At 50.5% G+C, this 69,727-nt stretch overlaps 3 protein-coding genes across 5 annotated transcripts in view; all 3 read left to right on the top strand.

Annotated features, from left to right (window-relative positions):
* Positions 1-10,523, top strand: part of VAV1 (vav guanine nucleotide exchange factor 1) — a 57,731-nt gene extending 47,208 nt beyond the window's left edge. Inside the window, exons 16-27 of one of the 2 annotated variants that reach the window (XM_032783284.2) lie at positions 374-475; positions 883-980; positions 1,873-1,895; positions 3,163-3,208; positions 3,961-4,097; positions 6,418-6,483; positions 7,138-7,169; positions 7,421-7,537; positions 8,218-8,305; positions 8,655-8,769; positions 9,557-9,708; positions 10,182-10,523. In XM_032783284.2, coding sequence (XP_032639175.1) covers positions 374-475; positions 883-980; positions 1,873-1,895; positions 3,163-3,208; positions 3,961-4,097; positions 6,418-6,483; positions 7,138-7,169; positions 7,421-7,537; positions 8,218-8,305; positions 8,655-8,769; positions 9,557-9,708; positions 10,182-10,235 — 1,030 coding nt within the window. In that variant the 3' untranslated portion in view covers positions 10,236-10,523. The remainder of the gene's footprint in view (positions 1-373; positions 476-882; positions 981-1,872; positions 1,896-3,162; positions 3,209-3,960; positions 4,098-6,417; positions 6,484-7,137; positions 7,170-7,420; positions 7,538-8,217; positions 8,306-8,654; positions 8,770-9,556; positions 9,709-10,181) is intronic. The other variant, XM_032783276.2, reaches the window with a different exon arrangement.
* Positions 10,524-16,574: 6,051 nt separating this feature from the next.
* ADGRE1 (adhesion G protein-coupled receptor E1) lies at positions 16,575-43,746 on the top strand. 2 transcript variants are annotated; one of them, XM_075061156.1, is made up of 25 exons: positions 16,575-16,780; positions 22,114-22,164; positions 22,437-22,580; positions 25,316-25,459; positions 26,394-26,531; positions 26,938-27,084; positions 27,548-27,694; positions 27,867-28,004; positions 28,432-28,578; positions 29,042-29,188; positions 29,361-29,498; positions 29,926-30,072; positions 30,898-30,974; positions 31,886-31,969; positions 32,511-32,688; positions 32,975-33,094; positions 34,528-34,718; positions 35,712-35,882; positions 36,224-36,418; positions 37,612-37,847; positions 38,704-38,770; positions 40,890-40,981; positions 41,843-42,011; positions 42,739-42,831; positions 43,275-43,746. In XM_075061156.1, the coding sequence occupies exons 1-25, from the start codon at positions 16,750-16,752 to the stop codon at positions 43,278-43,280; spliced, it is 3,198 nt and encodes a 1,065-aa protein (XP_074917257.1). In that variant the 5' UTR covers positions 16,575-16,749; the 3' UTR covers positions 43,281-43,746. The 2 variants fall into 2 exon arrangements, with proteins under 2 accessions (XP_074917257.1, XP_032639154.1); XM_032783263.2 differs by lacking the exons at positions 26,394-26,531; positions 26,938-27,084; positions 27,548-27,694.
* A 14,520-nt stretch (positions 43,747-58,266) lies between these two features.
* On the top strand, positions 58,267-65,924 carry LOC142045987 (adhesion G protein-coupled receptor E3-like). Its single transcript, XM_075061225.1, is given in 10 exon segments — positions 58,267-58,270; positions 58,494-58,576; positions 58,914-59,012; positions 59,536-59,713; positions 60,192-60,239; positions 60,242-60,335; positions 61,043-61,157; positions 62,136-62,297; positions 62,806-63,000; positions 65,904-65,924. Coding segments are annotated over 10 exon segments (999 nt in total).
* The last annotated feature ends 3,803 nt before the right edge of the window (positions 65,925-69,727 follow it).

The following is a 69,727-nucleotide window of genomic DNA, read 5'->3' as shown; positions in this document are numbered from 1 at the left end:
AGCAGACATACCTGTTCTAGGTCTGTTCAAGCCATGCACTAAAAATGGGAGTGTAGCCGTGGGAGTGTGACTGGCAGGAAAGACTTTCACTAGCTGCCCTGAGTATGATCCCGTCCACGCCCATAGGCACGTCCTCAGGGTGGCCAGCTCCTCCTGTTTCTCACACCGCCTCGGCTACACTGCTATTTTTAACGCGCCGGCTCCATCAGAACTAGGGGACAAAGTGCTCCTGGGTACTACCGTAATATTCAGTGCCTAGCAGAAAGGAGAGCTGGCCAGTGACTGGGACACCTAGGTGCTACCGTAATACACCTAATAAATAATAATAATAATATGCATAACTTGGTCTGTCTCTCTCCCCTGATCCCTGTAGCTCCAATATCTACCCTGAAAACGCCACATCCAATGGCCACGACTTCCACATGCACTCCTTCGAGGAGAATGCGTCCTGCAGATCCTGCCAGATGCTGCTCAGGTAGGAGCTGCCTGGATCCTAGTTCAACCCGCCTGGGACATGTGCATCCCCCACGTAGGGTGATCAGATGTCACGATTTTATAGGGACAGTCCTGATTTTTGGGTCTTTTTCTTATATAGGCTCCTATTGCCCCCCACCCCGTCTTGATTTTTCACACTTGCTGTCTGGTCACCCTAACCTGATGCCAGCCACTGGTCTGCACTACTGCTCCCGGCTAAGGCGTCTCCTGAGTTTGGCTGATCCCATATTCGGGGTTAATTTGTGGGGCAGGGCTGAGCTGGGAATGGGGCATGGGGAAGTAGGGGTTACTAGAGCAGGGCAGAACGGTCGGGGGGATGACTTCAAGCCCTGATTTACCACGGTGACTCTAACACACAGATGTTCTCTCTTTTGGCCGTGCGAATAGGGGCACATTCTACCAGGGCTATCGCTGCAGCCGATGCAAAGCCCCGGCTCACAAGGAGTGTCTGGGCCGGGTATCCCCCTGTGGGAAGTCGAGCTCAGGTATGTGTCTGTGTCCAGCCCAGGTCAGCAGCGTTGGCGGGATGTACAACTCTGTTCCTGCCACCTGAGCCTGCCTGCGGCCAGCCCTCCTTAGAGCAACCCAGAAACTAATCAGCTGATTCCCAGGGGGCCTTATCTGAAGGGTTGGGGGCAAGGGATTGTGGGATGCATCTAGGCCATGAAGGGCAATGCATTCTGCGATGCATCTGGTTCAAGTGTTGCAAGGGATTGTGGGATGCAGCATGGACAAAGTGGTGCAAGGGATTCTGGGATGCAGCTGGGGCATGGGATTGTGGGATGCAGTTGGGACAAAGTAGTGCAAGGAATTCTGAGATGCATCTAGACCATGAGGTGCAAGGGATTCTGGCATGCAGCTGGACAAAGTTGTAAGGGATGAACAAAATGGTGCAAGGGATTGTGGGATGCATTTTAGCCATGAGGTGCAAGGGATTCTGGGATGCATCTGGGCCAAGTGTTGCAAGGGCTTGTGGGATGCAGCATGGACAAAGTGGTGCAAGAGATTCTGGGAGGCAGCTGTGGGATGGCAGCACAAAGGATTCTGGGATACATCTGAGGAGGGTGCAGTTGCAAGTGGCTGAATACAAGAGCAGAGGAAGGAAAGGGTTGGCCTACAGGCACTAGTTAACCCCTTCACTGCAGTTGCTGCTCTGTATCACCATCTGCGCTGCAGCCGCATGCCGCTGAGGTACCAGTGGGGTGACAAAGGGGCAACATGTGGGACAGGAGGTGAGTTTTCTAACCCAGCCTCCCTGGCACATACTGGTCACCCACAAACAGAAATACAGTTCTGCTTTAATTTAGTCTGAGAACTCTTAGGATGAGATTTCAGAACTATCAAGTAATCGTTTCCTCTCTTTTCTGTTTAATCCAGATTATGGGTCTACGTTGAAAAAGGTAAACAACCCCCAAACCCAACCTTAAATCTCTTAGGGAGAAAACGTTCTCATATGGGGGGTGGAGACTTTTTTATTGTCTTGGGCTCCATGGGGACAAAAACACATGGTAAGAGATTGGGTCTGTCTTTTTGTTCTGTGTCTGTACAGGGCCTAGCACAATGGAGTCCTGGGCTCGGGAGGGTGGGGTCCTACACGTACCATAATACACCTAATAAATAAGAATAATAATAAAGTAGAAATGTTTGGAAACTAAGGCATAGAGAGGGGAGGGGATTTGGCCAGGATCACACAAGTCAGAGTTGGAAATAGAAGGCAGGTCTTGTGATTCCCAGTCCAGTGCTCTAGCTATTGGGAAATACTGCCCCTTGAAGCACCAGAGACTTTTAAACAAGGTTGCCTTCACCTCAGCTCGTTCGCTGCCTGGCTCTCTCCTTATACTGTTTATCAGACAGACATTGCACCTAATTTCTTGCTCACTAGTGCTTTATTTTACACCAGTGATGCTTCAGTATAAGTGAGTGAAAAGCCAGGCCTTGTGGCTGATGAGAGAGAGCACATGGGAGATGTAATCCAGCCAGGGAGCTAGGCCTATAGAAGAAAATGGGGGCACGAGGCCACTGAACTACAACTCCCATGAGGCACTGGGGCAGTATATTGAAATTTTCAGGCATTGGGAGGTGGGGGTTGAAGAAAAATGGACATTTTCCTGCAGAAAGCTGACACTTTTCATGAAAAATGGTGTTTCTCAGAAAAAACCCTAAATGGAAAATTTGGGGGATCAGCCCTAGTCACAGTCTAAATGGCAGCATCAGGAGATCACAGACCCCTGCCCCATGGTTAATTAGCAATGAGTGATGCGGGACAAGGGAGATCTTTACATGCTGATGGTCTAGAGATTGGGTGCAAAAGAACTTGGTCCCAGTTTATGTTATGCTGGTAGGGCCATCACCAGGAAGGGGCTTCAAACCTGGGACCTCTGGGTCTAAAACCTGACCTAGTAGCAGGCTCATCAGCCTCTGTCTATGGCTCAGCTGCCGTTAGAAGGGGATTAATTACCACATGGGGGGTTGTTATATTTGCCTTGCTGAGCCCTCCTCTAGTACCACACTGACCTAAGTCCCTCCTCAAGCCCCACCCTCTTACTCCAGTTCTGCTCATAATGCTACACCCCCCGCTGATGTAAGCAGGGTCTGTGCCTGCTGAACTGCAGACAGATCTCACACAATCTCCTTATCTGAGCCAGGCTCCTTGTCTTCCCTCTGCAGAATAAATCCAACCGACACACGCAGGAGAGAAAGAAGAACGACCTTGGTAAGTCCTGTGGCAGGCACCCACTCTCATGCTTCAGGGCAGGCAGGGGAGTCAGGAAGGAATTTCCTTTCTTGTAATCAGCAGTCCTGATTAGGCCAGGTGTGATGGAGACCCCTCTTGATGACTCCAGGCACTGCATCCTGGAGAGAGCTGAGGGTCTGTTCTGGGTCTAATGCCTCAGTAAAGGGATGATCCCCCTTTAAGTTCTGCTAGGTCTGCTGTACTACGAGGAACTGGAATGCTATAACCCCATCCCTCTGAAGTGTGGTGCATCATGGGTGATGCAGTCTGGCTGGGGAGCCTGCCCCATAGATGAGGACATGTGGTAACTGAGCTACCATTCCCACAGGCTGGACACCGGACTAGAAGGATCCCTGAGCTGTGCTGGGATGCTGAGCTCCAGTTAAATTCAGGGCACGTGCAGGAAAGCCCCACTGGCTCATGGGAGCTCTGGGTTGATGAGAGTTCAGGAGACAATAAGCCCTTAACATACACCATCCTGCATGCAGAATCCCCGTCCTGGAGGGGCAAATGGGGCCTACCCTGGGGCTGTCTCTCTATCCCCCCTGTAGAACACAGAGAGGATTTTCTGTCCCCCTTGCACCAGGAAGATGTGACCGTCCATGTGTGTCCACGTAGCGGGTGGGAGGAGCACTGGGCGCAGATGCCGCTGGTGTGGCAGGCGTTGGCTGCAGGGAGATACATCGGATTGCCCTGTGACCGGTTCCTTGCCAATGCCCTTGTTTCCTTAGGGCTGCCCAAAATGGAGGTCTGCCAGGAGTATTACGGGCTGCCCCCACCACCTGTAGCATTTGGCCCGTCGCTGCGACTCAGCATGGGGGACATTGTGGAGCTGACGAAAGCCGAGGTGGAGCAGCTCTGGTGGGAGGTAGGTATCTCCACAGCCATTCACCCATCACTCCATGTGCCCTGATGGAGACACACTGACTAGAACAGCGGTTCCTGAACGTTCAATCCCACTGATTCCTGCCACCCTATAACTACATCACTAGACCCACTGTTGGAGGGTGAACCAAATACAGAATCTTCCATGTGGCATGACCTCGTATGCACAAGGTCATGCTGCACAGAGGACGCCATTTTGTGGAGCAGGTTCCAGACATGTTTAGATTTGGTTTGGCTACTCACTTGGACTCACAACCCAATCCGCTGATGGTGCGACCCCACTTGGGGTCACGACCCATAGTTTGGGAACTGCTGGACTAGAGGAATTGCATGTAAATTTGGTCAGCGGGGACTTGAAGCTAGGATTTCTGGTTCCAAAACCACAGGGCTGTGCCCCATGAGGACATCCCATTTTGATGGCTGGTCCATTCAGAGGCTAACAGTCTGACGACTGTTATGTTCATGGCATACAAACCAAGAAACTAGATAAACCCAGAATACTCTTGCCGGAAGGTTGCAATGTAACACAACTTTATTGCTTTGAATCCAGAATGATAACACACAAGAACCCCAAAACAGAGAGAGACAAAACAGGCTTCTCCCTGAGAAATAACTCATCCCACCTCAGGGCCGCCCAGAGGATTCAGGGGGCCTGGGGCAAAGTGGGGGAGAAGACATAAAAAAAGGCGCTACCCGCTGCGGTGCTTGTACTCACTGGGTGGTGCTTGGAGTCTTCGGTGGCGGCGGGTCCTTCACTCGCTCCGCGTCTTCGGCAGCACTGAAGGACCCACCGCCAAAGTGCTGCTGAAGACCTGGAGTAAGTGAAGGGCCCGCCGCTGAAGTGCCACTGAAGACTTGGATGGCTGCCGGGTTAGTAAAAATTAAAAAGGCGCCTCTAGCCAGGGAAGGGATTCTCAGCCAGGGCTCGCAGGGCCCTGTGGGGCCCGGGACCTGGGGCCAATTGCCCCACTTGGCCGCCCCTCTGGGTGGCCCTGCCACCTCTAGGCTGGCTGGCCTCAATCTAACTATTGCTAGGCCCACATCTCAGAGCTTCCTACAGAGCTCCCTGTCCACAAGCAGGACCAGGAACACCGCCCCTACCCACCGAGCATTTAAAGGGATAGCGTACAGTTGCAATACAGTTTTCAAGATGCCGCAAGTTAGTGCAGCTGGCTAATGGAGCTCACTTTAGCTCAAGTGGGAGGGGTCTGTTTGTCAGTGCGGACATTCCAGCAGTCAAGCCCTGCTGATGACTGTTGCTGGGATCATTACAGAGCTCATGGTAAGAAATGATGGCGGGAAAGAGTGTCTTTAAAGTCAGCTGTCAAGGAGGAGAGCAGCATAAATCAATTAGTGCTTTAGCCTCTTGTTGTTCAGGAGGCCAGGCAGCATCAGGCAGCGAATGATGAAACAGACCTGATCCAGGCCGCTTCTGAAAGTGGCTCAGTTATTGAGTCCAGTACTCAACTCTCCTGATAAGGCCAAAAGGGAGATCGACTCCTCCTAGTGGTGATGCCAGGCAGTGAAGACCGGAGAGAACCATAGGGTCTTCCCCGTCCAGCAGCCCTGGTGTCCAACCTGCTTTCAGTGTCTCTGTGTTTATACCTCGGGCTTTAGCAGCAATAAGTAGCCCCCTTTGGCAAGGTCACCCACACCTTGTCTTCTCCCAGTTAATTCCCAGAGCCCTGATCTCAGTCAGGGTCTGTGCAGCACCTGGCATGATGGGGGTCTGATCTCAGTCAGGGTCTGTGCAGTGGCCGGCACAATGTGGGCTCTGATCTCGGTGCTGGCTCTGATCAGAGATGCTGAGTACTAGACAGGGTTTGATCCAAAACCCACTGGAATCCATGGAGAAGACTCCCATTGACTTCAGTGGGGGTTGGCTCAGGCCTTCAGGCTAGAGCTGGTTGGAAAAAGGGGGATTTTTCCTGCACATATTATGGTTGGGGAATGTAGTCTTGGTGCCTTGTGCACTGTGGTGCATATCTCCCATGATGCACCACAGTCTGCCCTCCTGGTGAGGGGACACGGTTGCATCATAGGATACCCTGATCATGGTGCATCCTGGGAGAAGTAGTTTGGGTGGGGAGTCCGACCCAAAGTGAATGGGGTCACGAGAAAAGCAAACTACAATTCCCAAGAAACACCACGTCGGGATAGCTGAATTTAGATATTTCTGCTCTCAGTTTAAACATCCAGCGTACAATAGTCCCTCTGCAAACCAGGCCAAGAGCAGCCGCCTTGGCCTCTTCCCTGATAGCTCTTTATGATAGATCTGACGTGCATTGGCTTCCGCTTTGCAGGGCAGAAACACATCCACGAACGAGATCGGCTGGTTCCCATGCCAAAAAGTCAAACCGTATGTGTGTGTGAGTAGCGACTCCTTTCACATTTGCTCAATTAGCTGTTAAATGCTGGATGTTTTTGTAGGGTCTCTAAATTCCTTAGACAAGTTTCTGTGGGTTGTATCTGCTCTGGGGACAAAGGGCAGATGTCAGTCTGCAATCCTGGATTCTTAGCAGCAGAAGAAAGGGTGGGTTTTGTGGGTAAGGTGCTGGAATGGGGCTCAGAAGATGTGAGTGAAATTCTTGGCTCTGCCACAGACTGCCTGTGTGGGACCATGGACAAGTCACTTCATCTCCTTATAACTCAGCTCCTCATTTTTAAATTGGGTATAATAATTCTTTCTTTTTGTACATGCTGTCTGGGGCAGGAACTGTCTTTCACTATGTGCCTGGGCAGCACCTGGGGCCCTGGGGTCCTGATCTTGGGGAAGGTCTATGCAGTGCCTGGGACAATGGAGCCCTGGTCTTTGTAGCACTTGGCACAGTGGGGCCCCATTCTTTGTACCATAATATAAATAATTTAAAAAAAAATGAATTATTTGTGATGTGACATTGGGAGCAAAATGAAACTCCAGAATAACAGAGCACTGACATCAGATCTCCTGGGCCAGACTTAACTCTTTCTTCTCTGTTTTATTTACTGCAAGAAAATAAAACTTCTTTCTTTTCTCTCCCCAGAATCCTCCCCCAGATTTTTCTGTTTATCTTTGGTAAGTAAAATTATAGAATTGAAACATTTCTGCATCTACATAATTTATTGCTGTTTAACCTGGAGTCCAGCCTTGTGAATCTATGCTCTATATCACATCACAGACTGTCTTAAACCAGCTTGAGTTCTAGGTTTGTCTCCATTGTTTACCAGACCAGACTCTCGCTGGTATGGCATACAGCCCACAGCCACATCTAGTGGCTGAATCATAGATTCAGGTATTAACTCCTGTGTGGATGTCCCTACTTGCAGGTACGCGGGACCTATGGAGAGAGCAGAGGCAGAGCAAATCCTCACGAACCGTTCAGACGGCACATTCCTGGTGCGGCAGAGGGTCAAGGACGCGGCTGAGTTTGCCATCAGCATCAAGTAATCCTAACCTTAATAACAGCTTCTACAGAGCAATATCTTTGTGTGCGTGAATAGCCTGCCTCTCAGGGAGAACTCTTTTGGTCCCTTGCCTATAATGCAAACACCAGAGGGCACTTAGCAAAATTGAATGCCCATCTGTTAAAAGTAAATATTTTTATATGCAACAGGTAGTTAACCTGTGGGACTCCTCACCTCATGATTTTATGAAGGTAATTTGCTTCGTAAGTTAAGAAGATTGGGTTAGATATTTAAGAATAGCATATCCAAAAGCGCCAGCTAGGGGAGCAGGGAAAAGTGCCTCCTGCTGCAGTGCATACGATGATCTTCCATCTGGATGTGCTTGCCATTTGAGGTGAGATACAAGGCCAGAGCTATGCTATTATGGAGAATCCTGTATTTCTAGCGCCAAAGCCCCAGCTGACATAAATCAGTGTCACTCCATTGGAGTCGGTGGGGCTAGATCCCCATCTTAGTGCTTTCTGAAAGACCCTATGAGAGAGAGTACAGTGTGTGCCTCTCTTCTGTAACAAGCTGCATTTATCTTCCCTGCACAAAGCTCTGTCCTTCCCAGAGAGCAGACAGCTAGAAATTTAAAGGTGCAATACACTGGAAAATTACAGCTGTAGAGATCATTAGGAAACCAGCGGCCCCCTGAGAGCTGGTGTCTGTGCCCCCAGGTTTAACGTAGAAATCAAACACATCAAGATCCTGACGTCGGAGGGCCTGTACCGCATCACGGAGAAGAAGGCGTTCAAAGGACTCATAGTAAGGATTGAGCGGATTTCGCATCTGATGCTTCAACTCTATCTTCATTGGAAGGCTCTAGCCACTGGGGGAATACTTAGTGCAACACCAGCCGCTTAGCCCTCAGGATGGTGTACTGAATAGAGCAGGAGGGGCTGAGAGCCCAGACTCTTGGGTTCTGTTCCCAGCCATGGGAGGGGAGTGGGAGCTAGTGGGTTAGAAGAGGAGACAGCTGGGAGTCAGGGCTCCTGGGTTCTATTTCTGGCTGGAGGGGCTGGGGGAGTGGGGGCCAGCTGTTGCTGTCTCTGCTCCTGCTCCAGGAGAGAAGGAATCTCCGCATGTTCAGGGTTTCTCCGTGCTTCCTCCCTAGGAGCTAGTGGAGTTTTACCAGCAGAACTCCCTGAAAGACTGCTTCAAAACCCTCGACACCACGCTGCAGTTCCCGTTCAAGGAGCCTGAGCAGAGGGCCATTTCCAGACCTCCCGGTAGGGTGCTCAGGGGCCAATGCTGGAGCTAGGGTGGGGGGACCTTGAGCGCCCCCCAAGCGCTGCAGGATCTCAGACCCCGGGGTTCTTGGGATAGATCCTCATGACCGGGCACATACAGGATGGAAATTTCCCCTAAAACATTTTTCTTGAGGGACAATGGCTTTTCAACCCAAATTTCCCCCCTCCCATTCTAGTTTTTGTCAAATTTCCAGGGTTTTCAACAAAAATGGGAAAATTTTGACAAAACGAGGAAAAAAATGTCGAGAGGCAAAATTTGTCATTTGCCAGGCCCAGCTCGAATCGCTCATCCTGGTCAGGTGCTGGTGTGTGGATGCTTGTCGAAATGCCCGTAAAGTGGCTGGGGCAGCCCCAGCTGGTGAGAGTGGTCTATGCTCCCTGCCGGACCTGGCAAAGGCTCCGTTGCAAAGAAGAGGGGGGATATTCTGCACTGAGTTTCTAGTGCTGATGGGAGATGTCACAGCGTGGGGGAGCCATGCAGCCATGGCCCCCAGCAGTGGTACCCTTTCCTGTGGGTCATGACTTGGGCATAGACTCCACATGGGTGGTGTCTCGAAATTAACCCTCTGTGGCCCAAGCCCTTGGAGCCCCAGGAGGCGAGAGAGCCAATCTTTCACCATGCGGTCCCTACCTCCAGCCATGTGATGGATGACGAGCGCTTCCAGGGACCGCTCGCTTTCCAGGATCCCACCAAAGGGGTGGATCTTTATTTGAGTGTGTCTGGTCCTGGCAAAGCTGTCTCTAGCATGGGTCTGTTCCCTTGAAGCAGGAGGACTGAAGTACTTTGGGTCGGCGAAGGCTCGCTACGATTTCTGCGCGCGGGACCGGACGGAGCTGACGCTCAAGGAGGGTGACATCATAAAGATCCTGAGCAAGAAAGGACAGCAAGGCTGGTGGAAAGGGGAGATCTACGGCCGGGTGAGTGTACCGCCGAGTGGGGGTTGGGATTACAACCCCCTTATACAGCAGAACAGACCTGACATAGCCCGTCCACAAGGGCGCAGTGTAACACACACATACACGCACATGACCCGCTCTGACATATCCCATCCAGCAGGGGGCAGCGTTCTTCACACCTCTACACATACAGAGTGTAACCCCATCACACACACATTCACACATCACTCTTTAGTGTATATAGACCCATGCATGTGAGCAGTGCTGACATATTCCATCCATGGGGATAGCACACAGATCTTCCTGCTGCAAAAACAAGCCGAGTTACAGGAGAATCCCTGTTAGCTCTTAGCAGTACAGGGCTTGTGACACACAGGTGAGCAGCACCCATCCCATCCAGAAGAGGGCAGCAATGCATATATGGCACATGGGCCATGTTCCAATGGCTGTTTTGTGATAAGAATTCCACGTCTCATTGGGTTTTCCCCTCCTAGGTTGGCTGGTTCCCAGCGAATTACGTGGAGGAAGATTATTCGGAATATTGCTGAGGTCTGGAGACCCTGTGAAATTTTCCGCCCCCCTGAGATCATGACCCACAGGATTCCCGACCCTGCGCGGCACTCACACCGAGCCAGGCCCGGAAGGGGTCTCTGTAGCAGGAAGAAATGTTGTGTTGACGGAAGTGCAGCGGGGAGTAGCGCCCCAGGACTATTAATTTATGAATTTTCGGATCCCTCTTCTCTTTCCCTTCTCTCACGCATGTAAAGGAAGTTTTGTGTTGAATAAACTGAATGGGTGGATGGGCTGGAGCTGTACCAGCTGTCACCCTGCACCCAGGGGCCCTTTTCTCTCCAGTCCATGCCATAATCCAACTGCCCCATCAGGCACAGGTCTATGGAGCCCAGAGGGCTGCTGCCATGTGAATGGGTAGGAGGCTGTCCCCTGGAGAGGGAGGATCCCTTGCTCACTGCCACCTTTATATTCCCTCCAGCATAGACAGAACCCAGATGGCACCAGGCTCATGCGATTGTCATTAACCCTTTACTAAATTGGTCAGCAGGGTGAGCTAAGGCGTGACGGGGAGCGACTTGCTGGCAAGTCAATTTATGAGCCAGGAATAGAACCCAGGAGTCCTGACAGCCATGCCCCTCTTCTAACCACCAGACCACACTTCCTCCCAGCACTGAGTTTAGATCCAGCAGTCATGACTTTCAGCCCTTCACTCTAAATTAAACCTGTCTTCTCAGGGCCAGCATTAGAACTGGGAGTCTTGACTTTCAGAGCCACCTCCCCCCCCCCCGCTCTAACCACTAGGCATGACTCTCTTCCCTGAGCTGGGAAGAGAACCCAGGAGTCCTGGCTCCTGTTCTCCCACTATGCTTTAACATAAGGGTCTCAACCTTTTTTGGCTGGGTCCCTCTCTGAAAATATTTCAGGCTGTGATGATCCTCCCCCCCAATTACAACCCCCCACCCCCCCGTACCATGCCACCCTTACTTCTGGGCTGTTGCTGGAGGCAGTGCTGCCTTCAGAGCTGGGCACCTGGCCAGCAGCTGCTGCTCCCTGGCCACCCAGCTTTAAAAGGCTTGGGCTGTCAGCCCTGCACAGAGCCTTGGCATGCATGGGGGCTGGCAGCCTGTGACCCCCCTCTCATGACCTTGTGACCCTCAGTTTGAGAACCCTTGCAACAGCTAGACCGCACTCCCCTCCCAGAAGAGGGAAGAGTACCTAGGAGTCCTGAATCCCATTCTCCTCTAACTCATTCCACCCCCACAGCTGGAAACGTCACTCATCCATTTCATTGCACTGTGCTGCCTAAACCCGAGGCCACGCAGGGTTTCCTCCCCTCTGCTCCACTGGCTCTGCAGTGCATTGTCCATAGGGACGAGCTGCCAGGGTAGTTCCTGGGCACATGGACACCTGGTAGCATCAATTCCCGGCCACACCAAGCCCAGTTCTGCGTTAGCACCCAAAGTAGCTACCCCTAGATGGCGCTGGTACCGCCAAGTGATGTGACGGTGGTGGTGATAATGTGAGTCTCCCAGGAAACTGAGGCACAGAGCAGGGAAGCATCTTGTCCCACATCACCCAGCAGCAGAGTCAGGCACAGAAGCTAAATTGTGGGCGTGGCAGGTCAGCGTGTTGCCTGCTAGGCCCCACAAACACACAACACAGGGAAATGCGGCCTAGGCCCAGTAGCCCTGGGGTTGGGAAGAGAGAAACGTGGGGTGGGAGAGTGTTGGGAACAGAGCCAGAATACACTCAGCATTTTGCCGAGCTGCTGGTAAGTTCAACCCTGGCTCAGCATTTCCCCTGGTCTTCAGTTTGTGCAATATTCCAGGAAACCCGAGGAAAACGGAAGCGCTTGGTTCAAGAAGAACGCTGTGGTCTCGGGGTGTGTGTGGGCGGGCAGGCGGCACGGGACTGCTACCAAAGACACCTGGCTTCTATTTCTCTGCTGCTAGGTGACCCTGGGCCAGTCCCGCCAGATCCCCGAGCCTCAGTTTCCCCAACTGTAAAATGGGGTGAGTGATACTCGTTTCCATTGCAATGTGCTCTAAGCGCTAGTTATTGTGCTGTGCAAACACCTACTGAGACACGGTCCCAACCTCGACGAGCTACTGGGCTAACCGGACTAGCCCAGAATGAGAGGAGGAAGACAAGGTACAGTGCAGGCTGGGGACTCAGCCAGCGTCAGTGGCCGAGCCTGAAAGAGAACCCAGGTCTGTGGAGTGCAATGCTGTAACCACTGGACCACCTGGCCTGTTAATCGGAGAGGCTGGGCTGTCATTTATCCCTGCAGGCCTTGGCCAGGTGCCCTTTCCCATCCCTCCTCCCTTCCCCCCCTTGTGCCTTTGGGGCTTTACACAATAAAAATAACACGATCCAGCTGGGGCGCATCTTGGTGCACGTTCACCAATGTGTGATTCCCGGCTACGCACGGCTGGCTGGTCTGGCGGCATCTAAACCAGAACACGGGGAGCACTAAGCGAGGGCTCATGTTTCTAAAGGGATACTACCCTATTCCTGTACACTGCCAGCCCCCTCACAGCCCCGCTCCCACCCCAGAACCCAGTTCCCCAGGTGTAACATCCTATTCAGATGTCTCCTTCGCCTGAAAAACAAAATGCTTAAACAAGCCCCACCAGACCAGAAAGGTCGCTCATCTCCTTGCTTCCCCAAGGGCTTCCTGCTCCCAGGCAGCCCATCTCTGCCACTGGCATCTCCATGCCAGGCACAGGGCAGCTCTGAGGGAATGCTGGCACGGCTGCAGCAGGAATTAATATTAACCAGCATTGATAACTCCTAGCATGCACATGGCACTTGTTATTTCAAAGGATGTCAGCCTCAGCCCCCATTTTACAGATGGGGAAACTGAGGCATGGACTTGCCGAAGGTCATGCAGCAGTGCCTGGAATAGAACCCAAGTATCCTCAGGCTCGAGGCTGCAGTTGAGCCACCATCCATCCTGCCCCTTGGGCAAGCCTCTTCCGTTCCCCTCCTCTGAGAGCGGCTCTGGGGAAACGCTCTGCCCGTGACTGACTCAGCACTTTCCCCAAGTGACATTTTGTCAGTTTCTGCTGTCGCATGGGCACGGGCCGGCTTGATGCTCCAGCCGTGACGTCATTCCGGTCCGCTCCCGGCTTTGCAGAAGGGGCGTTCTCAGAATTGGGTCCCCCCCTCCATGTTCCTGCGAATCTCAGGGCTCCTGGCGGAACAGCAGAGGAAAACTGGGACAACCGCGTGTCCCAGAGAAGCATGGAGGGCCCGACCCGGCTTCCAGATCTGAACCCCTCTGCAGGCCGGACGGCTGAGCCAGTGGCAACAACCATCTACCCAGCTGCATGTATGTCTCCATGGACTGCCCTCATTGTCCTGTCTCCTGCCCTCTTGCAGCCCCACAAAGCTTTCCTTGAGCTCTCCCTACTCAGCACTCTGTCCAGCCCTCCCGGGCACGTAGAGCTCGCATCTCAGGCGTCATCTATGTTGGGAAATCCCGGCCTAGACTAGCCATGTTGTAAGCAGCTGGGTACAAGCGTTTACCCGTCTATGGGCTCTGCTGTTGAGAAAGCGGCCTCAGAAATAAGCCCCGATGATGAAAAACATCCTGGATCAAATATGACCACAGACTTACGGGTTCCAGCTCCCCTCAACCTCCCCTTCCCAGAGCAGGAATCCACCCCCTGAGCATGTAGCTTTATGGCACCAGGATCTCCCAGCAGTATGCTCTTCCTTGTGCATTAGTATCCCGTTTCCCTTAGCTCTGGCTACATTCACAAAACCTGCTCTTTACTCAGGCAAGAAAATACCCCCAGTAACACAATGTGGCAGTTACATTGGTGTGTCTTAGCCAAAGATATCAAAACACTTTTCTTAAGTATCATTGCCCCATTTCACAGCTGGGGAAACTGAGGCACGGAGCAGCAGTGACTTGACTGCATCACACAGCAAGTCAATGGCTGAGCTGGGACTAGCAAGCAAACCGCTGGATTCCCAGTCTAGTACTCAGACCTCTAGACCATGCTCTCAAAGTTAGAACCATGCCCCTAAGAGACATGCTGAGATAAATAGAGTTTATTCCCAGAGCAGGACTTCTGGGTTCTTTCCCTGAGTCCCAATCCTGTGCTCTCACCACTAGGTAATACTCTCCTCCTAGAACTGGGACAAGAGCCCTGGAGTCCTAACTCCCAGCCTCCCTCCCTGAGTTGAGGATAGAACCCAAGAGAACTGAATGGAAAAAGTCCAGTTGACCCTTTTTCCACTGGCGACTGCAGTTCCCTCGAAAGGGAAACATTTGGATTCACCAAAATTTTGTCTCAGGGAAAAAAGTTCCAACAATGTCTCATTTTTAACATTTTCAGAGCCAAATGGTTCACGTTTTCTTTTCAAAATGACTTCCATTTTTGAAATTTGTGTTTTGTGTTAACGGTGGGAGGTGTTGTAACACAAGATAACATTGTTGAAGCAGCAACTGAAATGAAAAATCTTTGTCGAAATGAAACATTTTGATTGCCCCCCCAAATGATTTTTTCCCTCCTGAAACTCTTTTTTCACTGAGAATTTTGAAAGTTTTTGGTTTCATTCACAAGTGGAATGAAAAAAAGTTTGAAATCATGAATGTCCTCTGCCAGGAATCTTGACTCCTACTCACACGCTCTAGCTACTTGATAACACTGCACTGGGAAGAGAACCCACATATCCAAATTCTAGCTTCCTGTTCCACCTGTTAGATCTTGAGCTAGGAAGAGACACAGAAGTCTCCTAGGCCCATACAAGGAGGATTGGGCCCAAAAAGAAATCTGATGAGTTCAACAAGAACAAGTTCAGAGTCCTGCACTTAGGACAGAAGAATCCCATGCACTGCTACAGGCTGGGGACCAACTGGCTAAGCAGCAGTCCTGCAGAAAAGGACCTGGGGATGATAGTGGATGAGAAGCTGGATATGAGTCAGTAGTGTGTCCTTGTTGCCAAGAAGGCTAACGACATATTGGACTGCATTAGTAGGAGCATTGCCAGCAGATCGAGGGAAGTGATTATTCCCCTCTATTCGGCATTGGTGAGGCCACATATGGAGTATTGCTTCCAGTTTTGGCCCCACCCCACCCCATTAAAGAAAGGATGTGGACAAACTGAAGAGAGTCCAGCAGAGGACAATGAAAATTATCAGGGAGCCCCATGCGGCACCTGACTTACGAGGAGAGGCTGAGGGTGTGACGGGTTTGGTCACAGAAATCCCCTTGGGACTATCACCTGATGTGCTGAAGTTACCTCGGAGCCTGCTTTCCCTGCCAGCTTGGGACTCCAGAACCCTGCCTTGTTGAGCCAGATTCACTAGCCTGCTGCAACACAGGTGGAAAACACGGGTGTTTTCATAACTGGAACCTCCTTTGTTCTGTTCCACCCCCTTATATATCTTTGGCACAAAGCAGGAATCTTTTGTCTCTCTAGATCCCCACCCCTCCTTCTAAATGGAAAAGCACCAGGTTTAAGATGATTTCCAGTATCATGTGACCTGGTCACATGTCCTGTGAGACCTCATTCTTCATAACCCATGTCAGGTACACAGGAGAGTGTGCAGGTCAATAAACCCACTTACAACCAATTGTCCTAGTCAGTGGGACCCATCAAGATTCCAAGCCACCGTTAAAGGCTCACATAATTACAACAGGACCTCAGAGGTATACTTTATATTTCTAGTTATAGATACAGGAATGATACATACATACAAATAGGATGAACACACTCAGTGGATTATAAGCTTCACAATGATACCTTACAAGAGACCTTTTGCATAAAGCATATTCCAGTTACATTATATTCATGCTCATCAGCATATTTCCATAAAACACTATGGAGGTCAACGTTACAGAGGGGACTGGGCTTGTTTAGTCTGCAGAAGAGGACAGGGAGGGGGGATTTGATACCTGAAGCGGGGTTCCAAAGCGGATGGAGCTCGGCTGTTCTCAGTGGTGACAGATGACAGAACAAGGAGAAACGGTCTCAAGTTGCAGTGCCGGGAGGTTTAGGTTGGATATTAGGAAAAACTTTTTCATTAGGAGGGTGGTGAAGCACTGGAATGGGTTACCTGGAAAGGTGGTGAAATGTCCTTCCTTAGAGGTTTTTAAGGTCAGGCTTGACAAAGCCCTGGCTGAGATGATTTAGTTGGTGTTGGTCCTGCTTTGAGCAAGGGGTTGGACTAGATGACCTCCTGAGGTCTCATTCAACCCTAATCTTCTATGATTCTATGATAAGACCAACTTCCCCACCCCATGTCCCATTTTCAGTTCCTGAAGCGATAAGATTGCAACTTCCCCTGTTGTTTCCTGTCCATTGCAGGGGTGTTATCTGGATAGTCTGATAATAAACACTTAGTAGATGCCCAGAGATCGTCCTGGGCAGAGGAAGCAGAACTGTCACGAGAGCAGGAGCGCTGAGCTAAAGTACCTCTGAAAGGAAGCCCCAGTAAAAAACCATGTCATTTTGCAAACTTCTTCTGAGAAAGATTGCAACCAGATAAAGCAGGGGCAGTTTTCTTGCCTGGTAAAAGAAGGCAGCGGCATAATGAGGAAGCAGCTTATCACCCACCTTATAGGTAAGTTTGCAAGGAATTGTGTTATTTCTTCCAGTGGGGGCTTGACAAAAAACAAACTAACTTAACTTAAGCTCTTTGGGGCAAGGACTGTATTTCTGTTCTGCTTTTGTACAGCACCGAGCACTGCAGGGGCCCAAACCATGATTGAGGCTCTTGGGTGCAATCAATCCTTGTTACCGGTTGAGTTAAAACGTCATAGAAATTGATGTGTGAAGATAATTGTAAGAGACCCTGTAGGGGGCCCCCCCCTAAAATAAGGCAGGATGGAATCTGCCCAGAAACTAGCATCGTGTGGCCAGAGGGTACCACCTGGCTATTATTCTGACCATGTGTGTGTGAGACTGTTAGGCATGGAATTAATCTAGCTGCGGGGGGAGTGGCAGACAAGAAACCGGGGGAGACTCAGAGACAGAGGAAGAAAGCCAAACAGGAGCTTGTAGGCATTGTTTGAATGACCCTGGGAGAAGACCAGAGACAGCTTTTGGGTTTGGTGCTGGCTAACGAGGCTTGTGACTGTAAGAAAAGAAGGTTGCAGAGTAGCAGCCGTGTTAGTCTGTATCAGCAAAACCAACGAGGAGTCCTTGTGGGACCTTAAAGACTAAAACATTTATTTGAGCATAAGCTTTCCTGGGCTAAAACGTCTGATGAAGTGGGCTGTAGCCCACGAAAGCTTATGCCCAAATATATTTGTTAGTCTCTAAGGTGCCACAAGGATTCCTTGGTGTTGTTTTTTGTAAAGAAAAGAAGCTATCTCTGGTTTTTGGTCCCTCCTGCATTTGAAGAAGCAGGGCTTGTAACCAAACCAGATTGAAACATAGGAAATACCAGAGTCCATCATCAGTTTCTACTCCCAGTTGGAAGATGCCCTTGGCCCAGAAATTTGACTAGCAGCTCGAGTTGAAAAGGGGCAACAATAATTGTCATTGTGTTGGGATCTTTGAGGGGTCGTAGGGGGGTCTTTCAGTGATGGGCGTTCAGCCCAGATCTGTGACTTCTCATCTGTGACGAACTGGGACTGTTCCTAATGTTTGCTCTGAATACTGTGTTGGTGCCTCAGTGTCCCCTGTGCAGTTCTTAAGTATCTAGGTGGTGGGATAAGGGTGTGTGATTGCTGCAGAGCAAAGGGCCAGTGCACCTAAATGCCTGGCACTCTGTCTCCTAGCAACTGATGGCCTGGGCCCCTCCTCTGCAAAGGTGCCAACTGAAGGTGTTGGAGACAAAGGGATCAGGTGACCTCCTGGCCCGGGAAAGGAGCTGAGCAGAGAGGAGGGGCTGGAGGGGTTGGTTAGTCTGGAGCTACCTGGGGATAAGGAGTGAAGTGCAGACCTAGGGGTCTGGCTCACTGCCCCCCAGAATGGACCCGGCCGAGGGGTCTGGTTCGCTGTATCTACAAGCTCTGTTTTAGACCCTGTTCCTGTCATCGAATAAACCTCTGTTTTGCTGGCTGAGAGTCACGTCTGACTGCTACGTGGGGGTGCAGAACCCTGTGGCTTCCCCAGGACCCCGCCTGGGTGGGCTCGCTGTGGGAAGCCCACGGAGGGGCAGAGGATGCTGAATGCTCCAAGGAGAGACCCAGGAGGTGAAGACGTGTGAGCTTCTTGCCCTGAACAAGTCTGCTCCAAGGGAGAGGAGGCTCCCCAAAGTCCTGACTGGCTTAGTGGGGAGCAGTTCCAGAGCATCGCCCGGGGACTCCGTGACATCATCTAAATGCTTATTTGATGAATGACCCAGAAAAACACGTAGAATCGTTATTGAGAAAGTCTGCAGAAGATGTGGATTGGGGAAGTGGTAGTAAGGAAGAGGACAGGTCATGGATACAGAGAGACCTGGATCCCTTGGTAAGCTGTGTGCAAACAATATGCATTTCAGTGTGACCAAGTATATGGAAGTACATCTATGAACAAAGACTGTCGGCCATACTTACAGCTCCATCCTGAGAAGCAGTGATTCAGACAAAGACTTGGGGGTCCTGGTGGATAATCAGCTGAACATGAGGTCTCACTGTGACCCTGTGACTAAAACGGCTAATATGATACGGGATGCATGAACAGGGGAATCTCAAGTTGGAGGGAGAGGTTATTTTACTTTGTATTTGTCCCTGGTGTGACTCCGGCTGGAATCCTGTGTCCAGTTTTGGGGTCCACAATTCAAGAAGGGTGCTGGAAAAATTAGAGAGGGGTCAGAGAAGAGCCATGAGCATGATTAAAGAATTGGAAAGCTTGTCTTGTAGTGAAAGACTCAGGAGCTCGATCTATTTAGCTTAACAAAGAGAAGGTTAAAGGGTGACCTGATCCCAGTCTATAAGTACCTACAGGGAAAATAAATATTTGAGCATGAGCTTCTCAGCCTAGTGGACAAAGGTCTAACAAGATCCAATGGCTGGAAGTTGAAGCGAGACAAACTCATCCTGGCAATAAGGTACAAATTTTAATAGCGAGGGCAATTGACCATCGAAGCAACCTACCAAGGGTGGATTCTCCAGCACTAGAAATCTTTAAATCAAGGTTGGATGTTTTTCTAAAAGATCTGCTCTTGTTCAAACAGGAATTCATTCAGGGAAGTTCTCTCGCATGGGTCACACAGGAAGTCAGACTAGATGTTCACTGTTGCCTCCAAATCTATTAATGCACTGGTGGCTGCCACGCTGGGTATCCCCTTATTAATCACAAATGGCTACTAATGAAGGATTCATTAGTGTTTGTAGTGTGCGGATTTGATTATTAGTGGTTTGTTTTTAATTGCTGCACGTTGATTATGAAGGCTTGGTGGTTGTTAATCAATACATTATTAAGGTTATTGTCATGCCCCCAATATGCTAGGTGCTGTGTGTAGTGTGATAAACTCAGGACAGATAGCTGCAAGGGAGGGGTAGGAATCAGTCCCAGAGAGTTAAAAGGCCCTCCTCCCTATCAGCTGGTAGGCAACTACGGGTCAATCAGGTTCAGCTGGGAAAGGGTTACTAAGGTAGCAATTAGAATCAGCTGAGGGGGAACTACCTGAGGTTAATTAGGATCAGCTGATTCCAACTTAGGGCTGCCTGAGACCTTTTTAAAGGGTGGGAGAGAAGGAGCCTTGCTGCTAGTAGGCAAGGAGTAGCAAGACAGTGAGCCTCACCAGGAGGAGAGGCAGTATTCTTCCCCCCCAAGGGAGAAAAATACTCTAAACAGGACTGGTAGAGATACGGGGAGCAGACTCCCCCTGTATCCCAAGGGGAACCACATTACCCAAGCCTGTCTCACCAGGGCTAAAAGCAGCGGAGACTGAGAAGGTGCCTTGCCACAGTAGCTAAACAGCAAAAGACACTTCCTGTCCTAAAATGCTTGGTCTCTTTAAGCTCTGATTAATCCCAGCGTCCCCCTGTCTTTAACAGGCATGGGGGGCTGCTTGGGTGAAGATCATGGGAGGATTGGGGCCTTAGCATAAGAGAAAGTGGGTAAAGGGAACCCAGCGGAAGGGTGGGGTGGGGGCACAGGATAAGAGTGACACAAGCGGGACTGTTTGTGCTCATGGCTGTCTAGGCGTAGGATGTTTGCTTGTTAGTGGGGAGAAGCAAATCGCCAACCACAGCTGAGCACCTGCTTAGCCCGTGGCCGCTGGGAGTGTCATCAGTCACGGGTGCCGAGCGTAGCCAAGCTGGCATTTTGGAGCACAGTCGTGCCTAAGCGCCTTTATTGAGCTGCGCCCTGGGGCCTTTACTATGAGACCCCCGTTCGTCTCAGTGCTGTGACTGCAGACGGGTACCCAAGAGCCCACAGAGCCTCGTGGTGACTTCCGATGCTGCTTGAAGCAGCCAGTTAATGAATGGAAGGTCGGGCCAGTGAGGCTGCCTCAGGACATAGGACTGGAAGGGGCCTCCCAGGTCAGCCAGGCCAGTGTGGAGCATAGCCAGAGGTGGGCCCCACCCCACCCAGTTAGCACCTTGGCCCACCCAGATCTGAGCCTGTGACTGCAGAAGCTGAGAGTGGCGTGGGTGTGGATCAGGAGATCCTTGCTGAAGACTCTTGGCCTTTCTGAGGAACACCATGGCCAGCAAGGAGCGGCGCAGCCTGGCTAGCCTCTGCCCCCACACAGGTGCCAATTGTCCCCCCGGGTTAACCCATGTCTGCATGTGGGGCTGTGGGAATCGACCCTCTCCACTGGCCAGCCCAGCCCCTGGGGAAGGAGAAGGGATGGTTTGCAGTGGTCCGGTCCCCCGCTACCACACACAATCCTGCCATATAACCCTGTGTATAAATGTATCCAGCTCCAGCTTACACCTAGCTCGGCTGTTTGCCCCCACTAGTCCCATCGGGAGGCTGATCCAGAACCTCTCTCCTCTGCCGGTTAAAAATCCTCTTGTATTTTCTAGCCTGAAACTTCCAGCCCCCTTGCTGGATCCAAAATGGAAACAGCCTTGTGTAACCAGCCACAGCGGGCTGGGCTGCAAATGCCAAGCTCCTCTGCTCATATTGTGTCGCACGGCCCTTTGTTCCATCGTAAGTGACCGACGGGAGCTGGGGGAAATGAGGAGCAGCCCAATGGTTTTTTTTGAAAGTTTGGTCCCTTCCATTTTAAATCAAACGGCACCACCTGGTCTGACTTCCCACTGAGGGTGGAGGAGAGAGCCTCAAAACAATCCCTCTGTGCGGGGGCAGCTCCAGAGCAAGTGACAGCAGGAAACTTCTGAGGTTTCCACCTGCCTTCCCTGCTCCAGAGGGGGTTAGACCGAGCTGCTGGGCTTCTGGTTGTCCCAGCCAAGGCGCGTTTCTGAACCTCTGGGGGCTCAGCTGTCCCTGGAGCTGGTTAGTGCTCACCGCTTTCTAGCTTACAGAGAAATAGTCAGATCGCTGGGCAGTGAGAGGAGTGAGCGCCTGAGAACTTCCCTTTTGTGAAGGGGCCCACAGAATGAGCTGACCTCGTGTATCCTTCCTTGGTGCTTACTCAGGCTAAACTCCTGCTGCGGCTGAGGGCCAGATCCTCAGCTGCTCACGGCAGTCAGGAGTGCCACGCTGATTTACACCGCCTGGGGATTGGTTCCTGAGTTCAGTACCTTGGGATCTGGCCCACTGAAAAGGTGTTACTCTGATAGGTTATGTTCCATTAGTGCTAAGGGGTCTCAGCCATGATCAGCAGTTTGAAGACAAAGGCTGCTCTGAGAGTTTATAATTAAAATGGGAAAGCTGGACTCAGGGGGAAATAGAGAGGAGAGACTGGCTGAGATCAACCAGCAGAGCCAAGAATAGAATCAACCACCCTCCCCCAAGAGTTACTGTTCTACCCACTAGGCCACCCAGCCTCCTGCAGGCACTAAAACCCAGTGCAATAACCATCTTTGGTTGTCTCTCCTCTTCCAGGCTTTTGCTGGCTCGTCTGCTTCAAGGGGACTCAGCGTGTCTCCTGCGCTCGTAAGTTGATGCCTAGAAACCTGGACAAAAATCTCCAGTTCTGACCTCAATTGTGTCCTGCAGCTGGAGGGGGGCTTTGAACGGGCAAAGAACTTTCCATCCCATTTCCTCCTCTTTCCCCACGTTTCTGTGTATTTTTCTCTCCTTTTTCATTCCCTTCTGCTCTCTTGCGCTGTGTCCACGCTTGCCACAAAGCCACCTTCTCCACTGGCAGCTAAACAGGGCTGCATTTTAATTCACTGCCCAGCCCTGGTTCCTTCTTCATTTCCCAGTGAACAGGTGCAACGATCCAATGCTGTGCCCTGATCACGCAACGTGCACCAATACTCTCCAGGACTACTACTGCACCTGCCGACCGGGGTTCATATCCACTTCGGGGGCCATGAAGTTCACCGATCCAGCCGTCCGTTGCAACGGTGAGTGTGAGCCCTGGAGCTCTGTACTGGGGAGACTGCCACGGAGTAGCTCTGGAGCATGCGATGAAGATAATACATCAGGTACTAGAGAAAAGAGTATCAGGGACTGGGAAGCATGAGGCAGTGACTAGGAGCCAGGCCAGGCCAATATGTGGCAAAGGAGATTTAACGACTTGGCTTCCTGCAATCTGGCCATCAATAGCCCCAGGAATGGCCAGTCACACTGGAAGGCAGCAATGGAAGATGGTGTAAACTGCACAAAGCCGTGGGTAGGGATGCTGAGCAACCCGGACTGCTGCCAACTGGGGCTGGACAGGGGCTGGATCCCTCGATCACTGCCCTGTTCTCTTCATTCCCTTTGAAGCACCTGGCACCGGCCACTTTTGGAAGACAGGGTCCTGGGCTAGATGGACCATTGGTCTGACCCAACATGGCCGTTCTTGTGATCGTAAGCCAAGCTGTAGGAGGAGTTCTCCCCACCCTCATCCTGATTTAAGTCAAATCCACCCTGGAGAGGGGGATCAGGCATGGGGAGAAGACTGGGACTGGTTGGGAAAGGAGACGGGGACTGGGAGGGAGGGGGGATCGGGGACTGGGAGGAGAGTGGGACTGCCTGGGCATGGGGATTGGCATGCGAAACCTGAGGAGTGCAGAATGGGATGGGGACAAGCAGACAGAGGTGGGGAAAAGACAGCACTGGGACAGGGACAGATTGGAGGGGACGGGGCGGAAGGAGCTGAGCGTGGGGGAATGGGCGGACGGGTCTGCACCCACTAGACAACACTCCCTCCAGGGCCTGGGATGGAGGCCAAGATTCCAGAGTCTCCCCATTGCTCTGCTGTCAGCAGGGATCTGGGGAATTCCCCGGCAAAGTGCCTCGTCCCTCGCATAGATACTGGCAAGCTGCTGCGGCTCGCAATTCCTCCCTCAGCTCAAGTGGCCGAGGTCTGTGCAATGGATGTTGAGGTTCCAACTCAGCTGGTGACTCATGTGGCTCTTCATACGGTGCCACATGATGGGTTTTTTCAGTTTGCCTTTTGAAAAACCTAGGAAAATACAGGTGCCAAAAATGCCTTTGTTAAAAGACCAGTCTAAAGCACTGGCCCCCAAACTCTTCAGGATCATGCCCCCTCGCACCCCTGTCCACCCCTCCAGGAGCTAGAGAGAGGCTGCGGCTCCCGGGGTGAGGGGGCTGAGGCTAGGGCTGCAGCTGGAGGTGGATCTGGGGGTGGGGCTGCAGCCAGGCCATGATGGGGGCCAGCAGCTGGGGCTGTGGCCGGGTGCAGGGCTGAGGCTGGGAGTGGTGCCAGAGCAGAGTGGGACGGCACAGTGGGGCTGGGTAGCGCTTCCTCCCTACTCCCATGAGGGCTGGCCTGGGCCCCGCCATGCCCCTCAAATGCTCCTCCATGCCCCCCAGGAAGCGCGCCCCACAGTGTGGGGACCACTGTTCTAAAGGTTGCAAGTCAACCACTCAGAAGTTAGGAAATGCCAGAAGGCAAGTGTCCTCTGTCCCCTTGTGTGTGTACATCATGCCACAGGCTTTTGTTACCTGGCTCATCCCCTGCCTCACCCAGTGCACGGGCTAGCTCTGCTCAGGGGATGAGCCAAGGCTGCGTGGGGAGGGAAGTTGTTACTTGTAGGGCCCAGAGTTCCTGTGTGGTGCTGGGCAGTCACTTAGCCCAGTTTTTAAGGGGTGGTCACTAGCTGTGTGTTGACTTGAGGCCCCGGGGCTGAGTTTCAGAAGTGCCCCAGCAAGGGGAGCTGCGGTTTGCACGTACGCCAGGCTAGAGAATGCTAAGGGCGCTGAACAATCAGGGCCTGTGTGCCTCCAATGCGGTATCCCAAATGACTGCTTTGGACCTTAATCTCTCTCTGCCTCAGTTCCCCATCTGAAAAATGGGCATAATGGCCCCTCACCTCACAGTGATATCGGAGCCAGTTCACAGGATCAGCTCCCTCAACACCCATCCTCCATTCCTACTCTCCCCACCTCCGGCTATTCCTTTCTTGGCTTCAGGGGAGGGGCTGGAGGGCTTTTCTTGCTTCTTCACCTGATGCCTTCAGAAGAGAGCCCGGCTGCCTTGATCCGACCTCCCCACCCATCTATTCTGCTAGGTCCACTCTTCCTCACTTGCTGGCAGGCTTAACGAAGGAATATGAAGCACTGTAAGGGCATGGACTCACCCCTGCGGCGCCTCCTGCTGGTCGTCTCAGGGAATTAGCTCTCCCAGCATCCTGGAGCGCCCCCTGGAGGCTGGTGATCTGCCTTACCACTGGCCCCTCTGGCAGTACCCCCGCACTCTGGGTCTCCCCACCCACTATCCCCACCTCGCCTCAGTGTAAAGCTACTGCCAGTTACCATCTAGCCCCATTCCCTGCTGCCTCTGCCTAGCAGCCCCAGCACTGGTCTTAGGCCTGCAGCCTGAGGCTTTCCTAGATCAGAGCTGCCCAGCTCCTCTAGCCTTCCCCGAGCCCTGCTCCGCTCCCAATACCCTGCTCAGCTCCCTAGAAGCCAGGCCCTTCTCTCTCTGCTCCTGAGCTTCTGGCTGCCCTGGCCACTTCCCCCAGTCAGACAGGGTTTTGTTCCCAGCCCCAGCCCCAGCCCCCTCCTGGGCTGTTTCAAGCCCTACAGAGCAGGAGCAGGTAACCACCCTGCTACAAGCACATTGAAGATGTAAGACAAAAAGGGGCAAAGGCTTGTTAATTAATTACATTGTTTCTTCTTCATTTCCCAGCTGACAGGTGTACGGATTCATCTGTCTGTCCTGCTTATGCAACCTGTGACAACATCGCCGGGAGCTACCAGTGCACCTGCAAACGTGGGTTTGCATCTAGCTCTGGGGAGCGGCACTTCACTGATGCAACAGTGACGTGCAATGGTGAGTGTGAGCTCCTGAGCCCAGCTAGGAGAGGGAAGCCGTGTAGTGGGGCCACTCCTATGTAGCTTGCACTAGGGTCACCTGAGTGGCTCTTCTGCTTGCAGCGAAGGTTCGGTATCGAGTATTTCATTGACTGGAAAGCGTGATGCAGTGGCTAAGAGGGATATATGTGGCCAAGGAGATTTAGTGACTCGGCTTCCCCAGCCTGTCAATCTGTCCCTCCCCAAACCACGGGACAGCCAATCAAATGGAAAAGCCATAGCGCAGTCTGGACGCAGTCCTGGCGCAGCTACCTCATCATGGGGATGGGTGGCTGAATTCCTCCTGGAGCAGCCCAGGGTGTAGAGAGAGTCCCCTCAAGCCCTGATTCCATTCCTTGTACGGAGAGGAGCATATTATGGCCCTGCCTCCTTCCCACCCACTTTTGGGACACTATGATCCACCAGGGGAATATGGAGGAAAGCGTGATCCTCATGAAGGCCTGAGGGGAGCTTCCTTGTGGTCTCCCTACTCCTGTGCACCCATGTCGGGGCCACTCACAATCTACTCCCTAAAACAGATAAAAGAAACTGTGTGTGTGTTTTTACATGCTGCAGTATTAACCTGTAGAACTGCCTGCCACAGTATCCCATGAAGGCTGCAAATTTATCAGGTTTCGAAGGATTCGACTTTGATATAAATATTGAGAACATCTGAAATGATTGTCTGAGGCATCTAGTACCAGCCACTGTTGAAAGCAGGATTCTGGGCTAGGTGGGTCACTGCTCTGAGCCAGCTCTGGCACAGAGCAGAGCGATCGATCCAAAAGTCCACTGAGGCTGGTGGAAATTCTTACTGACTCCAATGGGCCGTGGAACAGGGTGTGGGTGTCCTGGGGCAGTAAAACCCTGGTGTTCTAGCATCACGCGAGTCCAACCTGGATTCCCTCCCCTAGATCTTGATGAATGCTCCCTGGACCCATCGTCCTGTGGCCCCAGCTCCATTTGCACCAACACAAGGGGCAGTTACACCTGCACGTGTCCCCCAGGCTACCTCCGCGGGAGCCAGGCTGGCATCCAGTTCAGCTGCATAGGTGAGTGTCCTATACGGGGACTGTGGGTGGAGCTCTGGGGGTGGGTCGTCCCGCAGACGAGAGCAAGGTTCTGAGCGGCTCCACTTGCCTAGCCTGGAGTGCAACTGTCTCCAGAGCCCCGGGAAGTGGGGCGAGCTGGCTGTGTCTTCACTGCTGGCTCCCCAGTGCTGCTCAGTGGGTTGGGCTACTGCCTGGGAATGAGGAGACGGGAGTTCTAGTCCCAGCGCTGCTCCTGACTTACTGAGTGTCTGCCCCTCTCCTGGCCTCTGTCCCCCTCCCAAACCTTGTCTTGTTGGATTGTAAGTTCGCACTGTGTCTGTGCAGCGCCTAGCGCAGCGGGGCCTCTAGGTGCTACCATAGTGCATGTAATAAACACACAGACTAATTCCAAGTCATTTCCTGGTAGATGTGGATGAATGTTCCCAAAGCCCTGCAATCTGCGGGCCCAATGCCTCCTGCATGAACACACCTGGGAGCTACACCTGCCAGTGCTCACCCGGGCACCATCTATCCACGCCAGGGCCTTGGGTACCCGGATCAACCCGCTGCACAGGTGACCATCCAAGCAACCTTCCCGGCCTCTCACCGTAGCCCTTGCCCACGAGAAAGACAAAATCTGAGCCCCACCCTGGTTTTAAACAGCTTCTCTGCCCAGTAAAGGTGGGATTCACTTGGGGGACATAGATATTCCTGGGCCCAGAGAGTGACTGTACAGTTCACAGGTGACTGCTAAACACCAGGTGGCATCAGTTCCTCCCTGCTCCAACTACCAAACCTCACTCTCCTCCCAAAGCTGAGACTAGAACCCAGGCATCCTGGCTTCCACCTCTCAGGCCACTAGCACCCGCTGCCTCTTAGGACTGGGCAGCATATTGCAAACCTGTTGGGAACCATATTCCTGGCATGGTGCCCCCTCCAGTGCAGGGTGCTGGGACCTGCCTTCTCCCCTCCCCTCTTCCCATCAAGTGAAGGCTCCATTGTCCTAGCTGTGCCTATTGCTCCTTCTCCCATCACAGATGTTGATGAGTGTCTGGATCTGGCATCATGCCCTGCGCACGCCGCATGCACCAACACCCCAGGAAGCCACTACTGCACCTGCAATACGGGCTTTGCATCCAGTTCTGGGGAGCAGCGCTTCACTGACCCAGCAGCGCAGTGCAACGGTGAGTGCTGGTTCTGGCACAGAGCAGAGCGATGGATCCAAAAGGCCCCTGAGCCTGGTGGAAATTTTCTTACTAACTCCAGTGGGCTTTGGATCAGGATGTGGTTGGCCTGTGGTAGTAAAACCCTGGTGTTCTAGCCTCACGCAGGTCCAACCTGGATTCCCTCCCCTAGATCTTGACGAATGCTCCCAGGACCCATCGTCCTGTGGCCCCAGCTCCATCTGCACCAACACACTGGGCAGTTACACCTGCACGTGTCCCCCAGGCTACCTCCCCCGCAGCCAGCCTGGCATCCAGTTCAGCTGCACAGGTGAGTGTCCCATGCGGGGGCTGTGGGTGTAGCTCCGGGTGTGGGAGGCTGAGGCTGGCTTTTCGGTCGTCTTGCAGACGAGAGTGAGGGTGGGAGCGGCTCCGCCTGCAGAGCCTGGGGTGCAACTGTCTCTAGAGCCCTGGGTAGTGGGGCGAGCTGGCTGTGTCTTCACTGCTGGCTCCGCAGTGCTGCTTGGTGGATCGGGTGACTGCCTGGGAATGAGGAGATGGGAGTTCCAGTCCCAGCGCTGCTCCTGACTTACTGAGTGTCTGCCCCTCTCCTGGCCTCTGTCCCCCTCCCACACTTTGTCTTGTTGGACTGTAAGTTTGCACTGTGTGTGTGCAGCGCCTAGCGCCGCGGGGCCTCTAGGTGCTACCATAATGCATGTAATAAACACACAGACTAATTCCAAGTCATCTCCTGGCAGATGTGGATGAATGTGCCCAAAGCCCTGCAATCTGCGGGCCCAATGCCTCCTGCATGAACACACCTGGGAGCTACACCTGCCAGTGCTCACCCGGGCACCATCCATCCACGCCAGGGCCTTGGGTACCCGGATCAACCCGCTGCACAGGTGACCATCCAAGCAACCTTCCCCGGCCTCTCACCGTAGCCCTTGCCCACGAGAAAGACAAAATCTGAGCCCCACCCTGTTTTAAACAGCTTCTCTGCCCAGTAAAGGTGGGATTCACTTGGGGGACATAGATATTCCTGGGCCCAGAGAGTGACTGTACAGTTCACAGGTGACGGCTAAACACCAGGTGGCATCAGTTCCTCCCTGCTCCAACTACCAAACCTCACTCTCCTCCCAAAGCTGAGACTAGAACCCAGGCATCCTGGCTTCCACCTCTCAGGCCACTAGCACCCGCTGCCTCTTAGGACTGGGCAGCATATTGCAAACCTGTTGGGAACCATATTCCTGGCATGGTGCCCCCTCCAGTGCAGGGTGCTGGGACCTGCCTTCGCCCCTCCCCTCCTCCCATCAAGGGAAGGCTCCATTGTCCTAGCTGGGCCTATTGCTCCTTCTCCCATCACAGATGTTGATGAGTGTCTGGATCTGGCATCATGCCCTGCGCACGCCGCATGCACCAACACCCCAGGAAGCCACTACTGCACCTGCAATACGGGCTTTGCATCCAGTTCTGGGGAGCAGCGCTTCACTGACCCAGCAGCGCAGTGCAACGGTGAGTGCTGGTTCTGGCACAGAGCAGAGCGATGGATCCAAAAGGCCCCTGAGCCTGGTGGAAATTTTCTTACTAACTCCAGTGGGCTTTGGATCAGGATGTGGTTGGCCTGTGGTAGTAAAACCCTGGTGTTCTAGCCTCACGCAGGTCCAACCTGGATTCCCTCCCCTAGATCTTGACGAATGCTCCCAGGACCCATCGTCCTGTGGCCCCAGCTCCATCTGCACCAACACACTGGGCAGTTACACCTGCACGTGTCCCCCAGGCTACCTCCCCCGCAGCCAGCCTGGCATCCAGTTCAGCTGCACAGGTGAGTGTCCCATGCGGGGGCTGTGGGTGTAGCTCCGGGTGTGGGAGGCTGAGGCTGGCTTTTCGGTCGTCTTGCAGACGAGAGTGAGGGTGGGAGCGGCTCCGCCTGCAGAGCCTGGGGTGCAACTGTCTCTAGAGCCCTGGGTAGTGGGGCGAGCTGGCTGTGTCTTCACTGCTGGCTCCGCAGTGCTGCTCGGTGGATCGGGTGACTGCCTGGGAATGAGGAGATGGGAGTTCCAGTCCCAGCGCTGCTCCTGACTTACTGAGTGTCTGCCCCTCTCCTGGCCTCTGTCCCCCTCCCACACTTTGTCTTGTTGGACTGTAAGTTTGCACTGTGTGTGTGCAGCGCCTAGCGCCGCGGGGCCTCTAGGTGCTACCATAATGCATGTAATAAACACACAGACTAATTCCAAGTCATCTCCTGGCAGATGTGGATGAATGTGCCCAAAGCCCTGCAATCTGCGGGCCCAATGCCTCCTGCATGAACACACCTGGGAGCTACACCTGCCAGTGCTCACCCGGGCACCATCCATCCACGCCAGGGCCTTGGGTACCCGGATCAACCCGTTGCACAGGTGACCATCCAAGCAACCTTCCCCGGCCTCTCACTGTAGCCTTTGCCCACGAGAAGGACAAGATCTGAGCCCCCACCCTGGTTTTAAACAGCTTCTCTGCCCAGTGAGGGTGGGGGACATAGATATTGCTGGGGCCAGAGAGTGACTGTACAGTTCACAGGTGATGGCTAAACTGTATTATAATGATCAGCCACCAGGTGGCACCATGCACGACATACTTGGTCTGAGCCTATATTAAAGCAGCAAAGGGAACATCTCTGGTCCCTCTCTGTGGTGGAGCCAGTCCAGAGTGGGTGCAGGAACCTGCCCTGTGTGCAGCAGCCCAGAAACCTGCTGTGACCAGATCCTCAAGTGGGAGACGCAGGTTCCAGTCCCATGGTTGCAAGGACCGTGTTACCCAAGCGGAGAGCTTGAGAGAGAGCAGCCTTGCAGCCTAGTGGTTAGGGCTTTCTCCAGGGTGATTGGGAAGCCCAGGGTTCTACATAAGGCAGAGGGGGGAATTGACCCTTCGTGTCCTTTATCAGGTGAGCACGCTACTCACTGAGTTCTTGGTTCTAAGGGGTTTTGGGAGGTGGCACCACCCCAGTCCCACTTCCCCTTGGAAAAGGGTGACCAGGCTCCTGGATGTGAATCCTGAGTGGAAATACGCATTTCCCTCTGACCTAGATCTGGGGTCAGCGCACAGTGGGGTTTACTTGGGTTCTAACCCTAGACCTGGAAGTTGCTGGTGTTACAAGCAGGATTTTTAAACCCTTTGTATCCTGGATGGGGATGCCCAGCGATTTCCTGCACATTTGATTTCTTTTTTTGTTCATTTCCTCCCAGAGGTCGCTTCAAATGATCTGGTGAGGAATTGCAAGAACCGAGGGCTGGATGCGGCTCACAACTCATCCCCAGACGATGTACGTACCCCAGCATAGTTCACACGCCCCGTTAATCTAGGGACACTCACAGCAAAGGCAGCATGAGGAACCCCAGCTGAAATTCTGTAAAGTGACTCAGTGATTGTTTTTGGGGTGCCTGGCTTGAGATGCCTTCAAATGGCCTGAGTGTGAAGGGAGCCGGCGCTCGTCACTTCCTGGGCGCCTTTAAGGGACCTCGCACGAGTGCTGCCAAAATCGAGTTGCTTTGAAGAATCTGAGCCCAGATCAATTTCATCTGCAGTGGCGGCCCTTGACTACCGCAGCAAAGCCACTCACACCTGGCATTTCTGACACTGGGGATTTTAATCCAGGGGGTGTAAATTTGTCATCCATGCCAGTGAAGCAGCAGCAAAGTGCAGGCTGCAGGAGAGTGCCAACAATCATCAAATCTTTAGTGGGTGGAAAATCCCAGTGTAGGAAGCCATAGCTTCCCCCTGCCGCACCCCCAGCAGCACCAGTCCTGATTCCCATGGTACCAGCAGTAGAACCTTTGGCACCTCAAACCTCCCTTGTCCCTTCCTGCCACCCACAATCCTTTGCAGTAGCACTCTGGCTTCAAGCAGGGCGCTGCACAGACCCCTTCCCCCTCCCTCGCACCAAGATCTGGACCCCCAATGTGCCAGGTGCTGCATGGGACATAGAAAGAGGCAGTCTGTGCCCCCACGACTTACAACATAAGTGGTCAAGACGGGATTAGTTGCCCCGCTGTACAGAGGGGGAATGGAAACTGTGAGAAATGAGATGGCTTTGTGACTATGCTGCAGTTTGAACCCCTGGGTCCCAGCCCCATGCCTTGGCTACAAGGCCAACCTTCCTGCTGTACGACTGAATTTGTGTTGTACTATGGGCTTTTCCTTCTGCTCTGGCCCCCCTCCTTCCGCCCTGCATAGGATGCGTTCTGCATGTTATTGGCCTCCACCTTCAGCATCTTGGGAAACCCCAACGAAAGGAAGAACTCCACCGTCTCTCTGGAGGTAAGAGAAGCCTGGATGTTTTATCGCAGCTTTCAGTTTCTCTAGACCCTCCTGCATCACCCAGGCCACAGAACCCCACCCCACTGAGCCCTGCATCCAGCCCTGTAACTAGGGGGTGGGTGGGTTTTAGGATTCCCTGGAAGAGAATAGGGCTGATGCTCGTGGTTCACCAGCATCTTGCTGTAGAGAGATCTAATCGGTGCCACGCAGGCCAGTAGCAGGGCTGGACCGGGGACACTCAGCTTTATAGGCACGAGCCACTAGTGCTTGAGCCAAGGGACATCAGGTCTGAGCCGAGGCCCACTGAAGTCATTCAAAGCCTCTCGCTGGCCTTGGAGCAGACCCCGGACCTGTAGCTAGCTCAGACCTCTATGGAGCAGTCACTCGAGGGGGCATGTTGCACTCATGGATCCTCAGCGCAGGTGGGATGAATGGCAGCTGTGAGGATGCCCATCAGCAGCTCTTAGGAGATTGGCCGACTGTTGCTGGGGTAACACAGCACAGCCAATAAGAGCTCTCTGTCTCTCTTGCCCCATCGTAGAAAGCCGCTGAGGGATTTGCCTCCATCCTGGATCAGACGCCCTCCTGGTCCAACCTGAGCACGGAGCAGGTCTCCACCATGGCCACCGTCTTCCTGGAGAATGTGGAGAATGTTGTGCTGGACGTCCTCAAGAACCCCACTGGGAACGGGAGCCAGAACATCCAGATGAAACAACTGGGTAGGAAGCTGGGTCTTGGGGTGGAGTGGTCAGAACCGGTGGCAACTGCACGTCCCCCCTTGTTCTTAAACCCCTCGGGAGAGGCTTGGTGCAAGGGCCCCATGAAACTTCCTCCCTATCTCTTTCCTGTGGGCACAAAAGCCTCTTCCCGTCTCAGGTGGATGTGTCTCTCCGTTTCCTTCTCTCTCTGCTGTTACCCATGCATAGACTCTGCTGGGTGAGTGATGGTCCCTGCCCAACGAGCTGTTGTGCTGTATCAGACCGTGCTTTTTCCCCTTCTCCTTAGATCTCCAGACCAAAGTCATTGAGGACGGCTGCCCCGGAAAGGACTCAGTTGTCAGCCTGGAAGTCAAAGGGGAGACCATGAAGATTAGCTGCAGAACAATCCAGGGAACAGTGGCACAAGGTATGTCACCACCACCAGAGAGTGTGAGACGGATTTCCGAGGCTTGCTTCTCAGCTGCCCCATTTGGGGTGGGAATGGGCTTCCCCCAGCCCTCACCGCCGAGCGGCAGTATCGCACAGGTAAAGTACAGGAGGTTTTGTACCTCTTGAAGCATCACTGGCAATGGCAGGAGATCCCAGCTTAGATGGACCATTTGGTCTGTGCTGACACAGAGAGTGAACTAGATGCGCCATTGATGTGTATGGGATACAGGGCTCACAGAACAGGGCTCTGCGATGGAATTGGGAACTCCTGGGTTCTTACGCCTACAAATGTAAATTCCTTCTGTCCTAGTCAAGCTTGCTAGGATAAAAGGAATTAGAAAAATGAAGGGCTGGAAAATTGGGTCCTTAGAAAATGCAATTCTTCATGAAGTGGCTGATTTCTGCAGAAAACTTAGTGTGTGTGGAAAAACTGGGTGCCCCAAATGCCCTCCAACCTGAAATATTTTCTGCTTTTGGCTGAAGACCTAAAATACACCTCTACCTCAATATAACGCAACCCGATATAACATGAATTTGGATATAACGCAGTAAAGCAGCGCTCCAGGGGGGCGGGGCTGCGCACTCCGGCGGATCAAAGCAAGTTTGATATGACACAGTTTCACCTATAACGCAGTAAGATTTTTGGCTCCCGAGGACAGCGTTATATCGAGGTAGAGGTGTATCTGGATTCTGAAATCATGTTCCTGATGCCTCAAGCTCCCATTCCCCTCCACAGGTCAGGCTCTCTCTAGCCAGGCTTTATCTCCCATGATGCACTGTGGCTAGATGATTGCCATGGTGCATCATGGGAGATGCAGACCAATGAGGGAGCCTGGCTCATAGAGGAGAAACAGGAGCACGAGGCACCTGAACCACAACTCTCAGGAGGCATTGAAGTGGCATTTTCAAATAAAAAATTTGGTTTCCATTTTTTTTTTTGCCTATGAGGAAAAACTCCCTTTTCCAACTAGCTCTATTAATATCAGATGTTTTGAGAAAACCATCTTCATGGGCTCTCCAAAAACTGTCACACATTTTGGGGGGATTTTTCGAGATCTGCCCACTCCTTGTAACACTGTAACAAACACACAACATTAAGGTGCCCCCTGTTGCATTCTGTAACTTATGGACAGCCGCTCTGTCTTGTCATCAGTGCCAGCTGAGCTGCAGTTATAAGGAGAAGTCTGGCTGCCCGGACACCTGGGTTCTCTTCTCGCTCTGCTGCTGGCATGCTGTGCCATTGTGTTACTTTTCTGTGCCTCGTTTTTATCCGTGGGTGGGTCTGAAGCAATACATCACCCAGCTCCTGAAGTGGGGGGCGGGGGTTGTACAGTGCTTTGCGAGTCCCCCGGTGCATTGCGGGTAAAGAAGCCGCTAACTCATCTGGTTTCTCCTTGGGGGTACTTGCAGCTCGGGCTGGAGTGGCGTTTGCCTCCTATGTGGGCATGGAGTCCATCCTGAATGGCAGCTTCTTCCATGGCCAAAGGGCCACCTCTGTCTGGCCAGTTCAGATAAATTCCAGGGTGGTGAGTGCCTTTCTGACCAGCCAGGCCAAGACTGATTTCCCGGATCCGATCAACTACACCTTCCAGACCATCATGGTAAGGCCGGCTGCACGTCCCTCCATGAACTGCGGTTGGGGTTGATTCCTCTGGTGGGGATGCTGCATTGAATTAACTCGCAGGTGGGGAAGAATTCTTGTTCTCCCCAAGTGTGGTGCTGCCTTGGGAGGGAAGGGGGGATTGAACTCATGACCTCTTGATCAGAAAGTCTGAATTTCTCCTCCAGCTGTTAAAGGGCCAGCTCGGTTAACTGAGCGTCAGTAGTAGACACATAAATTTCCCGCTACTGGGATTGAGTGACGGGGAAGAAAGAGAGAGGAACAAGGGGAGACAGTGTGGCCTAGTGGAAAGCGCACTAGTGGGTGACCTGAGTTCTAGTCCTGGTTCTGCTACTAGCCTGCTGAGTGACCTTGATATTCCCCCCCCCACCCATTCTGTGCCTCGGTTTCCCCATATGTCAAATGGGGGTAACGATAGTGACTTTTTTTGGAAAGCGCCTTAACTTATGGATGGAAAGCACTGAAGAGCGAGGTGTTAATACTAGGAGCAGGGATAGATTTTCTTCTGCTTTGTAAAGGCAGACGCAGAGTCTGGGAGCCCTTCAGAACCACCCCATGTGTGTTCTTTGGCCCACTCTCTGTGGGGAGCGATAGAGAGGCTGTTAACCCTCTGCCCTACTGTTCAGTATTTGCGCTAATGCACAGGCTGAAATCAGCGCCCCCTTCTGGCAGGAACAGCTCATCATGTGAGACAGCCCTTGCCGCCAAGCGCTTAGTCTGTCTAGACAAAGGGTGGGAGGGGAAACTGAGGCACAGAGCAGGAGAGTGACTCTGTCAAGGTCACACAGCAGGCTAATGGCAGAGCCAGGACTAGAACTCAAGTCTTCTGAGTTCCAGTCTAATACCCTGTCCACTGGTCTGCACGCGCTCTGTTAGTCTGCCTCTCAAGTTCTCTCTTGCAGTCTCTGACCTGCTCCCCTGGTACCACATTTTTTCCAACCTGCGTTATTCTTCGCTTTTTCCTTTTTTGCAGCCAAGCAGCAGCCCCGACAAGCTCATCTGCGTCTCATGGGAGGCCACGGACCGGCGTGGCAGCTGGTCTCGGGCAGGGTGTGGGGTCATGCGCAGCAATGCCACTCACACCACATGCAGCTGCAATCGCGTCTCCAACCTGGCCGTCCTCATGGCATCGGGGGAGATAACGGTAACGGGCCCGTGCTCGTAGATTGAGGCTGCGGGCTTTGCTTGGGGCAGTCGGGCATCCTCTTGGCAAAGGAGAGATGGAAGGAGGATAAGGAGATAGCTCCAGGGATGTTTACGGGGAGCCCCTCCTCGGCATGGGGAGCAGCACCGGGGAAAGCGCAAAGGGGCAGGGGTGGGCATCATGGGCCAATCACAGGCGTTCCCCATTCTGTGCTCCCCTGCGATTATCTGTCACAGGCAGGAGTCGGGGAGAATTCTTAGCAAAGCCCCACCTGCATTAACTGCCTCACGTGGGACGACGCGTGGCCTCCTAACGAGCCGTCTGCCCCACCTCCCTGATAGGCAGGCTTCCCACTGTTCCTCATCTCCCACGTCGGGCTGGCCCTGTCCCTGCTGTGCCTCTTCCTCGCCATCCTCACCTTCCTCCTGTGCCGCTCCATCCGCAACGTGAACACCTCCATCCACCTGCACCTCTGCCTCTGCCTCTTCCTGGCCGACCTGCTCTTCCTCACCGCGGTGGACAGCCCCAGCCATCAGGTAAAGAACTCCCCACCCCTCGTGTGGTGCCTACTGTGGCCGGCAGAGCGGCCTGGTAGATAGCGCACTGCCTGGGGACTCTGCTGACCTGGGTTGTAGTCCTGGCTCTGCCTTTAGGCTGTTGGTGATGCTGGGGAAAGCATCTTCCTGTGCCTCAGTTTCCCTATCAGTAAAATGGGGGTAATGATACTGACCTACTTTGAAGAATGAGTGTTTATTGAGTATGCAGCTAGTGGTGGCCTTTAGGGCAGAAATGAGATCCTAGGGCAAACCCCCTTCTTACAGTGGTAATTCCCAGGGGTGTGTTTGATGCAGGGGAGCCAAGCCCAAGGATGCTCATTAGAGGCTGTTAAATGAAAGAATCATAGGACTAGAAAGGACCTCGACGGAGTGTGGGGATATCAGGGTCCTGCACCCCCCACTTTCTGCAATTCACCGTGACTCTCAGCCAGCCTCTAAAACAGAAGGTTTATTTAGACGACAAGAACACAGTTCCCAAACCGGTCTTGCTGAAACAGACAACAGGACCTCCTTTAGTTAGGTCCATTTGGGGCCCTCAGGGAGGCCACAGCCCCACTGGGAAGCAAAAGCCCCGTCGGGGTGCCCCTCTCCATTTCCCAGCCAGCTCCAAACTGAAACTCCCTCCACCCTCTCCCTCAGCCTCCCCCCCGGCTCCTCCCCCAGCCTTTGTGTCCTTTGTCCAGTTTCCCGGGCAATGGTGTTACCTGGCCTCCACCCCCCCTCCTGGGTTCTCATGTTACTTGCTCAGGTATCCTCCCTTCCCCAATGCAGGCGGTCCCAGCACAACTCCCCTGCAACCTTCCCAGATTAATACACCCCACTCAGCATTTACATAACACATCAAGAACATTCCCACTTCGTCACAACAAGTCCTTGTTAGTGCAGGCTGAAGGCCCCAGACTGCGAGTGGGCTCTTTGAAACGCCCCCCTGAGCTGGGATTTGTGTGGCAGAAGATAGGGGTGGCTACAGTGCCCCTGGTGGTAGGGCTACTGGTGGAGGCAATGCTCAAACGTTGTTTAGCTGGGCTGCTGGACACAGACCCCATGGTTCTCTCTGGCTTGCCAGCTCCCGACCTGTTCTGCATAGTGTCACCACTAAGGGTCGCCCTAAGTGCCAGCCTGGGGAACCACGTAGAAGCTCTGCGCTCACTAGGGCTTTCTTCCCTCCCCAGCTGGCCTGCGCCATCATTGCTGGCCTCCTGCACTACCTCTTCCTGGCCTGCTTCGCCTGGATGTTCCTGGAGGCCGTGGTGCTCTTCCTCACTGTCCGCAACCTCGGGGTCGTCAACTACTTCAGCACCCACAGCCCCAAGATATGGCACCTGAGCCTCTTCGGCTACAGCTTCCCCGCCCTGGTGGTGGCCGTCTCGGCAGCGGTTATGCCGAAGGGCTACGGCAGGCAGGAAAAGTGAGCGCCCGAGCTGGGGAACTGGCCCTGAAAGAGGTTGCAGTGGTTAGGGTATTAACATGTGTTAGGGGAGATGGAGGTTCAAGTCCCAGCTCTACTACAAGCCAATTAACTGCTCTGTGCCTTGGTTTCCCCATGTGAGAAATGGGGATAATGGCACTGCCCTGCTGCACCGGGGCACTGGGAGACAAAATCGATTAAAGGTTGTTAGATGCTACAGTGATGGGGTCTTATAAGTCCCTAGAAGTAGACGGTCCAAATCTAAGGCATTCTCGGCCGTAAGGAAATTTGATGTACCGTGGTTAGCCCTGCAGGCCAAATTTACTGTGCGAGTGCAAAAAAGGGAGTGAAGAGAGTAGCTCCTGTCTTATGCCAGGTGTGTGTGTGTGTGTGTGTGTGTGTGTGTGCGCGCGTCCTGGCACTCTCCAGTAAAAGATGCTCTGGACCAGTGGACGTCTATCTTGACAGCTGTGGTGCCGTCCTTCATGAATGAATTAATGTTCCTAGCATCTAGTCGACTGGGGCGCAGGATACCTGGGTTCTCTCTCTCGCTCTGCTACTGACCTGTGGGCGTGACCTTGAATAAAATTAATAGATTCTATGGCCGGACCACTGTGATCATGTGATCCGGCCTCCTGTAGAACACAGGTCAGAGAGCTCCCCAAAATGAATCACATCCCCCTTCGCTGCCTCAGTTTCCCTTCCCCCACATCATTTAGATAGTGCTGGTAGGGGCAGGGACTGTCTCTCACTCTGTAGCTCGGTAGGAGCCCCATTGGGTAGCTCTAATATCAATGATAATTGCTGCCCCAAGCTGCTGATCGGTGAACGTCACGTTAACCTTTTGTCCTTGTAGCTGCTGGCTCAGCATGGAGAAGGGGTTCATCTGGAGTTTCCTGGGGCCAGTGTGTGTCATCATCGGGGTACGTATCCATTGCGGCTTGACCCTGCCGCCTACCTCAGTACGGTGATATCTAGAGCTCTGCCTGGCTTCCTTTGTCTATTGCTAAGCACTGTGGGCCCAATTCATCCCCTGGTGTAACGCTACTGACCTCGAAGGAGTATATGCCAAGGAGGCATTTGGCCCAGTCGGGGAAAGGGGCGATAAGAGCCACCAGATCAATCCTGCGAAAGGCAGTTTCCGGCATCACATTGGGACTTCAGATCATGGGACCAGATCCTCACCTGGCGTAAATCAGTATTTCTCTGTTGATTTCAATGGAGCAATGCTGATTTGCACTAGCTGGGGATCTGGCCAAATAAACATACCGAACAGCAATACCCTTGCTTTGGATTGCGACAATTTCTGCTTCTGCTCATGTCGAGACCCCCCCTGCAGCTGCCCATCACATCCCTTCCCCAGAGCCTGAGGCAAATCAGGGTTAGTGAGATAAGAACATACAAACATAAGAATGGCCACACTGGGTCAGATCAAAGATCCATCTAGCCCAGTATCCTGTCTTCCAACAGTGGCCAGTGCCAGGTGCCCCAGACAGGGATCTCTGACTGGATGGGCTCAGGCGTTTGGCCACAAGCTGAGGTGGTTCAAAAGTTTTTGAATTTTTTTAAGCAGAATTTTTTAATTGTTTCTTTAAACAATCAAACACAGCAAGCCGCAAATATTTGGCCACACTCTCCTGAAACCCCAAACCATGTTCAGGTTTTGGCAGACCAATTGCAGCTTTTCAAGTAAAAAAAAAACACAACAGATTTTGAAGAAAAGCTGACATTGTCCGTGATTTTTTTTCTGCTTTTTAAAAAAGCCTATTTTTCGATCCAAAAACAGTTTTGACGGAAAATATTTGTCCAACCCTTTTAATGGGCTTTAGTGCCTTTTAGCACTAGCTGATGCTGAGAACCAGTGATACCTTGTAAAGGTGACTTGAAAAGAAGTTTTCTTAAAACTGGGTTTGTGCCGAGATGTGGAAGGTTTTTAAATGTTTATTTTTTCCAGGGCTGCCTGGGGGTGGGGTGGGGGCAAGTGGGGCAATTTGCCCCAAGGCCCACATGAGAATATAGTATTGTATAGTATTGCAACTTTTTTGTGAGGAAGGGGCCCCTGAAATTGCTTTGCCCCAGACCCCCTGAATCCTCTGGGCGGCCCTGGCCCCAGAGGGAATGAACAGAAAGGGTAATCTTTAAGTGATCCATTCCTGTTGCCCATTCCCAACTTCTGGCAAACAGATGCCAGGGACACCATCCCTGCCCACTGCCATTGATGGACCTATCCTCCATGAACTTATCTAGTTCTTTTTTTGAACCATGTTATAGTCTTGGCCTTCGCAAAATCCTCTGGCAAGGAGTTCCACAGGTTGACTGTGCATTGTGTGGAAAAAATACTTCCTTTTGTTTGTTTTAAACCTGCTGCCTATTCATTTCACTTGGTGACCCCTAGTTCTTGTGTTATGAGAAGGAGTGAATAACACTTTATTTACTTTCTCCATGGCAGTCATGTTTTTTTAGACCTCTTTCATATCCTTCCTTAGTCGTCTCTTTTCCAAGCTGAAAAGTCCCAGTCTTAGTCATCTCTCCTCATATGGCAGCCATTCCAGACCCCTAATAATTTTTGTTGCCCTTTTTTGAACCTTTTCCAGTTCCAATATATCTTTTTTTGAGTTGGGGTGACCACATCTGCATGCAGTGTTCAAGGTGTGGCCGTACCATGGATTTATATAGAGGCAATATGATATTTTCTCTTATTATCTATCCCTTCCTTAATGATTCCCAACTTTCTGTTTGCTTTTTTGACTGCCGCTGCACACTGAGTGGATGTTGTCAGAGAACTCTCCACAATGACTCCAAGATCTCTTTCTTGAGTAGTAACAGCCAGTTTAAACCCCAGCATTTTATACGTATCGTTAGGATTCTGTTTTCTAATGTGTATAACTTTGCATTTGTCAACTGAATTTCATCTGGCATTTTGATGCCCAGTTACCTGTGTTTGAGAGATCCTTTTGTAGCTCTTCGCAGTCTGCCGGGGACTTAACTATCTTGAGCAATTCTGTATCTGCAAATTTTGCCACTTCTCTACTTTGATTCTAGATTAATTCCGTCCTTTTTGCCTTAACCCTCTGGATGCTGCAGAGAAAGCTTTCCAGCCTCAACACTGAAGTGTCCACCCTTAAGGACACCAGGTAATGTTGGTATAAAAGCAGAGCTGAAAAGTATAGTTCAGTGGTGGTAAGGGGGTGGGGGCAGGGTGGGAGTCAGGACTCCTGGTTTCTGTCCCCAGCTCGGGGAGGGGAGTGGGGTCTAGCAGTTTGAATTGGGAGTCAGGACTCCTGGGTTCCATTCCCAGCTCTGCTACTGGGGCAAGTCACTTTGGGCAAATCACTGTGCCTCAGTTTCCCTCTTTTAAAAACTGGGTTGAAGTGGGAGTTGTGAGCCTCCCTGAGTGCTGGGACAGCCCTTGGAGATACTCAGTCTGGCCGACAGCCCCCCAAGGGCAGAACTGGACGCCCCATTGTTTGTGTCCCTCAGTCGTGGAGTGGTCAAGGTGCTAGAATGCAGGAGAGAGGGTGATGCTGCTGCGAAACCTGGATGGACAGATCCTCAGCTGGTGGAAGCTGGTGTCTGTCTATGGGATCTGCCGATTTGAACCAGCTGGAGATCTGCTCCCAATGGGGCTTTTCCCTGTCTCTGACACCTTGAATTTACAAACCTGCTCTGCTCCTTGCTGTGTACCCCGCACTGACACCTTCCTCGCCCCGTCCCACCTGCCCTCTGCAATGGGGCCCGGCTGGGATAGTCACCCCGAAAGCCAGGTCACATAGAAGCAAAGCTCTCTCTGTGTTTCTGTGTGCCTGCAGCCAGTGCTGGTGAGTGTGTCACAGGGCTCCTTTTGCCTGATCCAGATAGGATCTGAATCCGTCCCAGCCCCTCTTAGCGAGACTTGGGTCTTTAGGAAGCATTCACCATTTTGGCCTGGACCCCCCTGATTCAGCAGCCCTGCAGAGGGCTGTCATCACGGGATCTCTCCCTCTGCCTTTCTCCAGGCTCCTGACCTTTAAAGCCATCGCCCAAGTCTTCATTCTGGGCTGCACGTGGATTTTCGGTCTCCTTCAAGTCGGCCCAGCCGCCACGGTCATGGCGTATTTATTCACCGTTGTCAACAGCCTGCAGGGAGTCTTCATCTTCCTGGTGCACTGTCTCCTCAGTCGCCAGGTACCACCTAGGGCCCTTCGTCCCCTGATTGACTCAACAGACCCCCTGCCAGCAGAGAGCAGGGCGGGCTAACGACGCTTTACTGGGCAAGATGCCCCCAAGTTTTCTCCCAAGGGTTCCCCCAGTAACAGAGCGATGGAGCCGCCCCTTGTGTGGAGAGGAAAGATGGCCCAGAGATTGAAGCACTAACTGAGCACTTAGGAGACTGGGCGCAATTCCACGCTGTGCTGTCAACACCTTGGGCAAGTCATTTAGCCTGTCAGTTCCCTGGAGAACTTCCCTGAAATAATCAGTCTGGCACCTCGAAGGGCTGTTAAACTCGAGGGAAAAGGCCTCCTGAGAATCCCCTTCCATGCTTATCTCTTATAAAGGCTCTTCCTCCAGTGCAGGGTTGTGGATTGGGTGGAAATCTAGAGTGCACTGCATTATGGGAATTCTCTGCTGCCACAGGAAGCTGAGTGTTAGAGCAGCCCTGAGGCTGCTCTAACTTGTACCAAGGCATAGAGGAGGGGGAGCATAAATAGCTATACGTCTCCATATGGGTAACAGCCAGTGAGCCCCAATGACTGCATCAGGGGCTCAGGTCCCTTTTATTAGGCAGGATTAGATGCAGCTCTTGTTCATTTGCATAACGCCCAGATGCTGAGGCACTGGGCACGTTAGAAATGGAGATAAGGCATAGAGAGAAGAGATCTCTCGGCACTACTGACTGTCTCTGCATCTCCAGGTGCGGGAGGAGTACAAGAGACGGTTCACCTGCAAACCTAAGTCCTACATTTCCGATGTCTCCATGTCTACTTTAGCCACCAGCAGCAAAGTGGTAAGAGAGCCAATGACCCTGCGACTTTTGCCAACCATCACCAGATGCATCCAGAAGGCTAGATCTGGGCAGGGTTACAGCACTGGACTGGGAGTCAGGACTCCTGGGTTCTATTCTGGGCTCTGGAAGTGGGTTGGGTCTAGTGGTTAGAGCAAAGGGGGTTGAGAGTCAGGACTCTCCGGTGCAGGGCAGCCATGGTGTCTGGACTGATATAGTTAAATTGGTGCAAAAGCTGGGTGCAAACCAGCCCTCAGGGGCTTCAGAGCATTCGGGGAAACTCCAGTGACACCAATAGACATGGAAATCTGCTATGCTAGGAGCTTGAAGTCAGGGTTAAATCCGAATGCACAGAAGGCCTGATCCCACTCATCTGATATCAAAACTCTCTTGGGAGCTTGAGTTTTCCCCTCTGGAACCATGTCGGTGTCTCTTGTTCCTTGCAGGGCTGACGTTCTGGCCAGGAGGCAGGAGATGTCATCGCGCCACAGGAGAAGGAACAGCTTATCGCAGAACTTGAATCTGCCTTCTTTAAAGTGCTTGCAGGATCAGAACTTCGAAACCAACCTGCCAGCTGGAGTGTGATCCCGGGGTTAAATCAGCGGGCTGGCAAGGGGAGAGGGGTGTGAGGATTAGAGCTGGGGGTGCTGGCAGTCAGGACTCCTGGGTTCTTCTATCCCTGGCTGTGGGGTCTAGTGGTTAGAACAGGTTAGGCTCCCTAGGCATGGGCCAGTAGCACCTATAGTTTTAATCCAGCTATAGCTTAATCCGCTGCTGCTTTTTGGAGATTCCCTTTCTCCTTATTTATCATTCCCCCCCTGCCCCCGAATCCTTCAGTCCCCTGAAATCTGAGCAGATTTCGCATGTCTGTGGCATTTCAGTACTGTAAAATGAGTTTGATTTTGAATGCATGACTTCATGGTGTCTTTTTAAAACACCTTCTCGAGTGGTTTCGTTTCTACGCCCTAAAATATACAAGCTCAATTGTTTGTCCCTCTAGTGGCTGAAAATGGGGTACAAGCAACCACATCCCGAATCCCCACAATGCTCGGTCTAAGTGCTCCCTGACAGCAAGGGGGCGCTGTCTAGCCTGCCCAGTAGTGCTGTCCTATGAATTCAGTACAGCCTGCACTCTGCTCCATGACTGCTTAATACAAGTCAGGATTTGGAGAGATGCCTAATGGTGACATCGGGAAGTACAGTCTGGGATGCCTGAGGGAACCAGTGGGTCTGTATCTAGCAGCCTCAATACAGGACCCCCTTTATTGGCATCCACGCAGAGTCCTGTCTCTGCTACGGGGGCCCCCCACGCTTGGAGACAATGAGCCAGAGCTCGGTTCTTTTGTCCACGATCTTGTTGGGCCCAGTGCGCACCCCCACATGTGCAACTGCCCCTGCTGCTTTGCACCCCTCTGCTGCTGCCCCTCCGCCACCAACAGGCTGTGACTGTGCCTGGATCCCAGCCTCATGTGGCCACCAGCCCCCTCCCCCATCAGCATGGAATTGCCTGAAGAACGGTCAGACCAATGGTCCATTCGCCCAGTGACCTGTCTCTGACAGTGGCCAGTGCCAGATGCGTCTTAGGGTATGAACAGAACAGGGCAGTTAGCCAGTGATCCATCCCCTGACAGCCAGTCCCAGTTCTGGCCGTCGGAGGCTTAGCTATCTTGGCTAACAGCCAGCGATGGCCCTGTCCTCCAGCAACCCAGTTATATGTTCCCCAGCCTGTGGTGGATTATGGCACTGGCTACTAGCAAGCTGATCAACTGGGCAGTAGGAGGCCCTCTAAGTGCTTTGAGATCTACTGTTGAAAAGGGACCCAGCAGTGATCTTAGTACATTACAGTCCAGTGGGCCAGGGGGGAGATGTACCTCAGGGTATGTCTATGCTGCAGCTGGGGATATGGGACTGCAGCATGGGCAGACATACAACAGCTGCTTTGTCTAGCTAGCGTGGGGAGCAGACGGCTGCCTGCTGCTTGCCCAGGACTGAGGGTACGTGTTTGAGCAGCTGCAGCCCATGCTGCTGGGACGTCACTGCTTTTAATACTTGAGCTAGCCGTGATCTAGCTAGGTAAAGCTAGCTCAGATCAGGGAGTGATGCGCTGGAATGCAAATACTGAAAGTATCGCAAGACGCCACGGAAGTGCCGGAACGGTGTGGTGGAGGGTTCAGGTGCGACTCGACCGTCAGCTCAGACGTGTTTAGAAGTGCAGCAGTTACACCTTCTGCTTGCAATGCAGATATACCCTTAGCCTCCGGGTGTTTCTTGGTTCTCATGCATGGGCCTGCAGAGCAGCTCTTGGCACCGTGGCTTGTGGCTTCAGAGGGGAAGTTTTCACAAGAATGGTCACCATCCTGCACCAGGGCGATGAGAAGAGGCTGCTGTGAGAAACCAAGTTGGTGTACTGAGCTCTGGCAGGGAGATAAGGCAGCAGAAAGCTGCAGGGATAAAGCAGAGAGATTGGTGCTGCGTTAACCCTCGAGGTGCTGAGTGGATGGGGATTCATAGTATGTGGCTTCTTCTCTTCCCCCCTCACAACATCCCATTGTTCTCCCTGACAGGGTCCTTGGTCTCCACAGCTGTCCCCTAGCAGCCGAGCACGAGATCCTCTGTGATGTGTTACCTCAGGTCCTCTGAGGCATAGTGCTGCGAACACGGTGCCTAGGGCAGTGGCAGGAACACTAGCAGTCAGGTGCTAGAGCCCTGTCTGGATGGCCCAGTTGGGCCCCATGACCTCTACTTCAGACCTATCCAGAAGTGAGAGTCATTCCAGAACAGAGGAGGGCTTGTAGGGAGAGACCCTGCAGCAGCTAAGTCAGCAGAAATGTTGTGTTCCCTCTATCCTAGGGCCATTCAGGGCTGTGCCTAGCTCTTGGTGTAAGTTAGAGCAGTCTTGAGGTTGTTCTAACTTACTTTGCAACCTATAGCCTCCTGGGGAGCAGGGAAGAGATGTAGTACAGTGTACTTTGGTCACGCCTCTGATTTGCCCTCTACTCTGGGAGCAGGGGGATGCGGGGCCCCTATGCCAACTAGCGAGGCCCCCTGCCCATGGGACATTTACAAAAGGGGGCCATTTCCACCCACTTTACTCTGCTAGAATGGCTTAAAGGGGCTGGCATGAAATCGAGACGGAGCACAGAGTCTGTGTTTCTGTAATGACATAATTCCCCAGTCTGAACTTTAGAGTCCAAAAAAATGGGGTACCAACATGAATTCCTCTAAACTTAATTACCAGCTTAGATCTGATAGCTGCCACCAATCAGAACTTGGAGTGCCTGATACACTCTGGTCCCCCCAAAACCTTCCCTAGGGACCCCCAAGACCCAGACCCCCTGGATCTTAACATAAGGAAAGTAAACCCTTTCCCTCACCAGTGCCTCTCCTAGGCTTTCCCTCCCTGGGTTACCCTGGAAGATCACTGTGATTCAAACTCCTTGAATCTTAAAACAGGGAGGAATGTCCCTTCCCCCCTCCCTTTTCCCCCCTCACCCGGAGGCAATACAGATTCAAGCTCCGTGAATCTAAAACAAAGAGGAAATTTACCTTCCCCCCCTTCTCTCTCTCCCTTCTCCCACCAATTCCCTGGTGAGTACAGACTCAGTTTCTTTGAGCCTTAACAAGGGGAAAAAATTAATCAGGTCTTTAAAAAAGAAAAGCGTTTAATAAAAGAAAAAAAGAGTAAAGATAATCACTGTAACTTCAAGATGGAATATTACAGGGTCTTTCAGCTTATAGACTCTAGAGAGAAGCCTTTCCCAGCAGAAATACAATTTAAAATACTTCCAGCCAAATGCACATTAAATTACTACCAGCCAGATACGCATTTGCAAATAAAGAAAACAATCAAAAAGACTAACCGCCTTTCTACCTTTGTACTTACTAAATTTGAACAGAAGATTAGAGAGCCTGTAGGTACGTGTGGTCACTCTCAGAACCCAGAGATAACAACAGACAAAGAAAAGAACACACAAAGAAAGACTTCCCTCCACCGAGATTTGAAAGTATCTTGTCTCCTGATTGGTCCTTACAGGTAAAGGAAACATTAACCCATAACTCTCTGTTTATGACAGTTTCCCTTTCTATAAGCTGTACAGTCAGCCCCAAGCTCCAGAACAACTTCCTGCTGTTGCAGGAAAAGCAAAAGTGATAAGCAAAAAGGTCAGAGTTAGTTACAGGGGCGACTCCAGGCACCAGCATGCCAAGAGCGTGCCTGGGGCAGCAAGCCAAGGTGGGCGCTCTGCCGGTCGCTGCAAGGACAGCAGGCAGACTGCCTTCGGCTGCATGCCTGTGTAGGGTCCACTAGTCTTGCGGCTTCGGTGGACCTCCTGCAGGCATGCCGCCGAATCTGCGGGACTGGGGACCTCTCACAGGCAAGCCGCCGAAGGCAGCCTTCCTGCCGTGCTTGGGGTGGCAAAATACCTAGAGCCGTCCCTGGTTATTTACCAAAACAAAATATAAGCACGCATCTGAACTCTTGACCCTGTTAGACTGGGCAACATCTAGATGAAGCAGTTTCTCTCAGCCTGCTGGATATTGCAGTTCATAGTACACGGATTTCACCCTTGAAATCTGGGCCAGTCCCCTCTGCTGGAGTCTTCAGAGCGTCCTTGTTGCTTGCAGCATAGGTGGGTGAAGGAAAAAGGCCCCACATGTTGCCACTGGGTTCTGTTTTATACCCTCCATCCCATGTGCTTGGGGAGCACAAGTCCAGGCATGTCTGGGGGCCTTGCTGAGTCTCAAGGCAGGGCTGAGCAGTTCCCCTGGTGTGGCCTCGTGCAAGTGAGTCATTGCATTGTAGCTCCCTTGCTGGACACTGGCTGTTCATAGAAGATGAGGGTTGGAAGAGACCTCAGGAGGTCATCTAGTCCAACCCCCAGCTCAAAGCAGGACCAGCACCAACTTTGGTTGTTGCTAGGTTGTTTGACACCCCACCCGGTATTGGTTACTTTCCTTGCTGTTTGACTCTGGGGAGCGAATCTCTGGCTTATTCCCCAGCTTACAGCATGTTTTAGTGACAGCCATACAACACAATTCTCAATAACTTCATGTGCATTAATACTATACATATATGATTGGAGAAATGACTTTTAGCAGATCATAACCTTTCTCCTGATAATTTACAATGCCTGCTTTAGACATAAGATCACAGTTATATAAAAATGAGGAATATGGGGGTTACAAGATGCTCCCCCAAGCTATAGAATGTTACACGTGGTTCCCAGGAACCATCCGTGAGGTTATTTAAAGCCTTCACATGCCACTACTATTATTAGCCAGTTTCAGTTCCCGAAAGGCAAGGAGCACAGTTTCCCCTGCTACTTTTCTTCTGTAGATTGCAGGGAGGTAGGCAAGGGAGCTGGAACAATTTTTATAGTGGGAGGGGGGTGCTGCTGATGGAAACCGTGTATTTGGTGTTTGTTATTAGTGCTTCAACCTGAGGGGCATGGCAGCGTCCCTAGTTCCAGCACCACTGGAGGTAGGTTTACCCTCATAACAAATGTTAGCTAGATGCTTAGAGGCCCTTGTGGGCAGGGGAGTTGTATCTGTCCCAAGAGAGAGACAGCTGAGATAAGGAACTGTGATAAAAAGCCCCACTAAAAACTGTGTCATTCAGCAAACTTCCTCTGAGAAAGATCACAAGAGGATAAAGCAGGTACAGTTTTCTTGCCTTGTTGCAGAAGGCAGTGGACACCATGAAGCAGCTCATCTCCCACCTTCTGGGTAAGTTTGAAAAGAATTGGATTAATTTTGGGGGGAGATGGCAAAAAAAACAAGAACTTAGCTTAAGCTCCTTGGGGAAGGAAACCTGTCTTTGTTCTCTGTTTGTACAGCTCCTAGCACAAGGGTCCATGAGCGGTTGCTGCCGTAATAATTGTGTTGGGATCTGTGAAGGGCCCTTCACTGATGGGCATTCAGCCCAGATCTGTGTCTCTGGAAATGAACACTCGTTTGATCAATGATCTGGAAGAAAACATAAAATCATCACTCAGAAAATTAATAAATCACCGATTCCAAGGTCAGACAGGACTAGTGTGAGCATCTAGTCTGACCTCCTGTCTACATAGACCAGAGACCTATCCCCAAAATTATTCCTAGAACAGATCTTTTGGAAACACGTCCAATCTTGATTTTAAAATCCTCAGGGATGGGAAATCTACCATGACCCTTGGTAAATTGTTCTAATGGTTAATTACCTTCACTGTCAAAAATGTACACCTTCTTTCCAGGCTGAATTTGTCTAGTTTCAACTTCCTGCCATTGGATTGTGTTACACCTTTCTCTGCTAGATTAGAAAGCCCAATATTAAATATTTGTGTACATGCTTATAAACGGTAATCAAGTCACCTCTTAACTTTCTATTCGTTAAGCCAAATAGATCGAGCTCTTTGAATATTTCACCTGCCCATGGGCCCCAATCCTCTAATTCTGCTGGCTGTTTTTGACCCTTCTCCCATTTATCTCCACCCTTTTTGAACTGCAGGCACTGGGACTGGAAACAGAATTCCAGTTCACCAATGCCAGATACTCATGTAAAATAATCTCTCAGCTCCTACTCGAGATTCCCCTGTTCATGCATCCCTTGATTCCATTATCTCTTTCAGCCACAGTGTCACACTGAGTGCTAATGTTCAGCAGTTTGTAGAAGACCCACAGATTGGGAGAGCAGTAAATAATGAGGAGGACGGATAACTGATACAGAGTGAGCTGGATCGTTAGGTGAGCTAGATGCAATCAAACACTCTGTGCCTCAGTATGGCCAAATGTTAGGTCTAAGATGTATTTACAGGTGGGGGACTCTCTCCTGGGAATCAGTGACTCTGAAGAAGACTTGAAGTCATGGTGGATAATAAGCTTAAAAACACGAGCTCCCAGGGCAATCCCATAGTCAACAGAGGCTGATGTGATCATTTGATGTATAAACAGGAGGATATTGAGTAGGAGCAGAGAGGTTATTTTATCTCTGTATTTGGTCCTGGTGCAACAGCAGCTGGAATCCTGTGTCCAGTCCTGGTGCCAACAGTTCAAGGAGGATGTTGATAAAAGGAAACAGTTCAGAGAAGAGCTATGAGAATGGTTAGAAGACTAGAAAAGGTGCCGTACAGTAAGAGACCCCAGTAGCTTATCAAAGAGCAGGTTAAGGGGTGACCTGATCACAGTCTAGAAAAACCTTCCTGGGGAACAGCAAGTTGATAATAGAAGGCTCTTCAATCTAGCTGACAAAGGCTTAAGAAGACCCCATTGCTGGAAGTTGAAGCTAGACAACTTCAGACTGGACAAATGTCCAGGTTTTTTTTTTTTTTTTTTTTTTTTAACAGTCATGGTCTTTAACCATTTGAACAACTTGCCAAGTGTTGCGGTGGATTCTCCATCGCAGGATGTTCTTTTAAGCTGGGTTCTAGCTCAGCTATAGCTGTTGGGCTCGAAGCAGGAATTAATTCAGGGAAGCTCTCTGGCCTGTGTTATGCAGGAGGTAAGTAGGTGATCAGCAATCTCTTCTGGCCTCTAAATCTATGAATACGCTGGTGGCTAGGCCTGGTGCATGTTTATTATTAGTCATTACTGGCTAATAAGCCAGTCCATGTGCTACCTATCATACTGAGTCCTTTGCTATTTATCGTTCTGTGTTGATTATGAATTCTTTCTTATGGCTTGTGAATCAACACGTTACTGATGTTCTTACAGCCGCACCTGGCAGATTAGAGCCCCATTGTGCTAAGTGCTATAAAGCTAAATAACAAAAGAAAATTCCCACTCTGAAGCGATTATGCTCTTTTTGGCTCTGATTCTGCAAGGAGCCCCCTATGGAGCCCGATTGACCTTAACGGGAGTAGGGATCTCATATGTTGATCATCACAGGATCGGTGCCTTAGCTAGAGAGAAGGAGGGTAAAGAGAATCGCTGGGTTGGGAGGACAGGATAAGAGGGACACAAGCAGACTGAGTTGTGGGCGTGCTTGGAGAGCCTTGCCCCTGGGGGTACGCACAGGTCTTCCAGGGGGTACATCAACTCTAGATATTTGCCTAGTTTTACCACAAGCGAGATAAAAAGCTCTAGCAAAGTCAGTACAAACTAAAATTTCCTGCGGACAATGACTTGTTTAGACTGCTCTATGTACTATTCCCTAATGTAAGTACAGTATTTATATTCAAGTGATTTATTTTATGATGATATCATAACAATGAGAGAGTCAGAAATTTTTCAGTAACAGTGTGCTATGTAGGGTGACCAGACAGCAAATGTGAAAAATCGGGATGGGGGTGGGGGGGTAATAGGAGCCTCTATAAGAAAGAGACCCCAAAAATCAGGACTGTCCCTATAAAATCAGGACATCTGGTCACCCTAGTGCTGTGACACTTTTTTGTATTTTTATGTCTGATTTTGTAAGCAAGCAGTTTTTAAGTGAGGTGAACTTAGGGGTGTGTAAGACAAATCAGGCTCCTGAAAGGGCTGCAATAGTCTGACAAGTTTGAGAACCACTGTCCTCACTCATGATGCAACTAGGAGAAGCCATAAAACAAATGGAGGATTTAGTTAGTAAAACTTCCTTAGGACATGGGACCATCTGGGTCATTGAGTCTAGGCCCCTGCTGTTGTTCACAGTCCCATCATATAACAGAATTATATGAATGGGGTGAATTCCATTTTCCGACTAGTTGGGTTATTTGCCACCACTAGTCCTATTGGAAAACTGTTCCAGATCCTCCTTCCTCTAATGTCCAGCCATCTTAAATCCACAAGGGAAAGTACCCTGTGTAATGGGATGCAAAGTGCTGGATCACAATTGCAAAGAGGTGAGAGTTGGGAAGAGCACACAGCCAAGGGTTGTGAGCGCCTCTGCCTCTACTGTGCCTGGCATGAACCGTTGTTCTATTGCAAACTGTTGAATCCGTTGGAGGTAAAATAAGCTGAAAATATTTTTGATCCTAAAAGGTTTGGTCCCTTTATCTTTACCATGTGCCTCTGCATTTCTTAGTTCCTGCTGAGTGTGGGAGAGGAAGTGTGAAGTAGCCATTCTCTGGAGCTCCTACAGTGCAAGGAACAGAAGTAAACTTCTAAGATTTCCTCCTGTGTTCCCAGCTCCAGAGGGGTTTTTGCTGAGCAGTTGGGCTTCTGATGGTGGCATCCAAAGCATGTATCTGAGGCTCAGCTGTCAATGAAGGTAGCAGAGGGTCAATTGATGCACAGTAGAACTGCGGCAGCAGCTTACGAGGAAGTGGCTTTCAAACTGTGTTCTGAGATGATATGATAAATGTCCAACGGGGACATTGGGTAATAGGAGAAGTGAGTTACACTCTTACAGTGTAGATGTGGGAATGAGACAAACCCTGATTGTCCTCACTCAGTGTTTACTCAGACAAAACACCCTTTGGGTTTAACGACTGAGGCCAGCTCAACAGTTGCTGTAGCTCTGCTAAAGTCAATAGAGCCACACTGAGTTGTAGGCTGAGCGCAACTTGATTTTTTTTTCAATTAAAATTTTCTTGGTTGTGGGCAACTATGGAGGGGTCAGGCCATGGGGGAAGTCAGACAATATTTGTTTAATGACAGTAGACCTTGTAATTGTTAAAACAGAAATTGTCAATATCAAGTCACAATATATACAGTAAAGATCCTGAAATCAAACTGTAATAAGTTCTCAAACAGCATTTTTCTTATTTTTCCTATCGGTCAATTTCAATAGTTATTGATGGAAATATTTTTTCATGGGTTTGGGTGTGTATGGCGAAATTGACGTTTACCAACATCTACCAATAAAAATTGAATCCTTCCAATCCTACTAGCTTACAGGTCCCCGTCCTCCCCACGAGGAGGGTTTGGCCCTCTGAAAATCCCCCCAAATTGTTTTTATTATCTACAGACTGTATTCCAGACGTGCTTGGGGGTCTCCACCGGTATCGGGGCCTATCTCTGCTAGGCACTGTATGGACACAATGCTTACCTAAATAGAAAAGATGGACCCAGGAGAAACTGAGAGGGGTAAGGACTTGTTCAAGGTCAACTTGCAGGTCAGTGACTGAGCCAGGAATAACACCTTAATCTCCCAGCCTACTGCTCTATCCACTAGGCCACACAGCCTCCTACAGCGTAACTGTACTAAAACCCAGTGCGGTAAGAGCATCCTTGGTTGTTTCTCCTCTTTCAGGCTTTTGCTGTCTCGTCTGCTTCAAGGGGACTCAATGTTTCACCAGCGACGGTAAGCTGATGCCTAGAAACATGGACAAATTGCTCCAGATCTGAACCCCAGTGTGTCCTTTCAGCCTTGGATTCCCTGAAATGTGCGTCTTATACTGCTCAGTAGACCCTTGGACAGTATAAGTTCATAGATAGTGTGGCAAATTGCCGGTACTGTTCTGCTGGGTCTCGCGCTTTCTCTTCTCTGGGGTAGGTTCAGGGCACTATTGCTTGCCTCTGAACCAGTTCTTAATCACTCCCCTAGTGTCCTTGGAGGAGGGGAGTGGAGAGGGAGGGACCTGGGCCCGCCCTCTACTCCAGGTCCCAACCCAGGGGCCCTGGGGTTGTGGTGAACCACTTGACTAGCGGTTTCTTCCCCTGGGTTACTTCGCTCTCATACCCGTCAGCTTGTGAAGGGCTTCTCGCCTCTCTTCTATACAAGCCTGGTGCCCCTTACCTAGGGTTTCTGTTGGGCTTCCCAATCCACCGCAGCACTCCTCCAAACCTTCTATTTCTCTCTGGACAAACTCTTCTCTTCTGCAATCTGCACTCTGCTCCAATCCAACCTTTCTCCTTCAACTACCACCCCCTGTCTGACTGAAGCAGGGGTTTATATCCCATGACTGGAGTCAGGTGCTCTAACTGGAGTCAGGTGCTCTAACTGGAGTCAGGTGCTCTAATTGGCCACAGCTGTTCTAGCTAATCTAAAGCAAACCTTCCTCCCTTGGCAGGGAATAAGGCCCCCTGCTAACACTCTTATGCTGCCTTCTGGCCATGCTGTATCACAATAGTTACCGACAAAGGGTAATGTTAATGTCCCAGCCATTGTTATCTCAGTAGAGGTTTCCCAAACACTTCAATGAAATAAAATGGTTTAAATAAAACATCTATATTAATGAGAGAGAGAGAGCTTTTAAGTGGTAAGGCTCAAAAGTCAGAATTGGTTACAAATGAAATAAAAAGATAAAACCTCAAGCTAATTTCTAAACAAAACCAAGCTAAATAAGATTTGAAGCCAACATCCTTCTCACCACACCAGATGCTGCTGGAAATTCTCAGTACAGAGGCTGGATTTCCTTTTATTCTGGGATCACTCCCCTTAGTTCAGTGTTTTTCAAGGATTCATTGATGTTATAAGCAGAGAGAGATAAGTTAGACAGGAGAGGTGGGTACAGACATTTTTGTCCCCCTTCTTACACCCCAATCCTTGGGTGCTGGAAATACCCTTGCTGGGTCCCGTGGGTAGGCAATATGTGAGCACCAAACTGTCTTTCAGCTGATTTGTACATTTTCAGTTTAGAACTTCCCAGTTAGTGAATCTCCAGTTAACCAGGGGATGACTCTTTTCCGTGTTGCTGGCATGCCAGTGTGTCTTGTCTCTGAGGAACTGGCTTATGAGTACAGTAGTTACAAAATATTTTAGTAATAATCATGCAGCAAAATCTCAAAATTTCACATTCAGTGTTTGTTACACACATTTCAAGAAGATAATAATATTCATCAGATAATGCGTTTCAAATGATACCTCACAGGGAATACTATGTACAAAATAGAGCATAGCCATATAAAAGTGGTGAATATGGGCTACAGGGTGTCACAGGCTACCCTTCCCACATCCTCCTGTTTCCCTGGCTTCAGGGGAGAGGGATGGAGGCCTTTTTTTGATCCTTTCTCTGATGTCTCGAGCTGCCGTGGTCCTCCGAACTCAGCCACCTGCTTTGTTAGGTCCATACTTCCTCCCTTGCTGCATTGTTAACAAGGTTAATGCATGAATGTGAACCACATAGAAGAAGTCAAACAAAAGATGCAAAGGGTTATCTGTTGCTCTCTTTAAACCACATAGTTCCTTCTTGCTTTCACAGTTGACAGATGTTGGGATTCATCTACTTGTCCTGCCTTTGCAAAATGTAAAAATGTTCCTGAGGGCTACCACTGCACCTGTAAAAGTGGGTTTGCATCTGGTTCTGGGGAGCAAAACTTCACTGATCAAACAGTGAAGTGTGTTGGTGAGTATTTGCTCCGGAGCACTGCTAAGTGAGCGGGAACTCTGTAATGGGGTGAGAATAATGGAGGTTGCTGTAATGCCATTGGGACCAGCTCTTGCAGTTTCCAGAGAAGGTATTTATCAGTGTACTCCACTGACTGGTGAGCATGCTGCAGTGATTAAGGGTACGTTTACACTTCCATTGAGCTAGCATGCTAACAATAGAGGGTAGCCAAGCAGGGGCGAGTGATGGGATGGAACCGGGCCTGGAAACCAATGTGTGGGAGTAGGGTGGGGAGACAGATCTATCCAGGCAACAGGAAGCAGGGAGAAGGGACTGGCTGGATAAAGAGAGTGGGTCAAGGAGCTGGTGTAGAGGAACTACAATGAGATTGGACTAAATATCTGGGAGGGACACTGGGCCTGGGACTCAGTGGGACTGGGGAATATTGTGGGGCAGGGTGGCAGTGGGCACAGCTGGAAACTAAGCAGGGAGGAGAGAGACAAATGGAATGAGGAGCTGGTGTGCCGGGGAGCTGGCACTGGCTGGAAAAGGAGACCCGGACTGAGAAAAGACACCTGAGGCATTCAGAATGGGATGGGGACAAGAGCCAGGGATGAGAACAGACAGCACTGGAACATGGAGAAGTGGTGGGGAGGGATAAGGCTGAAGGAGCCAAGCTTGTTTATGAGCACACAGAAGAGTCTGTGCCCACTAGTGGACACTCCCCTCTAGAGCCTGGAATTGGAGCCATTTCCAGCTCTTCAGAGTCCCCACTCAGCAACTGGCCAGGCTTGGTTCCATCAGCTGTGCATGACTCATCCATGCCTAGGGAGTATCTCAGCAGGAAATCTTTCCCTTGCCAGGCCACTCACACCATGACCTTTGGAGTTACTTTTATGCTTGCAATGATGGCCATGCATTGAGCTCTGGAGTCAAGATCTTTACTGACAGCTACGTAACCAGATCTCTTCAAAATTATTTCTTCTTGCTGCTGGTAGTGGACTTGGATTTTAAGATAAAATGGTGACTCTAGCGGGGGTTTAGTCTGTTTCTGGACGAAAACCCACTGTAGCCTGTCCACAGGACCAGGACCTACCTACCCCAAACTCTCATCCTTCAATCTTACAGTGAAATTCCCCAGAGTGAAACCTGAACTTCTGTGTGCTCTTAATCTCCCAACCTGGGGTTCCTTTTACATTGCTTTACTGTCAGACCAGACACTCCTGGGCTGCTCATGCACAGATACTTGCCTGCAAAATCACTCCTAGATGTTTACATGAATGCTGTCCCAGCCATCCATCGATAGCTACACAGTGACTCCCACATATCCCCAGTCCCAGCCTTGGCTCCCCAGAAATGTGCATCTCATACTGCTCAGTAGACCCCTGGACATTATAAGAGCATAGATAGTCCAACATTCCAACAAAGGGTAATGTTTATGCCCCAGCCTTTGTTATCTTAAGTAGAGGTTTCCCAAATGCACTCACTTAGATAAAAAAATAAAACACGTTTATTAATGCGAGAGTGAGAGATTTTTAGTGATAAGGCACAAAAATTTGAATTGGTTTCAAAGAAATAAAAAGATAAAACCTCAAGCTAATTCCTAAACGTTACCAAGCTAAATAAGATTTGAAGCCAACATCCCTCTCACCACACCAGATGCTGCAGGCAGTTCTTGGTTCACAGGCTGGATTTCCTTTCATTCTGGGACCACTCCTCTTAGTTCAGTGTTTTTCAAGGATTCATTGATGTTATAAGCAGAATGGGATAAGGTGGACAAGAGAGGTGGTTACAGGTATTTTTGTCCCTATTATTATACCTCAATTATCGTATGCTGGAAATACCGTTGCTGGGTCATCTGGATAGAAAGTATGTGAGCACCAAACTCTCTTTCCACCGATTTGTACTTTTCGTGTTGAGAATTCGCCAGTTGGTGAATCTCTCATTAAACAGGGGATGACTCTTTCTTTAGCAGGTTGCTTGCATGCCAGTGTATTCTTGTTTCTGAGGAACTTGCTTATGAGTACTACCCAGGAATTGCAAGATATTTCAATAAGAATCATATGGCAAAATCTCATAATTTCACATGCAGTGTTTGTTACACACATTTCAAGAAGATAATAATATTAATCAGATATTAGTATCCAAACGATACCTCACAGGGCATACTTTGTATAAAATAGATCATAACCATATAAAAGTTTTTACATGGAATACAGGCTGTCCCAGCTACCCTCCCACATCCTCCTGTTTTCCTGTATTCAGGGGAGGGGGATGGAGGGCTTTTCTTGATCCTTTCCCTGATATCTCGAGAAGAATGGCCAGCTGCCTTGGTCCTCCCACCTCATCCACTTGCTCTTTTAGGAACACACTTTCTCCCTTCCTGCATGATTAACAAGGTTAATGAATTAATCTGAACCATAGTGAAGTAGTCAACCAAAACATGCAAAGGATTATCCGTTGCTCTCTTTGAATGACGTGGTTCCTTCTTTCTTTCACAGTTGACAAGTGTTGGAATTTGTCTACTTGTCCTCTTTTTGCAACCTGTGAAAACATCCCCGGAGGCTACCAGTGCATCTGCAATCAGGGGTTTGCATCTAGTTCTGGGGAGGAACACTTCACTGATCCTGCAGTAAAGTGTGTTGGTAAGTATTGGTTCTGGAGCCCAGCTAAGAAACCAAGCAGGCGCAAATGGTGGGATGGAACTGGGCCCGGAAACCAGTGTTTGGAAGTAGGGTGGGGAGATAGATCTGACCAGGCAACAGGATGCAGGGGGAAGATGGGACTGGGCAGATAAAGAGAGTGGGTCAAGGAGCTGGTCTGGGGGAACAACAATGAGATTGCACTAAGTATCTGGGGAGGGACCCTGAAACTGGGACTCAGTGGGACTGGGAAGTGTTGTAGGGTGGGCAGTGGGCACAGCTAGAAACTAAGAGGGGAGGAGAGAGACGAACAGAATGAGCTGCTGAGATGCAGGGGAAGTGGGACTCTCTGGGAAAAGAGACCAGGACGGGGATGAGACACCTGAGGTGTTCTGATTGGGACAGGGACAAGAGCCAGGAATAGGAAGAAACTGCACTGGGACAGGGAGAAGTGGTGGGGAGGGATGAGGCTGAAGCAGCCAAGCTTGGGTATGAGCAGGCAGAAGAGTCTGTGCTCATTGGTGGACAGTCCCTCCAGAGCCTGGAATGGGAGCCAAGTTTCCAGCTCTTCTGAGTCCCCACCCAGCACCTGACCAGGCTTGGCTCTGCCAGTTCTGCATGACTCCCTAGGCATGGGTGAGTGTCTCGAAGGAAATCTTGCCCTTGCCAGACCACTAACACCATGACCTTTGGGCTCCATAAACCAATCCCTTTAGCTTTAGCATCAGCTCTGCTGTCAACTGGACTTTGCCGGGTTTCATTTCTTTGCCGAAAGTGTAATGATGTTTTGATCCCATCACAAAGAGATTTGATCTTTATAAGAGAGGCCTCAATGTTGGCTCCCTGCTTCCTTCCCTAGAAAATCTCTTCTGCTGCCAGGCCAGGATTCTGCAAGGAGATGATTTCAAAAGCCGGTGCGGCAACACGACCCAGCACATATGTGTCAAGTGGTTCTCAATCGGGTCATCTTCGTATTCAGAGCAGGAGGGGAAAAGGGAGAGAATGGATGTGAATGGATGTTTCGTGAACTCAGACAGTGTGTGTACTGCTTCTGGGTTGGATATTATGGATGGACAGAGATGGAGTGGGAGGATGGATGGACTAGAGCTGGTACCTAGAGAAGGCTGGAGGTGGAGAAGATGGGTGGATGGAGAAATAGCCAGAGCTAGATAGAGAGGATGGATTGAAAGATACAGTGGGTTAAGAGAGCCACAACAGTTGGTTGGACATGGATAGGAATGTTACAGCATTAGCTTCTTTTTCCATGATTCTCCTACAGGGAAACCAGAAAAGCAATAGATTTTGCACCTTCTTGAATCAGACCTCAAAGACCCTGGAATCTGCATGTGGCAATGGAAACCAGTCAGTATTGCTGAAGGTCAGATGCTGTGCGCCTGTATTTGCCAGTCCCTGCCCTCCAAGGCAAAGTCCCTCCTCTTCATCCCCAGCTGCTGCAACTGGTCTCCAGATATTTCCTTCCAAAGATAAACCTGGGGGGAGTCTTTAAAAGCAGCTGAAAACAAGGTTTAGTTGCCTCTGTTCTAGAACAGTAGACTGGAGCCAACAGCCAGTGGAATTTCAGCTGCCAGCCAAGAGTGAGTGATGAATGTCTCGGGGCAAAGGGAATGAGGCAGTATCTTGATGGGATCTGGTAACTGGATGGTATGGGAACCATGTGGAGTGGAGGGCCAGACTATGAGAAGCATGTGGAGAGGGAGGGGACTCTAAAAGCCTGCCTAAAATCACCCAACCATGTAAGCAGTTGTAGCTGTCCTGGGATGTTCCGTGGTGGTGAATGGGGAGAATAAGTAGGGGATCCATGGGACCATCTCTCTGTCAACAAGTGGACCACTGTTTGACAGGCCCTGCTTTACCCTGGATGTCTTCTGTTTAAACCCCAGGAAGTCTTCACTTCTCTCGATTTGCTTTTCAATGCCACTGCCCAGCAGTCTAATGGGAGCAAGGAGGAGGTCGCATGGGCAGCCACTGCCTTTATGCAGCGTGCAGAATTGGCTGCCTTGGAGGTTGCTTGGAACAGTTCCGAGAACGAGCTGCAGATTATCAAAGCCGAGACGATGAGTAAGAAAAAGGAAAAACCTTCGCACAGCTCTGATTGCCACCCTAGCTGCTCTCGGCAATGAAGAGTGGCCTCGGTGCTAGGGTGCTGGGTTAAGCATAAGAGAGCTGGGTGCCATTCCTGCCTGCTCGCTTGGTGCTTATGTTTTCCATGTAAATGGGGACATGACCCCTTTCTGCTGTTTGGGGCAGGAGCAGTCTCTTGCAGCATTTGCCTATGGTGCCCAGCACAATGGGACTCTGATCTCAGCTAGTGGCAGGTTTGTGGCAGAGCCTATGAGCCGCAGTCATGATGGAGCAGGGTCCCATTGTGCTAGGTGCAAGGCACAAAGGACATGCTCCTGATTCTTCTCTCGGCTCTGCTGGTTTACCACAGTGTTGCTCCCTGCCGCCACTGGAGTGGAAGGAGAATCAGGCTCTGTGCTAAATGGAGGGTAGTTTTCAAAGCAGCTCAGTGAAGAACTTGTCCTTCTGCCCCCAGTCATCGTGGCCCAGCGGGTTACGGATAACTGCCGTTGGGCAGGGAAGATGTCGAACTGAATGCTGAAAACGAGTTGTTGAGCATTGACTGCATCGCAGTGGTTGGCCCAGCGAACCAGGTACCATCTGGGAGTTGTCTGGACGGGCAATGGAAGGAATCCAACCACTCCGACCCATTCCACAGCTCCAGCTCTGAGGCCAGATCTTCCAGGGCTGCAGAGGGACCTTAAAGCTGCCCTGACAGACTCCCCAGGGGGTGTTGGGTTGCTTTACACCAGCCATCTGTGCAGTGCGTAATTTGTAATGAAAGTGGGGCTGGGACTCAAGCAATTAGGTGCCAGGACTCAAGCAACATTTTTGCTTTCATATCTGACGCAGGAAATCTGGAGGTGCTGGGGCTCTGAACTGCCAAGTCTAGAGGTGCTGGGGTTATGAACTGCTGAGCCTAGACGTGCTGGGGCTCAGGCCCTGGCACAAATTAAGCGCTTCCCTTGTGCAGAGGACACATCAGGGCTGGAGGGTTCAGACAGACCAGGATGGGGATGGATTTTCCAGCACTAACAGCAGCGGAGCTGGAGTGCAACGTGCTCTGCTGAGTCCTGGCTGGCTGATGGGAAGGGTTATTCGTTGGCCAGTGCAGGGAGTAAGGAGTCCTGGGGTCTAGTTCCAATTTTGCCACTATCACTCTGCACGAAGGAGGGGAAGCCGTTCCATCTCTCCATACCTGTGTCCTTCTCATCGCTGGTTCTGCTGCACCCACCAGCCAAGAGCTCTTCCAGCTCATTGTGGGGTGACACAAGAGACAGGACACAGGCTGTACTGGTATCACCTCTTCCACCTTTGCTCCTGCAGGCTCCGGAGTCATTGCCTTCATGCCACGCTTGAGTCCATCCTGAACAATAACTTTGTCGACCAGCAAAACCTGACAGGGGATGACAAACTGGGTAGCACTATGCTGAATTCAAAGGTAATGAGTGGGACCATTGGGAAACCCAGACCCCTCTCCAAACCTTTCAACTTCACCCTGGAGCATAAACAGGTGATTGGCAATCATGTCCCTGCTTGAAATGGAAGAGGGACCCTTCTTGGCCAGGAGCTTTTCCCCACTGTCCTCTCTCTGTGTTTCTGTTGTCCACACTGCCGTCCTGTTCCAGTTGGCCTCACTAACGAGGGTCATCTTCAACTCTTTCTGCCTCCTTTTCTACCCCCAAGATGAATCCAAATCTTGATGCTGCATCTTCCCCCAAAATCTGGCTTTTCCTCTCTGCCCTCGCCATAGTTCTGGTCACCTTCCACTTATCTACTGTGGCCTGCTCTCTGGACCCTCCACTACCCATAATGCCCCTCTAGAGTCCTTCTACAATGATCTTCCTTGTCCATCAGTAGCACAGATGACCTACAATTTGAATCTTTCCACTGGCTTTTCCTTCTCCACCACATTAAGTTTAAATGAGGAGGCAATTCAACTTAAAAATGAAAATGAGTAAATGAGCAGCTGGGGTCCAGCAATACCCACCCTAAAGCCTTCAAAAAACATGGAAATTCCCAGGTGAACTTCTAAACCACAATATCTTGTACCAGTGGGACATCAGCTTGGATGCTTGACTGTGTTCTTGTTTATCCCAATCCAGATCAATGGACTTACACTGGTGTGAAACCGATACCCATTATTATAGTGGCACACTGAGATCAGAGTCTGATTGTACCAGGCACTGCACAAACATATGGGGCCCATCCCAAAGAAGAGAGACAAAGGATAGGAGGGTAAACAGAGGCAAGGAGACTTCTCAAGAGATTGCACATCAGGTCAATGACAGAGCTAGGAATACACTTCCAGTGCTCTATCTGTCAAGCTCTGGCTCCTCTTTGGTTTAGTTTGGGCTAAACTAGCCCTTGGCTCCTTAAAGGACGAGGCTGATGCTGGTGCTGCAATTTCTGTTTCCAGAGAAAGAAAACAGAAGACAAGATTATCTGTGTTTTCTGGAACCTCATTGGCACCTGGTCTACTGAAGGCTGCAGACTTCTTAGCGCAAAGAGCACTCACACGACCTGCACCTGTAATCACCTGACCAGCTTTGCCATCCTGATGGCTTCACATGCTATCAAAGTATTTCAACCATCCGCTTAAGCTCATGGTCCACGTGTAACAACCTAGGGTTGCATTCGCACAGACACTGTGGCTGTTTGCAAGAACAAACCTGAGCCCTTCGACACACAAAATGCAGGCATCCACCACTTACACGAAAGGAGTAATGCCTCTGGCTGTAGTTACAATGGCTGGAGCCAACCAGTAGGAAAGTCATGATCAGGTGGACTTGGTCAGCATGTTAGATGTCAGATAGGTGGCATGGGGCATGAGTCACCTGGGTATTGGTTCCAATTAGTTTACAGTCATTACGAGATCCAGAGATCATCTGGGGACTGCAAACACGACACACGTGTTGCTCCTATGAGTTACACAGTGAAAGGGGCAGGGAGCAGATGGGTCCTCCATGTTCTCCAACAATGGAGCAAGAGATCTGATTGCCCTGGGAAATTATCTGGTTGCTTCAAAGCCCCTGTTTCTCCAGCGTGATTTCCAAACTTTACACCTTCTTTAATTTTTCCTTTTGCAGGAGAGTTCCCCACTGACCGCCATCACCTATGTGGGACTGACCCTATCCCTGCTGTGCCTCTTCCTCGCCATCCTCACCTTCCTCCTGTGCTGCTCCATCCACAACGTCAGCACCTCCCTCCACCTGCAGCTCTGCTTCTGCCTCTTCCTGGCTGACTTGCTCTTCCTCACTGCAGTGAACAGCATCACCAATAAGGTAAAGAAATCATGCAAAAATTATGCCCCTCTTATGTATCCTGTCTATTTCGATCGTAAACTCTCCAGGGCAGAGACTGTCTTCTAAGATAGGTCTCCACTGCAGCTGGGGCGGAGGTGCCTCCCAGAGTGCTCAGACACGTGATAGCTTCACTTGAGCTAACGCACTCAAAATAGCAGTGCGGCCTCAGCAGCTTGGGCCAGCTGCCTGAGTAAGTACCCAGAGGGTCGGGTGTGATTGTACGTGGGCGGCTAGCCTGGGCTGCTGCCTGGGGACGCATGCTCCCAGCTGCAGCGTAGACACACTCTTACCGTGTATTTGTACAGCATTGATCATGACAGGTCCTTGAACTTGTTTGAGGCCCCTAAGTGCTCCTGTAATGAAATAGCAGGGGGAATGGGGCACATATGGAGCCCTTGGCATGGGAGGAAGAGGAAGCAAGGGGTGGGCCACACAGAGACCCTATCAAGGGATGATGAATGTGTGACAATGGTACGTTCCCGCCAGGCCCCACCGCACCACTGTCAGCTCTCCTGGCATGAGTCCAGGCATGTGAGGATTTGCAGGGAGTCATAGATTCATAGACTCCAGGACTGGAAGGGACCTCGAGAGGCCACCGAGTCCAGTCCCCTGCCCTCATGGCAGGACCAAATAATGTCTAGACCATCCCTGATAGACATTTATCTAACCTACTCTTAAATATCTCCAGACATGGAGATTCCACAATCTCCCTAGGCAATTTATTCCAGTGTTTAACTACTCTGACAGTTAGGAACTTTTTCCTAATGTCCAGCCTAAATCTCCCTTGCTGCAGTTTAAGCCCATTGCTTCTTGTTCTATCATTAGAGGCTAAGGTGAACAAGTTTTCTCCCTCCTCCTGATGACACCCTTTTAGATACCTGAAAACTGCTATCATGTCCCCTCTCAGTCTTCTCTTTTCCAAACTAAATAAACCCAATTCTTTCAGCCTTCCTTCATAGGTCATGTTCTCAAGACCTTTAATCATTCTTGTTGCTCTTCTCTGGACCCTCTCCAATTTCTCCACATCTTTCTTGAAATGCGGTGCCCAGAACTGGACACAATAGTCCAGTTGAGGCCTAACCATCCTTCAGATGGATCAGAAGAATTGAAAAATCCAGAACCAATTCTCAGACTTCCGGGCTATCTGTGTCAGCTATCCCCATGACCACTGGAACTGTAAGTGGTGCTGATCTCTTCTCCAACACCGGCCTTGGGGACACAGCCATCAAACAGTGTCTAGTTTTAGCAGCTTCTCTGCTATGTAGCTATCTACTGTATCGAATGGCCAAAGTTATTATAGGCCACCCCAATAATATCTACTCATTCTATATCTAGCTCCATCTACTCTAGAATAAACAGATGCCTGCTGTGTCTTCTGTATCTATTGACTGTATGTAAGAGAGGGTTGCTGAGACTAAGGGATCAAAGCTGATTTTGTGGAAAAACTGGGTTATTTTTAATTTTCCTTCTGTCTGTTTATCTTTAGGCTGCTAGGTTTTTACTACTGAATTGTAGTTAGTGATTGTTTAAGGTACCTTAAGAATAGAATGGGTGCTCTTTTATTTTGTATAAATCAGAATAATTATAAGAAAAAATCCCAGCTCTCTTATAGCGCTTTTTATCTATGTATCTCAAAGTTGGTCAGTGTAATGATTCCCATTTTACATAAGGGAAACTGAGGCACATGGAGGCACGATTCGTCGGTGGTCACCCACCAAACCGGTTGCAGAGAGGGAAATTGAACAAACTCAGGTCTCGAGTTCCAGGCCAGTGCCCAATTCACTAGGCAACACTGTCTCCCCTTAAATATCTAGATCTATCTACTAATAAATATCTTTCTACTTTTCCCAATGATACTTTTCTAGTGCACGTATCATTATAGTATGTAGCTTGCTTTGTCCCCCAAGTGTCCGGTGCCTTGTCGTAGTCCAGCTGAGAACAGCTACTGGGTATTTGTCACATCCAGACCTGGGGGAATCCCATGTGCCCATGGTTACTGTTCTGTTCAGCAGAGAAATCATTTTAAATTGTAACCTCCCTCCACATTTCTTTCCTTGGGTTCTCTTTTGAGCTCTGTGGATCTCTCGGCATGGGGTGGGCAGACACTGGCTTTCGAAACATCGTGACCTAAATTACTGGATCTGGATTGGTTTCAGAGTGGTAGCTGTGTTAGTCTGTATCAGTAAAAACTACAAGGTGTACATGTGGCACCTTAGATACTAACAAATTTATTTGGGCATAAGATCAGGATTGTTTTCTGAGCAAGACTGGGACTGAATCTTCATTAGTGCAGATGAACTGGCCCCCAGGGCTGCCCAGAGGATTCAGGGGTCCTGGGGTCCTTGGCGGCACGGGCCCCCCACTTCAGCGGTAATTTTGGCAGTTGGGGGTCCTTCCGCTCTGGGACCCGCAGCCGAAGTGCCCCAAAGAACTGCGGTGGGGGGCCCCTGCCACTGAATTACCGTTGCAGTGGGGGGCCTGGGGTGGAAGGAACCCCCGCCGCAGGTCTTCGGGGCATTTTGGCAGCGGGTCCCGGAGCGGAAGGACCTCCCTCCACCGAATTACCTCCAAAGATCCAGAGCAGAAGAAGCTCCAGGGCCCCCAGAGCGAGTGAAGGACCCTGCTCCAGGGGCCCAGAAAAATTCTCATGGGGGCCCCTGTGGGGCCTGGGGGCCTGAGGTAAGTTGCCCCACTTGCCGCTCCTACTGGGTGGCCCTGCTGGCCCTAGTGAGGATACAGCACTGCAAGTAATTTCTCCTGGTTCCTTCACTCCAGAGGGAAAAAATCCAGGAACTTTGTCTACTGCCTTCGAGAGAGAGTCCCCAATTTCAACATTAAACATTCAGGTTGCCTTGACCGTGACGTCTTTGCTTTCTTTCCAGGAATGGGAAAAGTCCTCCTGAAAAAGTGGAGACTGCTCCTGCATGTGGGGAAAAATAAAGCCCAGCTCCATTCCCAGCACCAGAAGTCCCCTTTTTTTACAAAGAAGAGGAAACTGCTTATTTCCAATATCCTCTGATAGCTGCTACTCTATGGCTTATCCTTGAATGGGGTAGGGGAAGGCTGTATTTCACATGTTTAGCTATTTTAGTACCTTTGACTTCTCCCAAGTGGTTGCCATCTCCATCCTGAAGTCTTGAATGAGGGCCTAATTCTGCTCCAGTTGAAGTCAGCTGGAGTTTTCCCATTGACTTCAGTGGAATTGGGAGTAGAGCAAATCTATCCAGTTAATAAAAGGGGGGGAAATGATTTCATTTTGCTGTCCTTCCCCAAAACCCTAAGACTTGGCATTTACCATCCTGGGAGAACTTGGGCCAGCTTCTCATTCAGTTTCTACTGATACAAATCCAGAATTACTGAAGTCAGTGGAGTTACTCCGGTTTCACACCAAGATAGCTGCAAGCAGAATCTGGTTTCTTGTGCTTCTTTCTTTCTATTGTGCTTGATGTGCAGTTGAAAACTGTGAGGTTGGCGTACCTGTTCCTGTTCAGCATTAATACGTGATGTTCTAGGAGGGGATGGTGTGTGCGGTGGGGTGAAAATTGAGCCTACATATGTACCTTTATTGTGCGTTCAGTGTAAAAAGTGAGGGAAAGTTCATAAAGTCTCACAATATCCTGTGACAACAGAGTCGAGAAAGAGTGACAGACTGAATTAGTCAAAACAAAAAGGTCTCCTATTGTAACTCCAGGACTGTGCCTTGTTTACCAAGAATGATCTGAACAGAGCGTGAGACAGGAAATTGATGACCTAAAATTGGTGTGTTGGAAATTAAGCCTACATAGTGGCCTAAGGAACAAGGGGATGGGCTGTTCCACCCATCTCCCCCTTTCGGGGCCCTTAAAGCAAGAGTTTGGGGAGAAAAATTTAGCTCCTGAAGTGAGCTGCACTGTCGTGGCTGTCGCCCACGCTGTCATCTGGGACCCCAGGCCACCTTCGTTCTAATTCTGAGATGTCCTGACCAGGCCGGGTCAGAGAGAGGGACCTGGATGATGTCACCACTTCCACCAGCTCTGGCTGAATCCCTGATACCAGCTGAGATGTGATACTCTCCCTTCCACCCCTCTAAGTGTCCTTTTCCTTGGCCTCATTTCTTCTCTTTCTTGTATCTCTCTCTTCTTTTGCCTTTTAGCTAAAAGGTGTCTGGCTTAGCTGGCCAAGCTTGTATATTTTGCAACAGGATGTAAACCTGTGACCAGAAAGAGGTAGCTAAATGCAATGCCCTAAACAGCCTGCTGCCAGTACAAGTTTGCCAGGAGTGGCTGATCAGACCATGCGCTGTGCCTGTTTTTCCAGCAGTGACGTTGTGAGTGAGAGTCAACCCCAGAGACAGAAGTGGTATTTTCCATCTTCACTGTTCTTTTCTCTCCCCATGTGTGTGTGTTTGTCTCCTTATGAAACAGGATTGGACTTCAACAACAGCTCCAGCCCATCTCAAGGAAGGCCTTGTCTACACTATGCACTAAATCGGCGCTGCTGGGATCGATGCAATGGCGTTGATTTAGCATGTCTGGTGAAGATGCGATAAGTCAACATGAGAGAGTTCTCCCATCGACTTAATTAATCCACCTCAATGACAGGTGGAAGCCACATCAATGGGAGATGCTTTCCCTTCAACACAGCACTAATGTGAAGACACCACATTAAGTTGATATCAGTTACATCCACTTCAATGATATAACTGACATAGCTTAAGTAGCGTAACTTACATCGACTTGTAACGTTAGTGCAGGCTGGGCCTTCTTCTCTTTTCCCCAAAAAGAACCATCTTGGATACCAGCCAAGAGACTGTCAGACAAGGACTTAAGAACTCTGTCCAAGGAAAGGGAACAAAGGATGCTGTTAAAATGTAAACTTTATTGAATACTTTTCATTTCAGATGCTTTACATGTTCTTCATTTTTCCTGTATCTCTAATGCAATGTTAAGAAGGATTTTTAATGGTGTGTTTGTCATTGGTGCTAAGCAGGCTGAAGTCTCTGCATATCAAACCTGGTTTAAAACTGTTTCATGTTGGACAGTGACTGGGTTACGTTAACAGCTTTGGCTCATATAGTCCATGTAAATTAATACAATTCAGGGGGAATGGTGTAGAGTATGAGGTAAATTCCATGGGAGTATTAAGAGGGCGCTATGTGGGAATTGTAGTGGGAGCAGGGGGGGTTGCAGTAGAGGAAAGCTGTGGAGGATTGCTGTGCAGGTGTTGAGGCGAATGAGGCATCGGGGGCACTGTGACACTGAGCCAGGAAGGGTTAAGCAACTTCCAGGATAAATGACTCAAATTCAATCTTTAAAGGCATATTGGGAAAGGATATAAATAGGAATTAGGGCTATTCCTTATAAATAGTTAGCAAAGCCATGTTAGATAGACAAGAGCTTTGAAATTCATAAAGAATTGGAAGAAGATCATGATTGTAGTAGCCTATGTTTACCTATATCTTGTAAGAGGTTAACAATGTAACCGGATGTTTCCTATCTGTCATTATGCTCTATTGATTCAAAGACTGAAAGGGAATATTAACATTTAGATGAACTGTGAATGTGGTAATATCATAGTTTTCATTCCTGTTTGAAGTATGTAATAAAGTCCCTGTAAGTGACAGGAGATGGACAGTTGCCTTATGCTAATCCATGTAGCTAATTACCGGTGATGCTTAGGAAATAGTAGGTCATTTCAAAGCCACAATGGTTCTTCCCCTATTATTCACCTGCTGTCAAAAGGCTGCTAGAGAACTATAAAAAGGACTCTTGGGCCCTGATTCTGTTATCTTAGATCTGCTTAAGCTTCATCAAGGGAGGTTTGAGTTGCAAGACTGGGGTCCCCAGTTCCAGACTGGGTCACATGGATATTGGACATTGGACTATAATTTATGGAACTAATTCTGAAAGAACTTTTTGCAACTCTGAAGCTCACCATCTCTACTGTGAACTTACCTAAGAACTCGATTCATACTTGTATGTATAATGATCTTTTAACCAATAGTCTCTCTCTTTTCTTTTTCAATAAATTTTACTTTAGTTAATAAGAATTGACTATAAGCGTGTATTTGGGCAAGATCTGAGATTTTCATTGATCTAGGGGGTAATGTGTCTGATCCTGTGGGATTGGTAGGACTTTTTATACAATGAACAAGATTTTCAGTAATCATCATATTTGACTTGGCTGTCTGGGTGGGAGCCCAAGGCTGGATTGCTTTAAGGGAATGATAGGCTTCTGTGTAACCAGTAAGATATTGTAGAAGCTGTTTTGTTGATGGCTTGCTGACTCTAAGTATTAGAAATAACCACCAGTTTGGGGGATCATTTGCCCCATTCTTTGCAGTTTGCCCTGATTGAGCAATCTCAGTGTGCCCCCAACCCCACCAGCACTCTGGTCACAGGCATCATGAGGCTTGTAGGGTGAGGAGTGGAGGTATGGGGCGGGGGGTCATGAGGTTTGTGTGGTGGGCAGGGAGGTATTGGGGCAGTGGGTACCATGGGAGGCAGTTGTAGGAATGGGGTGATGCTGGAGATGGCTGTCCTGTGGAGGTATGGTAAGAGAGAGTGGGGGTTATTGTTGGATGGATGTACCATGGGTGTAGTTCTGGGGTGTCATGGAGGAGGGGGAGTGCAGGATCAGGTCCCCCATATAGGTCATCAGAGATTTCTACTGAGCCTTGTGTAGTGGCTCCCCTGCCACTACAGAACCAACCCACTCACACACACAG

The sequence above is a fragment of the Chelonoidis abingdonii genome, chromosome 26 (assembly GCF_003597395.2).
Source record: "Chelonoidis abingdonii isolate Lonesome George chromosome 26, CheloAbing_2.0, whole genome shotgun sequence".
Classification (NCBI taxonomy): domain Eukaryota; kingdom Metazoa; phylum Chordata; order Testudines; family Testudinidae; genus Chelonoidis; species Chelonoidis abingdonii.
This window is presented reverse-complemented; position numbering and strand designations above follow the sequence as displayed.

Bases quoted from the DNA above. Each gene is read 5' to 3' on its own strand.
- ADGRE1 (XM_075061156.1), top strand. From the start codon at position 16,750: ATGAGGAAGCAGCTTATCACCCACCTTATAG. The intron at 34,719-35,711 runs GTAAGGCCGGCT...CCTTTTTTGCAG, and splicing joins ACACCTTCCAGACCATCATG to CCAAGCAGCAGCCCCGACAA. The intron at 37,848-38,703 runs GTGAGCGCCCGA...TTGTCCTTGTAG, and splicing joins GGCTACGGCAGGCAGGAAAA to CTGCTGGCTCAGCATGGAGA.